This window comes from Triticum dicoccoides, chromosome 3A (genome assembly GCF_002162155.2).
Source record: "Triticum dicoccoides isolate Atlit2015 ecotype Zavitan chromosome 3A, WEW_v2.0, whole genome shotgun sequence".
Taxonomy (NCBI): Eukaryota; Viridiplantae; Streptophyta; class Magnoliopsida; order Poales; family Poaceae; genus Triticum; species Triticum dicoccoides.
In genome coordinates, this window is record NC_041384.1 from 503,834,541 (window position 1) to 503,895,916 (window position 61,376).

The 61,376-nt window shown below is 49.5% G+C and overlaps 1 protein-coding gene across 1 annotated transcript; it reads left to right on the forward strand.

Annotated features, from left to right (window-relative positions):
* The first annotated feature begins 40,825 nt into the window (after positions 1 to 40,825).
* Positions 40,826 to 50,929, forward strand: LOC119272480 (receptor expression-enhancing protein 4-like). The gene is made up of 4 exons (XM_037553961.1): positions 40,826 to 41,052; positions 49,894 to 50,001; positions 50,255 to 50,375; positions 50,488 to 50,929. Exons 1-4 carry the CDS (start codon positions 40,826 to 40,828, stop codon positions 50,710 to 50,712), a joined length of 681 nt encoding a protein of 226 aa, XP_037409858.1. The 3' UTR covers positions 50,713 to 50,929.
* The last annotated feature ends 10,447 nt before the right edge of the window (positions 50,930 to 61,376 follow it).

Consider the following 61,376-nt stretch of genomic DNA (forward strand, 5'->3'; position numbering starts at 1 on the left):
CACACCGGCTGTGGGGAGGAGGGAGCAGGCAGTCCCGTTGGCGCTTCTTTGAGCAGCTGGAGCAGGAAGAGCAGAGATTGAAGAAGCACGACGGTCGTTGGATGGACATCCAATAGTATACATGCCATCTTTGGAAAGCCACAAATCTGTGGAAAACAGCATACAGCCCATCTGCCATTATATCAAATAATTTATAGCCCATTTGCTAATTCTTACGGGTTTTTTGGAGCCCATATTCTTTATGTTAGCATTACAGCCCATATTTTGGCCACGGTTAAAAAATTATACGAAATTTTGCATATGTCGGTGCGGTCTGAACTATTTTTAATCCCGAAATTTCGAGTCACATTCAGACTGATTTTACAAATAAATGTATATCAATATAAAATCCAATAAATTGTCCACGCATAAAAATCAATGCAATTTAAAATCTCGAAATGAAAAAAAAGATATTTGAAAATAATTGCCAGTTTGATGTGTTTTAAAAATGTACAGCCCATTTCTCATTACTGATAGGCCATTTTCTCGGCCAGCCGAATGAAGCTCTCCTCGTCTTGAAAGATTTGTAGCCCAGCAGGCCTGATAAAGCGACTTATTTGACAAATCACAAAAGAACTGGGCTAGCCATTTTCAGAAAGAAAAAAAACCTACCGGGCTGGTCTGTGGTAAACATAAAAGAAAAGGCTGTCTAGACAGACCAGAGTGTCCCGCACAGCCCAGTTGACACCCCGCTTCCGTCTCAAAAACAAATTAGATAAATGCCACTCCAATTATGGCAATTCATAAAAATGCCACTGCAATTCCCAAACTTTGAAAAATGCCACTGCAATTTTTACAAACTTTGAAAAATGCCACTGCAGTTTGCAAACTTTGAAAAACGCCACTCCAGACTTCGAAAAATGCCACTAGAAATGGCATGAAATGGCATTTTTCAAAGTTTGGAAATTGCAGTGGCATTTCTCGGATACACCAGATTTGGAGTGGCATTTATCAAATTAACCCAAAACAAAAGTAACTGGGCGAGCTGCTGGGTCCCTGGTGTCAGCTGCTCGTTGTATAATTCTCTCGTTTATTGACTACGTTGACAATGGCATGGGACCCAGATGTCAGAAATCCACTAGGAGGAGCCATTTTTTTATTGGCTTGAAATAAGGAGGCACTTGCTTGCATACTGCCATGACCTTGGCGGGTCCCTACTGTCATCCTCTCCACGTACAATCATCTCCTGATTGTGTACGCGTCAACTTGCTAGGCCCACAAGTCAGCCTCTAAATCGTGGAGGACAAATACAACCCATTTAGAAAAATAACAGCCCATTCCATACGTTCAAATGGAAAGTTCAACATTCAGACCAAAGTAACAGGTCTGATCCACATATAGAGTACTGAACTTCCATGTTGACAACCATCATAGCCAAGTTAACTATCTACTCCCACTAACACTCTAGTAGTGTACAAGTACTAACTTACTCTTAGCTAACTAGACGATGCCGGCCGCCATCTGCTGTCCATGCTAAACACCAACACCGGCGTCCTCCGCCTCGCCTCGGACTTTCCAGAGGTGCGATAGGGCACATTGCTCACGCGCGTTGGCCCTTTCCATGCCGGCGTGGTCCACCGAAGCTTCGGCTTCCAAGCAGGAAACCCACTTGACGAGCTGGTAGTAAAAATCGGCGTCGCGAACGCGTGCGTGCCCGACAGCCTCCAGGGCTATTTGCCAGGCTCCGGCCTCCATGTAGTCGGCCCAGTTGCGGGCGCTCTGCTCGCGACTCAGAGCGTCGGTGCGCTACTACTCCATGTCCCGCTGGTGGCGCAAATCGGTGATACGCTGCTCCTCCGCCAGGCGGTCGCGCTCCAACAACTCCTGCTCCTCCGCCATGCGGTCGCACTCCAACAACTCCTCGATCTCCGTATTTCCATCTAAAGACAGATAGAATGCCTCCTCCCTCCGTTTGCCTTCCGGTGAAAACCCGAACACTAGTTCCAGTGGTAACCGCCTCCGGCGTCGCCTACCGCGGACGGGCGGGGGCACGGCGGACGTGGCGAGCGACGTTGGGCCGGTGGGGGCTTATGAGGATATGGCGAGTTGGGTCACAGTGGCACCTGAGAAGGCCGGGAAACAATACTTATAGGCGGAAGGTAGCGCGATGGTCATCGGAATTCAATGCATAATGGCTTAGCGCACCAGCTTGCCATGGAAAAGTAGAGAAACTGAAATTATGACTGTGTCGTCCCGTCCCATCTGGGTCGCACGCCGGCATGGCGGTCATATGAGTGCACTCGAATCAGCTCCCTCCTTGTCAATAATGATTCCACGGATTTAAAGCATATCTTTTTTCGCATCAGTTAACTGCCTTAATTACGGCCAGCTGCATGCAGGCACTTAGAATCGTTCGCAGGCAGTACGCGAAGCAGCATGCAACGAGTTGCAGCCAAGGGCACGCATGCAGCCACTTAAATCGCTGGAATTAATTAGGCTTAAACTTCTGCATGCCGTTAATTATTGCCATGCCTTGGTCTTGCAGCTTTGCTCACCGGACTAATAAATCCCGGACGGAGGGAGTACCTTGGTTGGTGAGAGGTTTGAATTAAGCCCTACAAACCAGAAAGGAGGTACTCCCTCCGTTTTTATTTAGTTCGCATATTAGCTTTGGTCAAAGTCAAGCTTTACAAACTTTGACCATGTTTATATACAAAAATATTAAGATATACAATAACGAATCAACAACGAAAATATTAAGATATACAATAAAAGATCATATACAAATATGTAGCTCCAAAAGCAGAGATCTAGAAAAAACATCTGTTCTTCCTACTAACATGGATGCTTCTCTTGGCCAACATTCAGTACAGACTGAAAGACAAATTTGTTTGTGAAGTCTACAATTCCTCTTGCAAACGTAAGTGGTTTCACCAACAGCTGGAACCATGAGCATGAACCACACATGATGGAGGAACATCCACTGCAATATGATTTGGTCTTCTCTCGATCACACCGCGAGACTATTTTCGGAATACAAACTTTAACTTAGGCAAAATGATGCCCATTGTATAATAACAACAAAGCAATGAAGCACTTAGTGTTGGCCAATAAATAGTACAGTACTACTTTTCTGCAGTCCATGAAGTGACTATCCAATCTTTCTGTGTCTATTTTCAAATGGCACTGCATTCAGTGACTATACTATTCTCTTGTGCAGTTGAACCAAAATTGTGGACACTTTGCCAAATAGCAACGGGCAGACATCTCTGTCTGCACAAATATCAAGCTGCTAGTAAACATATACCACACCTTGTATTTTTAGTTTAAACATGTCTCTTCCACTTAGCATATGTCATGTTCTGCACTGGACAATCTGATACAGTGATGTTTTGCCCTGGACAATTTCATACTGAATTGATTTGCTAGTTCAGAGCGGAAATATAGCGCCTATTCTTCATTAGACCAAGGATATCCATGTTCGCAGTGATGGAAGAGGTGAAATCAATACAACCGAAATTGAGCATCCAATCATTGAATCATGTCCTGCACCTCCAATGTAGGTCCACCCTGCCAATAAATTCACATGCAAACCACTAGTATCACTATCTAATGACAGTACAAAAAGAGTAGCAAGATAGTAGCAAACCATGTACCTTCATAATGAACAGCTCATAGTGCCACCAATTGGATACAAAGGTTTGGAAAAAACATGCTCCTAATGTTGAACCAGTTGGACATTTTGTGCAGTTCCACTAAAATCGAGCATCCCTGTTTGCATAGATATTGAAAGTGTGATTACTCTAAAAGTGGCACTAGTTGAAGCATAGACTCACAAATATAAGCATTCCAATTTCATAATGGGAAAAGGTAGCAAGACTGTTTCTAACCACCTGTTTGAAGGAATAAATAAAGCAACAGCGACTGATGTCAGGAAGGCATACATAGTTTTTTTCTGAAAAACTGAGCCATTCCTGACCTTTCCTCTTCTTTTAAGCAAATTTTGTGCAGTTCTACTAAAATAAAATGCCATCACCGCCTTGACAATTCAGTGACACTGTACAAAAGGAAATGACTTAACATTACATCATGATGTCAGGTATGTAGTCGACAGGCATTAGAGACAAACATACAGACCTCCTCCGATAACATAATGAACATTAATTTTAACAAAGGTGTGACTAGCTTTACCGGGATAATTTGAGTGAACTCTACACCCTTTGTTCCTTAATATAAGACGTTTTCGCGGTTCAATTTAAAGTACCCAAACGTCTAGTATTTAGAAAAACAGGTAGTAGTTTTCTTGAGCACATATCTAGGAAAGCTTGCCACACTCTATTTATGTCCATACGCTAATGCAACACCATTCGAATACTACAAAAATACACTAATCCAGTGGCTAGTGCAATAGTAGAGTAGTTAGTTTATTACAGGGTACAGTACAATGGTTTTACTGAACAGATTTCAATAAACTCTAGCACTGGAAGGTTTCTATAAGAATTAACAATACAAAATGTAAAGGTAACAAGTTTCAGCATTGGTATACTAGCTCTGCATGAGCATTAAAGCGAATACAAAAGTCTAAAGGTAACTAGCATTATTAACTAATGACAGTATAAAAAATTGCAAAGCATGTACCTCCAAGGTAAATATCATTTCGAACTCGGGGGGACGTTAAAAATTGCTATCCCAATCTTGATAATCGATCAAACATAAAAACTTGATCGAACGAATCAAGAAAACAGCCGGAGAAGGAGGTGCCCACTCTTGACCTTCCCTCTTGTCTTCATAATTGTCTGTGCAGTTTAACCAAAATAAAATGACATCAGCGCCTTGGCATTTTGGTGACACTGTACAAAAAAATTAACTTATCTCATGAAAGTGAGGTATGTAATCTATAAGCATTAGCACTGCAAAAATCTGAAGGTAGTAACAAGTTTCATCGTTGGTATACTAGCTGTGCAACAGCATTAGAATGCCTTAGACTGCTGGCGTTGCTTAAATTTATCGGTGGCATTAGACTGAGAGCAGCATTAATTAAATGTGGCATCACTTTAGCAGTAGCATTGCTTGACTTGACTGCTGGCGTTATACTAACAGCAAAAAATGTGGCACTAAGAGCATGGGAGGCCCATTCGGACAGTGGGCGCACCAGTACGATGTATCTCCACGGACGCAGAGTGGTGAGGGAGGTATGGTTGCCCAGAGCAACAAATATCCAGGCAGCATATGTTGATTACGTCCCATTTTTGCTCTCTTTAGCCACCTTTTTCCTATGCGAGGACAACAAACCGATCGACCTGGTCATTCTCTATTGTGTTGTCATGCCTTTCTACCCTTCTTCAACCAAGAGACACGAGACTCGTTCCTTAGCTACTGATTTTCCCCTTTTCAACCTAGATGCGGGTTCGATGCCTACTCTCTTGGACAGTACAGTCTCCCTTCCTTTCCTTATTCAACCCAGACTTGGATTAGTCTGCATGAAGTAGGGTTTCCTTTAATAGTGCAAATTATGGTTTTCGTCTGCGTGGCCAGCAGAGCAGAGGATAGAAAATTGGGAAGATGGTGGAGTGGAAAAAGATCCACATGCAACGACGTGGCAGATGGGGCAATAGAACAAGGTTATGGTTCGAAAAGAGGTAGCATACCTGAGGGTCGGTGGGAAGTGGCTTCGCTCGTGGTCGTCGTCCTCCACACACACTACGGCAGCAAGCTTGGGGACGGAGGCCATCCTGCGCGGGTGCTAGGTCTGAGAGGACGGCCTTGTCGTCAGTGCGTGACCTCGCTCGCTGACGACGAGTGCGTCAACGCTGCACGTCCTTTTCTTCCCCGGCGGATCTGTGACCACCGGTGAGGAGGGAGAGAGGGGCCGTCTTTTTTAGATTTGGAGAGAGGGTGGTACTGTCAGAAGCAAGTGGGCAGCCCTTAGCAAGAAAGCGCTCAAGCTCCAGCCTATATATCTTTTTTATACTACTAGTACTGGAGGTGGAGTAGTGGTAGAGTAGTTTATATTTTCTCTGCGTACAGTACCAGTTAGTCGTGCTTCAAAACTGATCGGCACGCCATTAGAAAAGTAAAGGTCGATAACTAATGCGGCACCTCAGGCCAACGCGGCCAGATCACATTTTGCATGAGAAATTACACACCATGTTTCGTTGACATGTGTTCCCGTTCCAACATATCAGTGAGACGACGGCGAGTAGTAGGAGTATTTCCGAACGGACGTGTAGGCCTGGGCGCCTCTTCGTGAACCGTGGCAAACTCGCAACCGTCCACCGACTCTTCGCCTTTCCCTCTCGATTTGGAACTACTGTCGCATGCTCTTCCTCTCCCTCCTCCATTTTCCTTCAGCCCTTCACCCTTTCTTCTGCCATTGTTCGATCGTCTTCTCCATGGAGGGAACAGGCCAGAAACGACCCCGTTATTCTTGCCCCGATCTGATAGATGACGTGGTGGAGGAACTCATTGATCGGTGCGACGTCATCACCTCGGCTAGCATGGCAGGTTCGTTCAAGCCCATTCTTGACTCAACTAATAACATCATTACAAAGAACCCAGGAGTCAAGGAGCGGTTTGATCTCTCCTATCTTCTTGGCCGTGACCCTGATGATGACTGGCGCTGGCACGATGGAGGCCTCGCCCTATGCAAGTTAATGCCGCTTGATAATGATACGTATGATGTTAAGATGCCATCACTTGAGGGTAAGGCTTGGGCGGGTGCAAATGGAGATTGGGTTGTTTACATTGGGTCCAACTACGAGTGGGAACTTGTGAATTTGTACACTCGTCACCGGGTTCCACTTCCAAAAATCTTAGCACACTGACCAGAGGTTGAGCACACTAGTAATGTATGCACGTTCAAATACGATCATGGTGACTGTATTCTATGGAAGATAGCAATTTGTCGAGTTCCCAACCGCTCTTGGAATTACAGCGACTATGATGTTGTTGCTATCTTCGACAAGCTTGTTACCTTCCTTGATGGTTTCACTCGATGGATATTGCTCAAAAATCAGTTTCTGTACACGGATGAGTACTGTGATGCAATTCAATACGAGCGCCTTGTGTTTGCTGCCACCACTCGTGGCACTATTTTTGCATGGCATCCTCATAGTTTCGGTACGTTTGTCTTCCACCGTAATTATAATTGTTTCATCCACAAGCATGTGGGTTAGCAAGTTTCCCTTTACTAATTAACCTTCTTCTTGTGTTTCCAAGGTCCTGTGAACATCCCACCACCTATACTTGAAAAAAATTATAACCAAGGGGGAGATGACGATGGTGATGATCACGAGCATGAGGACGAGCAGCGCCCATATACTCTGTGGAGCCTGGCAACTAATTCCGATGGATCACCTCTTCTTGTGTGTATACAGCCCAGTGATGATGTTACTGCTAAGGAAGCAGGTGTCTCCCATGGTCGCACTCTCCGGACCTATTCCAACACCCGTTGCTTGGTATTCGGGATGGATACTAGTGTGCTAGTGCCAACTCCTTCTCCCTGGTACAGAAATGATAGTCTTGGACAAAACTCGCTCTTCCTTGGACAAAACTATCTGATGATGGTGAAAGGCGATCCAACTGATGTTGACAAATTTATGAGAAGCAACTGTGTCTATACCTCAGACATTTGTGTGGTTCCCTACCCTGGTAGGGATATAGTAGGCTGCTTCAGCCTGGATGATCAGTACTGCGTTGGTTTCCAGATCGACAATCGATGGCCCGTCCAAGAGAATCACTTGTGGTTCAAAGCAAGTGTTTCCAATGCGGAGGAATGGTTGAGTTGAAGTTCATTTCATTGCTTGTTATTTGTTGTGTGGTGAAAACTTTAGTATTTATAATGTATCCTCGTTGTCGATGTGGGATGATGACCTGTTGTATGTAATAAAATGATATGCATGTGATAAACTTACTAAATTTATGAATGGCTTTCGAGTCGCTTCTCTGAGTGAGTGGTGCGACGAGGCAAAAAAATATTTTCTGAATACATAATTGTACGTGCATTGCAACAGGTTATCGCATGAGGCCAATCAACAATAGTAGTACACTATTTGTACTAGCTCCAGATGCTTCGCGCGTCGGGCGGGTGTTTTTATTGTAGCCATATGTTAATGTGTTCACTGTATGTAACCAGCACCTCGAATCCTCGACACTAGTACTATATAGTAGGAGTAAGTAGTAGGGAGTAGTAGGGTGGCATGGGCCAGAACAAGCATTCACGTCCAGGAGTACGGCACACGCCACCACCACGACATCCATCTGACACCATATTATTTCTTGGAGTCTGTGCTAGAGCAATCTCCTCAACCTCGTCGTTTCTCTAACTTCAGCCATCGCGCGGCGGGCGAGGTGGGGGTTTTCCGATAGTCGGTTTCCTTAACTGCGGTCCCACTTGTAAGGCCAACTCCAACGCACGACCCCAAACGCACCTCCGTTTTGCACGGACTCCAATGATAATTTTGACTAGAAAAGCAAGACCAAAGAAAACAAGAACCACAAGAATACATTTTACTACTCCTGTAAGTTGGATTAGTGCCTTCTCGATGCATTCATTGTTGATCTACGGAGGCTTGATCTTGCGTCTGTGCTAGCTAAAAGTGATAGAACATCTACTAAATTGTGCTCTATCAATATATGGATGTACTCTTCTTCCCAATACAAAAACTTGCATCCATTCTACTCCCTCCGTTGCACAATACATGCTTTCTATCTGTCAAAATATATATGTATCTAGACATGTCTTAGTATATAGGTACATCCATTTTTGGACAAATGGAAGTCAAGTATTTTGGAACGGAGGGAGTACACAATAAAATTTTTAAGTTAGCACAACTAGTATAATCCGAGAGCAGAACCAAAGATTTGGTCGGGTTCTTCCTCCTTTTGCTGACACGTGGGACATCTAGCATACAGATCGTGTCATGAAAGAAAATAGAGTGGTAGTTGAAGCCACGAGATGTGCATCTTGGGTTAAACTATAAATAGAATCTTACTACTCTTGAGTAACTCCAAAAGCGGCCACCGAAGATCTTTATTGGATTTGTTTTTCATCACCAGCACGCCGAGGTGAAAGATGTGCAGGTTCAGTGGGTCCCCTTGCATTTTCACTGACATGTGGGGCCGCATGTGAGCAAACAGACGATGGGCTCTGCACGTCCGCTGGCTGGCTGAGAAGAGAGATAGAGGAGGGCCGAGCATGGATACAGGAAATTTGTTCTGCGTACCTCGATATAGGCTCGATATAGTGGGGTGGCATGGGCCATAACTCAGTAGCATTCACGTCTAGCAGTACGGCACACGCCACCCACACGAGTCCCATGCGACACCAATTTTCTTGGAGTCCGTGCTACAGCCATCTCTTCTCCCTCCTATTTTCTCAGCCATCGCGCGGTGGGCGGGGTGGGGGTTTGCCGATAGTCGGTTTGGTCAATTGCGGTCCCACTTGTAAGTGAAAATGCAACACCGCACATATTCCCGCTTGAGCGGCGTGCTGGACCAACCGTGTGGGGGTGCGACGCGAACACGGCAGGCTTTTCCTTTTGAACTCGTAACTTGTAAAATTTGGTTCTGCTCCATGGCGCGATCGATAGATAGAAAATAATGATTTTTCCTAGAGTAATGAGAAGTTTGGTTCTGGCGCCGTTCATGCATGGAGTACGTATGAAAATTATGAAGTTGATGCGAAAGGTAAGATAATTACTGTAGTATCATATACTACTACATGGATTTGACGGAAACATAAAAATACATAGGGATCCATCAACGTTCAACGACATCCTCACGCCCTAGTGCGCCGGGTCACCAACCGACGTGTGAGGAGCAGCGGCGTTGGCTGCGAGCTCAACGTGCTTCTGAATAGTGTCGTCCAAGGTTGCCTTGCACTCCAAGAAGGCTAGCATCCTATTGTCCTCCTCTTGCATGTAGTAGTCCTTGTGGACGATTTGCGCGTAGACATGGGTGATTATGTCGATGGTGTCTTGCTGCGCCAGGCGGTGCACGACAAGCGCGACCTCGAGGTGGACATTCTCCGGCGCGACGGCGAGCAGTCACAGGGCCACCAGTGCGTCGAAGAGGTTGTTACCATAGTGTCCGTTGAGGGTGGCGGGCATCGCAGAGCCTGGGCGCGTCGGCTGGAGGCTTACGTCAAAGTCGTCTGCAAGCTTCTTGACAATGGTGAACTTGTCGAGGAAACCGACGAGGACCTCATCGAACAAGGAGACGAAGTTGTCATCCAAGCGGCCCCTCGCCCTGGCGGCCTCAAGCAATACTACCTGGAGACGTTCCTCGGTGCCGGTGGACTTGGTAGTACCCCTAAATCCAGACGGTGGTGCTACTAGTACTAGTAGTAGTACTACCAATGTAGTAGTAGGAGTGCTAGCACTGTACTATCCGTTGGTCAAATTATTATGTGCTGCTCCTCACAGTGAAGTGACAAGACCCTGCACCGGAGATGACACCTGAGTATAGGCGCCGTGTTCGGCATACCATAGTCAGCCTCACCGTCTGCAATCACTATCATCATGGCTGTAGAGCTAGCCTGCTTACAACTAGCCCTGTTCGACATAATTTCATGTGCGTAGATGCCCGTGCATTGCACGGAACACCAAGATTGGGCGTGGATGGCTCCGGTAGCAGCCATCGCGCCAGATTTTTCCACGGCCTTCTACTCCTAGATGTGTACACGTGTGCTCGTGTGTGTTGTGTGCTTGGTGTGCGCGAGTGCGTCCTTCTGTGCATGCCACCGCGCAGTGGTGAATTGTGCGCAAGTGCATCCTTCGCGCACAAGAAGTTTGTCCTCAATGCACCCTCAATTTACTAGCATGTGGGGTGCTACCCCGAGTGGTTTCAACTTTGTTTACTTCACCGCGTGTCAGATGGGCCTCTAGTTTACTTATTTTCACCCACTGCCACATGGGCCAGCACACGAAGATACAGAACACGAGCTGACAAGGCAGCATGTGGATTGGTTGACCGGTCAACTAAACAATATATGGAGCTATACGCTGACACAGTGAGCGTATAATCCGTCGGTATAGAGAGTTCGAGTGAGAGGGGAGGCCCGTGAGAGATAGCAGAGAGAGAGAGAGAGAGAAAGAGCTACTCCCTCCGTTCGGTAATGTGGTTCCAACATTTTTTAAGTCAAACTTTTGAAAACTTTGACCAAGTTTATAAAGAAATTACTTATATCTACAATATCAAAGATAAATGATAGTACGAAGTAAGTACATGTTGTGATGAATCTAATGATCGTTCCAGATGTAAATGTTTTTCTCCACATATACCTGGTCAAACGTTTCTGAGGTTTGACTTTTCAAAACATCCATATGCTTATGGACGTGACAAAGTCCCTAACAAGAGAGAGAGAGGGAGAGTGAAAAAAGTGTGTGTGTGTGTGTGTGTGTGTGTGTGTGTGTGAAAGAGACATGGACAACACACGATAAAAGTAGAGAAAAAGCGTGTGTGTCTTATGCAAACATATCACACATGCATCTTCGACAACGGAGGCAAGGTGAGGAGATAGTGTGTGGTTGTTTGGAACCGAGAGAGCAAGACCCCTAAGCTAGCACGTGGCCAAGAGGGGTCTGACAAACAAGGGAGAGAGGTCGAGAGAGACGTACGGAGAAAATGCAGACATGGGGAGGAGAGAGTGTATCTTTGTCATAGAGAGACCCCCTGGAGATCATGATGGGACTACATTGGTGGGAGATCGAGTGACAAGGTGTGTGCGTGATAGAAGATGCCCCGAGAGATATCGAGATAGACGTATGGATGGAAGGAGACAATATGTGTGTTCCTGTTGGCTAGTAAGAGATAATCATACTTAGGAGGGGGGAGTGCTTGCGCCTATGATGGATTGAGGGATTATGGTACTTAGGGGGGTGCGTGTCACATGGAGAGAGAACAAGGGCGGAGAGTGTTGGATGGGTCTATATGTATAGCGCGAGCGAGACATGTGTATGTGTGAACCAGGGAGATATAAGGCCAGTTTGGCTTGCGTCCTGAGCATCTTTTGCCTGGCCTAGGGTTGTGGCTGGATTTCATGCATGCTTGTTTGGTTGCTACCATGTGAAAAAGAAAGCCTGCCTGGCCTGGGTTCCCTTGCACTTTAATTAGCCTAGCTGAACTCCAGACACTGCACGTAGCCTGGCCCAGCGACTGATTTCGAACGCCTGGTCGTGCCTGATCATGTGGCCACGAGGCTAACAGCAACATGGTTGGATATTAGCATTAAATAATTGATGCATGGATTGATTGATGGGACGTTGATGCTTTGCCGGCCCAAGCATGAACCAAACGCTTCAGCACCACACAAGCCTGGCCAGGCAGAAATATTTTACATCTCACGTCCACACCAGGCAGTACCGGCCATCAAGGCATGAGGGTCAGTTCACGAACCAAACTGACCAATAAAGTTTGAGAGAAATTGAGGAGCCCCGATAAGGCTGAGTGGCGTGTCAGATAGCTGAGAGGGGGAAAGAGATATTCCATCCGCTCGATAATGCAGTGCATGTAAATTTTTTAGAAGTCAAACTTTGGAAACTTTGATCAGGTTTACACAAATGTTATTTATATCTACAATACCAAAGATACATCATACAAAACTACATCTCATGGTGAATCTAATGGCATATGTTTGCCGTACTAGATGTAATTCTTTTTCTCCACGTACATGGTCAAACTTTGTAATGTTTGACTTTTCAATAAATCTATATGCTATGGACCGAGGAGAGTTCCTCAGTCGAGACAGATCAAGTGTGTGTGAAGGAGAATGAGTAAGTGTGCAAAAAGAGTATGTGTGTGAAAGAGAAAGTGACAACAAACAATAAATTAGAGAGAGAGGGTGTGTTTTTTCGTTTCTTATGTGAACATATCACGCATGCATCTCCAAGATGGAAAAGCGAGGCGAGGAGATACACGAAGATAGCTAGTGTGTGATTGTTTGCGACGGAGAGAGACACCCCTGTAGCACATGTCCAATAGAGGTGTGGCCAACAAGGAACAAAGGTCGAGAGGGACACATGGATGGCATGGACGCATGAGGAGGGAGAGAGGGTGTGTTTGTGATAGAGAGATCCCGTTGAGATCGTGAGGGGACTATATGGATGGGAGATCGAGGAAGTGCATGCGCGATAGAAAGATGCCCCGAGAGAAACCGAGATAGACCATGCACATGTTTGTGATGGAGACTAAGATTAGCTAGTCATATACATATAGGGGGGACTGTGTGTGCCTACAATTGAGTGAGAGACCATCATACTTGGCTAGTTGGGCATGAGATTGTGTGTGTGCGCGTGTGAGATGGAGAGAGAGAACGAGGGGGAGAGATAGAGTTTTAGATGGGCCTATCGAGTGCGAGTGAGATATGCATGTGTATGTGTGACCCAGGTGGGTGGAGAGTTTGAGAGAGGGGGGAAGAGCTCGGAGACGACATAGTGGTGCGTGAGAGAGTTACAGGCAAAGAGCCAAGGAATCTGTGTGCGTACGATGGGTGCACCCAAGATATCTAGCTTGGACTAGCTAGAGTATCATACATAGTGTGCGAGAGAGACCTATAGATGATGTATATATGCATGCGAACTAGAAAGACCCCCCCCCCCACACACACACAAAGAGAGAGAGATGGAGAGAAAGGGAGAGGGACGAACAAGGTTTTTGTGTCGGATGCGTGCGACAGAATTGAAGAATGTCGATGAGAGAGAGAGAGAGAGAGAGAGAGAGAGAGAGAGAACGGGAGTCCGGGAGAGGGGGAGGTCGCGTTTTATGCATCAAAGACTAATATAAACCATGTTTCGATATAAACTTGCATTCAAATATTTAAATTGGAGAACATGTTGTCTGCAATCCACACATGAACGGATATATGCGTATATCAAACAAGTTCATTAATTTGACTTTCAACATGTTCATGGAGTACTATAATACTGTACAACATGCTACTCGATTGAGGTGCTCAATTTTGGATTTAGTTCACTATTTTGACCTACTGAACGAGCTATTTCATTGAATCGAGATATTTCATTTTGGGTTTGATTCGTGTTTTTGAGTGAGTCAACTATTTGTCATATAGTAAATCGCTAGCAACGAGCATGTAAAAACGCATTACTCCCGAGCATCATCTCTCCATCTAAAAAAGAAGTGGCAAGCTAATATTTCAAAATTTGATCCGAATCGACTTGGTAAGGTAGACGTGGATGCTCGTTCTCCCAAAATTTGAACGAACCATTAAACATCCTCTCTGCTCGGTGGAAGTCGCCCGAGCAAATAAATGGGAGACGCAAAATTACCATCCTATGTGGGACACGCATCAATTGGCCCGTTGTACATCGAGGGTAGGTTCATAACTTCATCCAAGCGCGCCTTCTCCTCGTCCAAAATGACATGTGCCGAATAATTCATAAACCATGGTCGGCAAAACACGCTCTCCTCGCCCGAAATAGCTCGTGCCCACTATTTCAAAACAAGCTCTCCTCGCCTGAAATCGCTCGCGCCCACTATAGTTCAAAACACACCCTCCTCACCCAAAATCGCTCCCGCCCAGAGAAGCAAAGTTACTCTACTATCCCCGACCCTCAGTACACAGACCCAAGCCGAGAAGCCAATAGGCAAGGGTAGAACTGTAACTCCGCCTCACATTTCAGACAAATGCGTTCGAAAGACATGGTTCCACTCCCCTCCCAATTTCCCTCGCCCGCCCCCATTCATACCTCGTGGGCGCCAAATCACCTTCTCCCCCGGAAGCTCCCTTCTCCCGAGCCATGAAACCTCAGCCCCACCTCCATGGCAGCCCCCACCGCACCAATTTCACAGCCGCCCTCCTCCCTAATGCCGGAGCGCTGTCCATTTGCCGTCGTGCACTGGGCCATGCGCCTCTTACTCCGTGCTACTAGTGCTGCCTCAACGATGACCGCGTGAACCGTACCGGAGTCGATTCACCCCCGCCGTTGTTCACGGCACCGGAGCGGCTCCAACTTTGGATCCGTCCAGAGTCCTGGCGCTGCTTCGGCATAGCCGTCGACCGTCGCGACATCGCTCTTTCCCTGTTGTCGGTCGCCACCGCAACCGCGCCGGCCTCACTGACTCGGCAGCTGGACCTGCCTACTTCACCATGCCGCCAGATAGGTCGCACCCTCATCTCAAATCACTTTATTTAGGCGTCAGTTGTCTGAATTTTTATTTTGGGCCAATCGATTTGCAATGGGAAGCAGCACCCCTCAAGGCGACGGAGCTCCTAGGCTGCCGGTTGGCTGGTGTCTAACGTAAGGGTGCGGGGCCGCAAAGTTCGCCGCGGAAGCAGCGCTTAGATGGCTATCTTTTAGAGTTGTGTGGGTTGAAGGTACTGCCGCCGCCGGATCTAGATGACAGGGAGTCTTTGTGGATTGGCCCGAGGGCGACGCAACCACGGCAGTGCGGTGGGTCAGGGAGCGGGGTATTGGCCGGGGCCACAGACAGCGGAGGCAGGCTACTCTGCCGTTGGTCGCTGGCTCTTTGGGGAAGATTCCGAACAGTGTCGGCCGGGAGCCACAAGACGGCCAGCCATCCGGCGTAGATCGTACAGTACCAAAATAAAATAAAATCGTGTGACCCCAATTTAGCCTTCAGTCAACAGACGTGTGACCACTCTCGTACCTTGCTGTTGATCTCTTAGTGTATTTCTTCAGATCAAAGAGATATGTCGTTCTTAACATTATGAGTTATCTGCATCTTCAGACACACCATCTTCTGACTCACCGCAGCTGATCCAACAAGGGAAGCATACACCAAAAGGGAGCTATAGTTCCCACTCAATAGTTCCCTGCATCGAATGCGCGTGCCCGACATGCACAGCCACAACAATTGCAGGGCCATCCACAAGTCAGCACATGATGCTCACTCCTATGGATGGCAGCCAGATAGGTTGTACCCTCATCTTACTTGTGTGCAACATTTATGGCTTTGTTATTCACCTAAGCATGGAAAATAGATCATCACATTTCACTGTATATCCATGCTGATCTCTTACGGGTCTTGTTCAGGAGTTAACGTTGTTCTGTAGTTCAGCTAAGATACTTGTTCTTTAGGTAACACTGTTCCATAGTTATCATCCATCAGCCAATGCAATCCCACAGGCTGGTGATTATAGTATTATACCACTTTTAGTATTTCCTATGTTGTTCTTTAATACTTTTGTGTGCCATCTGGTTAATCTCGAGTACAAACGATACATATTATGTAGCTTTCATATGTGTTCTCCCTTTAGTTTATGAGACCTGTCGCTGCTAGTTAACCCCAGTCCTACTATTTATGTCGTCTCCTACAGGCACTCATTACATAAATCTAACTACTAGTTGTCTTCCATGCATGTCAGATATAATTGCACACACTGATATATCCACAAGAACCTCACGGAGCAATCTAAAGGCCAATAAACTTGATGTCAATGATACCCAATATGATGGAACATGTAAAGGCAGTTCTTCAGAAGACTTGCAGAAAGATGATGAATCCTCTTCACCCCACAAGGTCCTTCCTCTAACTTGGCATGTGATATGGGTACAACATGCATATAATGTCCTGGAGTGTATCTACTCTGTTACAATGCCATGTGCTTAGCATGCTGATCATGCATGTAAATATGTCATGCCTTCCTGTTTTTCAGTACCTATTCCATTCATGATAACATGTTTTCAAATTTAAGTACTTTCATTCTACTCTATCGCAATGCCATCTGCTTAATTTGGACATCATGCTTCTGAATATCTTATGCATTGTTATTCATCAATATGTACTTCATCTGTCTACCATACCATGTTTTTTACATTGAAGTGTTGTTCTAGTGCTCTGTTGCAATGTCATCTTATTTTCCCAATCATACACGTGTATGTTGCCTTAGTTATTTCTGTATGTATTCCGCTAGCATACAGTTTTACATTCAACTAGTGTTTTTTGCTGTGTTGTCCTGTCGTATTGCTAGCTCTTACACCATACTCCCTCCGTCTGGATTGCATGTTGCCGAAATGGATAAAAAGGATGTATCTAGAACTGAAATACGCCTAGACCCATCCATTTTTTTCCGGATGGAGGGAATACATGTCAATATGTCATGCCTTTCTATTCTTCAGTACCTATTCCATCTCTCTGCTGCCGCATGTTTTATAATTAAAGCACCATTCTTCTATGCAAGGCATGCAAGGGGAAGACGACTATGTTAGAATCTGAAGGGTTACAAACAAGGCCTTTGCAAAAGATCCAAACGCCAGGAGATAATAAACCAACTCCAGTTTTTAAAAATACTGCTCCAGCAGAGAGAAACCCAACTCCTACTGATAATAAGCAGATTCCAGTGGCCAAAGAACTAGTCCTCTCCAGTCCAGCAAAAATATGTCAACTCAACTCTAAGAAGTGTGTGTGTATCCTTGCATCATGAAATTTTATAGCATTCTGATCATATTTTCTACATGTTTCTTACCCATCTCTTTTTTAGAAATAAGCTTAACAGATAGAAGAATTTCTGCACTGGTATCGTCTGTGAGGAAAGATTCTTGCAGGAATTCTTTGTACTCCAATGCAGATGTAAGTACCTGTTGTATATCACTATATTTTTACATCAGCATGTATTTTGTTAATCGGCGTGAATCAAACCTTCATCTGATCTAAATTTAGTTGTAGCAAAATGTATGATTAAAGGCCACAATGTTGATTTTTGTAAGGAAAACTGCCTGGTAGTTTTGCATCCTGAGCGGCATGAGTGTACTATCTCATATCAGTGGGTTTGATTACTTTGGTTCTGCAGTGGGTTTTCAGTGTTTTTTTACTGTGTGTCATGTCGTATCCCTAGCTCTTACATCATACTCCCTCCGCCCGGATTACATGTCGCAGAAATGGATAAAACTGGATGTATCTACAACTGAAATACGCCTAGACCCATCCATTTATTTCCGGATGGAGGGAATACATGTCAATATGTCATGCCTTTCTATTCTTCAGTACCTATTCCATCTCTGCTATAGCATGTTTTATAATTGAAGCACCATTCTTCTATATAAGGTATGCAAGGGGAAGACGGCTATGTTAGAATCTGAAGGGTTACAAACCAGGTCTTTGCAAAAGATCCAAACGCCAGGAGATAATAAACCAACTCCATTTTTCATAGATACTGCTCCAGCATAGAGAAACCCAACTCCCACTGATAATAAGCAGATTCCAGTGGCCAAAGAACTAGTCCGCTCCAGTCCAGCAAAAGAATGTCAACTCCATTCTAAGAAGCGTGTGCATATCCTCGCATCATGAAATTTTATAGCATTCTGATCATATTTTCTACATGTTTCTTACTCATCTCTCTTTTAGAAAATAAGGTTAAATGATACAAGACTTCGTCCATTGGGATCGTATTCAAGGAAAATATCTTGTGGGAATTCTCTGTGCTCCAGTGCTGATGTAAGTACTTGTTGTATATCACTATATTTTTACATCAGCATGTATTTTGTTAATCGGCCTGAATCTAACCTTTATCTGATCTAAAATTAGTTATAGCAAAATGTTAAAGGCGCCAATGTTGATTTCTGTAAGGAAAACTGCCTGGTAGTTTTGCGTACTGAGCTGCATGAATGTGCTATCTCATATCACGCACATTACTGAATTGTAGTGCTTCTCTGGTTGCCCATTCATTCATTGTGTCAATGTTGCTTTCGTATTACCTTACCTGGGTGATGATAGCTGTGCCATATTGTGTTAATTTGGTGTAGGCTAGTTGCCCAAACGTTTGTTGTGTCAATGTTGCTTTCCTATTATCTGACTTGGCCAATGATAGCAATGCTAGTGTGTTAATTTTGTGTAGGCTTCTGAAGATAAGAAGACAAACTCGAAAAACAGCAAGGCAACCCCATTGTTTCTTTCCAGTAAATGGTGGATGAATCAGAGGTGCAGAGTCGTGTGACACAACAACTGATCAATGTTTTCAGAGACAGTGTGGCAAAGCAGCAAGAACTTGCCCACATGCTTATGGGCGTCATCTGTACTGAGGTTGCAGATTGTGATGTTGTAGATGGTTAGGTTCTGCTCATTTATTTGCACTGGCATCAATCTTTGGTTGCCCAGTGGATGTAATTTCCTGTAATATATTCTGGATGTGCAACGTTATTCCCTGTATGCCGTACCTTTGCTCGTTGTAATGGGCTCAAATTATCTAATTTGGCCTAAAGACATGAACAAACTTTAGTGGGCCCATTAAGTAAATGGGTCGTTAATAGGCCGAAAGATAATGGTTGGCCCTCTTACCTCCCGGGTCGTTAACAGGCCGACATCGAAGCGGGCAACAGGTGGCCCCATTTTATTTCACGGGTCGTTAACAGGCTGTTACTAAGTTTGGGCTACATATGGCCCAACTATACTGTAGGCCTTTAGCAGGCCGAAAGAGACAGCGGGCTTGTATTGGACCATGAAGAGCATGGGCCGCTAAGAGGCCGAAAGTCAGGTCGTATTGTAAACGGCCCAACTGTGTTGTGGGCCTTTAGCAGGCCAAAAGAGAAACCGGGCTGGTATTGGACCATGAAGGGCATGGGTCGTTAAGAGGCCAAAACTAAGGTCTGACTACAAATGGCCCAACTCATTTATGGTCCGTTAACAGGTCGAAAGGCACATAGGGCCGGGAATTGGCCCAACACTTAAATGGGTCACTAAAAGGCCAAAACTCAGGTCCGACTACAATTGGCCCAACTGATTTATAGGCCATCAACAGGCTGAAAGTGACACCGGGCCAAAAATTGGCCCAACACTTAAATGGGCCTCTAAAAGGCCGAAACTCAGGTCCGACTACAAATGGCCCATCAGATTTATGGGCCGTCAACAGGCTGAAAGACACACCGGGCCGGAAATTAGCCCAACATTTAAATGGGTCGCTAAAAGGCCGAAAGATGTACATCCTGAAAATTGGCCCATCCATTAAATGGGTCGTTAACAGGCCGAAATGTCATCGGGCCGATATTGAGCCCAAATATATAGCGGGCTGTTAACGGGCTCGAACTAACGATGGGCTGCAATGGTGTCAAATCTTTAACGGACCGAATTGGCACATCTCATATGGACCATGCGCTTAAATGGACCTGACACAAAAAAGTAGGCCTTATATGGGTCGGCCTGCTAATTCTTATTGGGCTGGCCTTTTTCACCGGAATGGGCCACTGTTGGGCCGTGCCACGTGTTGACCTATCATAGGCGCCTCATGTCCAATGAGTGGATGACATCTGTCCCAACGATGAGCCGACACGTGTTTCCTCTAGCCAATGATGATTTTACATGTGGAAAATCCCAATTGGTCGGGGCTGTTAACGGGTTATCGGATCCAAAACCCGACCCGATAGCTTAACGGCGTTCCGTTACGGTGGATGCCACATGTTGGTCACCCTTGACGAAAGCACTTCTGTGACGCACGATTTATCGTCATGGAAGTGGACACTTCCGTGATGATAATTTTGGTAATGTCATGGAACACTTCTACGACAGCACAGGTATGACTATCTTGATTCTGTCATAAATTTGTCATGGATGTACATGCATGACAAAAAATGCGACCTACTGTGACAAACACGTATCATCACGGAAGTGTATTTTTTTGTAGTGCTTCTATGCACGCCGACCTCTTCATCGCATTGATGCGTGGCACCGCACCAAGGAACTGTTGCACCAAGCTAAAATAGTTGTTCGGCTTCGGCCTTTCCGGCCACAGATGATCCACGATAGACCTCATGGCGAGTACGGACAATCTATTGAGTTTGGCCCATTCGGCGAGCTGGTCAATCAATGGAAGCGGACGCTCTGTAACGTTGAATTGCGACCAGAACAGCTTGTCCACTTCACGATCTGTTTGATCTCGGAAGTATTCGGCCGCATCGATAGCGCTCGCCGCTAAGTCCAGATATGCGTCGGCCAAACCCCACAGCCGATCCAGAGGGGCATACCGCGGATCGCCGAACTTGCTCCGCAGCATAAAAGGCTTCCCAGCCACAATATCCCTAGCTTCATGCAGTTCCTCCTTCTTTGCTCTCATTGCAGAGCGGGTGTCTTTGGCCGCCATTGTGGCCTTTTCAAGGTCCGTAGCCTTCGCCCGGTTTTCTTCTTCAAGGAACTAGCAGCGGTCGGCAGTGTCTTTTAACTCCACAGCCATTTTGGCCATTTTCTCTTTGCTCTCGCTATGAGCGGCCTTCTCGGCTCTCAACTCTTCGGCCGCCTTCAAAGCAGCCGCATTACTACTCCTTGCTTGTTCTTTGGCTCGGGCAAGTTCCGCCCGGAGGGTCTCCATGGTGGCAGCTCCATCTGCAGTCACAACATATCAAAGATATTGGCATCACGCTGCTCTTACTATGTGACATCCACTAGAAAACATCACTTATCCAGTTGCCGCTTTAGTTCGGCAAACTCATTAGTCCGGCTAGCCACTGGAGCTTCCATCACCTGCACATAGAAGCGGTATGGTTATTACCTGGGACTACGATCCTCTGTTTGCCGCCGTTCTCGGTGATAACCAGAGTCTCAGGGGCTACTATCTACATAGGGCACACCTAAAAATGTGCGGATGCATATCATTTCACGTACCTCAAAGCCCATCAGTAGACTCATAAAGGCTTCATGCAACCTGCTTTCGGCGGACGAAATCATTTCCATCACCGTACCCATCAATGTACGGTGCTCTTTTGAGATAGTGGCTCGCCCTAGCAGATCCCTCAGTGCGTCCGACCGCATACCAGATGGTGCCAGATTCTTTTGGTTGCTCTCTTCAAGAGTCGGATACTGAGGGCTTCGGATGACGATGGGATTACCTTCTAGCCTTGCCGGATCCGGAGAAACTCTCCGTGATGACACTTCAAGGTCGCCCGCTTCTTGAGCCGGGGAGTCCGGGGGAGGCGTTTCGCTCTCCATCATCTCCGGAAGAAGATCCCTCGAAGACGAGCTCTGCTGAGAAGGGCTCAGATCCGAACTGCAACATAGATGCTTCGGTTACCTTCCTGAGAAGTAACGTAGAATATCTTCACTATTAAGTACTTTTTGATTACTTACAGCTCGTTAGAGGGTTGATCCCCGCATGGACTTTGTGCGGCAAGAGCACCCTTTGAGGTGGGACCCTCTGGTGGAGTTTTTTCTCCCGTTTGGAAACCTTGGTTTCTGGATCATCAGAGGTAGTCCTCTTCCTCCCCCGGGGCGAGGGAATGTCAGATTCCTTCCCTTGGCTATCCACCCTCACGGAGGCGCTCGTTCCCTTGGTTGGAACAGGTAGCGGTGGAGGCCCACTTTGGCCCTCTCTATTCCCCCCTTCATCTTCCTTTGAGGGAATCGGGCAAGGTGCTGGCTCGAGCATCTTTTCCAGCACCGGATTGTCCAAGCCTTCGGGAAGGGGAGCCGAACACCGGATCATCTTCGCCTTTGTTATCCAGTCCTGGTCAAAGAGCGATCCTTTAGAATGACGTCATGATAAAAGAAAGACAGCATGTTCGGCTAGAGGATTACCTACTTGGTCGGCGGTGCGGTTGCTACTCAGGCCCACGTCCTCGGTAGTGTCCGGACACTCTATTTGAGGTCTGAAGAATGATTTATACATCTCCTCATGCGTCAGGCCGAGGAAATTCTGAATAGCGTGCGGTCCTTCTGGGTTGAACTCCCACAAGTGGAGGGGCCGGCGTCTGCAAGGCTAAACTTGACAAACCAGCATGACTTGCACTACCATAACCAAACTAAAATCTCCCTCGAAGAGATCCCGGATGCGGCTCTGCAGTATGGGCACATCCTTGGCTGGACCCCAGCTCATCCCCCTGCTGATCCATGACATCGTTTGTGGTGGAGGGCCCGAGCGAAAGGCGGGGGGAGCTTCCCACTTGGCACTTCTAGGAGCGGTGATGTAGAACCACTCCCGTTGCCATAATCCAGACACCTCTGGAAAGAACCTTTTGGCCATGGAGCTCTGACAATCTTGCTAATTAATGCACCCCCGCACGCTGCATACTGCCCCTCGACCGTCTTCGGCTTCACATCAAAGGTCTTGAGCCACAGGCCGAAGTGAGGGGTAATGCGGAGGAAGGCCTCACATACGACAATAAATGCCGAGATGTGAAGAAAGGAATCTAGGGCTAGGTTGTGGAAATCAAGCCCGTAATAGAACATCAAACCCCTAACGAAGGGATCCAGAGTGAGGCCTAGTCCTCGGAGGAAGTGGGAGATGAACACGACATCTTCGTTGAGTTCTGGAGTAGGGACAACCTGCCCTCGGGCGGGCAGCCGATGCGAGACTTCGGCGGTCAAGTATCTTGCCTCCCTCAATTTCTTCATATCCTCTTCCGTGATGGAGGAGGGCATCCACCGGCCCTGGAGGCTGGATCCGGACATGATTGAAGGTCCGAAGCACCTGACCTAGGCTTTGGGTGTTAGAACTCGAGGCGGGGGAAGGATTCGATTGAGCACGGGAGGGAAAAAGTAAAAACCTTGACCCTTTATAAAGAGGGTGAATATCAAGCGTCCTCCTCGTGGCCGTTTGGGACTTGCCTAAAATCTAGGAGCCCTAAGCACGGTTGGGTTACCCACACCCATATTGATGAAAATCCAGTAATAAGGGGGACCCGATCTCTGCTTTGACAAGACGTGTCAAGAAACTGCCTCACGTTATGTGCGGGGCTAGTTAAAGGAAACGGTTCGAATAATCGCCGGGCCATGGCATAATGTCATGTTGCCAAAACATGTCGGCAGATTAGATTTGTGGAAATATTATTCTCTCTACGGTGGTATGTGGAACTTATTTTGCAGGGTCGGACACTATCCTTGTATTCAAATTCTTCCGTGGTGTATTCGGAGGAGGAACCCGCCTTGCAATGCCGAAGACAATACTGCGCGCCGGACTCATCGTCATTGAAGCCTGGTTCAGGGGCTACTGAGGGAGTCCTGGATTAGGGGGTCTCCGGACAGCCGGACTGTTGGACTATGAAGATACAAGATTGAAGACTTCGTCTCGTGTCCGGATAGGACTCTACTTGGCGTGGAAGGCAAGCTAGGCAATATGGATATGTATATCTCCTCCTTTGTAACCGACCTTGTGTAACTCTAACCCCCTCCGGTGTCTATATAAACCGGAGGGTTTTAGTCCGTAGGACAACATACAATCATACCATAGGCTAGCTTCTAGGGTTTAGCCTCTCCGATCTTGTGGTAGATCAACTCTTGTAATACTCATATCATCAAGAATAAATCAAGCAGGACGTAGGGTTTTACCTCCATCAAGAGGGCCCGAACCTGGGTAAAACATTGTGTTCCCTACCTCCTGTTGCCATCTGCCTTAGACGCACAGTTCGGGACCCCCTACCCGAGATCCGCCGGTTTTGACACCGACAGTAACCTATCTTGTTGTTGGTCAAGGTGATCATGGATGTCCATGCGGGCCCATGAATATATAGGCTTGTCACCGATAACCACGTGAGGGATTGTATCATTCGAAGGCAACCACTACATGCATATGTATGGAGGTGATGCGTGCATGCATGTTTGAATCCACAACATTGATTTGGCGTGTGTGTCAAAAATCGTACACTTGCTCCCCACACAGAGGGAGATCGGTTCATGATGGTGTCGTTGTACTAGCCACTTCGACTCAATGGGAGGGATTCATGCGTACACATGCATATGTGTGTGCTCAAAGTGTATCATGCATGTCATCCCAAAGCAAAAATAATAATCCCCTCCTAAGTCAAATTAACCTCTCTTGTTGTCAGGCAAAAAGAAGTGATGGACCAAGCGGGCCCATAGATGGAAAGCATCGATATCGCTGATAACCGCTTAAGTGGGTGCGAGAGGACAACCACCACCGCTTTGCATGTGGGCCAAACATATATATGTTGAATACCCAAAATGCACAACTTTGATGTGCCACATGCCTCAAAAACCATAAACCATGCACCCACACGGACCGAGGTTCATATCAAGCATACTACATATGATGGTCCCTTCCTCCCTCTTCACCGCATACTATATGCTCCTGCCGTAATATATGTACAACCCAAAAGAATCCTCATCGATGGTGAAATTAATTAACCTCTCCTGATGTAGGTCAAAGTGATGCGTGCATGGATGCATCGACGATGGCCTCGTGGTCCCACAGATGGAAGCGTCACACGTGAGTGTCCTAGATAGGATATATATCCATGTGGCCCAAAAAGGTGTTGTGTGATGTTTGAATAACCAATTTCACAATTTTGATGTGGCACGTGCCTCGGTAACCAAAAAGTCCTGACACTGAGTGAGGTGTACTTGTTCACGGACGCATACATATAGTATATATGCTAGTCCCCTCCCACCTCTTCAACGTGTACTATATACCACCATAACACAAACAAAAAAGATTATACCTTGCTGGTCAAATTAACCTCACTGCCAGCTATTCGTCAAAGTGATGGACGACGACCTCGCGGGCCCACAGAAAGCGTCACACACGAGTATCGAGTGTCATGTAGGACAACCATCGACTGCATGTGGCCAAAACATTTATGTATGAAAGGGTTGTGTAATGTTTTAAATAGCGATTTGAAGACTCTGATGTGGCACCAGCCAGCCTAACAAAACGGCCAACCCACACGGTGGCTCACAACTCGTAGTGTACTGCGAGCCACCCGCCACCCCCAGACGCACACACCCACACACACACCGTGAATCCACTTCAACTATGATGCATGTTAAATTAATTATCCCGCTGGTAGGACTAGGGTTCCTACCGGCTCTACTCCTTAGGTTATAAGGGCAAAACAGTGGAGGTTGGGGGCGGGGGCGCGTGCACCGGCGAGTTGGCTCCATCGCGAGGAAGGAGAAGGGCGGCGGCTAGGGCTGGCGCAGCTAGGGTTCCGGCTCCTCTGGGAGCCGGGCAATAGGGATAAGAAATATCTTTATTGCTTAATTCCGAGTAGAGTCTTACAGACTATATTTATAACTTAGATAACTTGCATAATAATTAACCTAAGATAACTTGTGGGCCAAGCCCCTAACTACGGCCCAGTAGGCCTCCTCCGGTTATAAGCTAAACCGGTCATAACATATCTCCCCGCCTGCGCAAACAGCTCGTCCTCGAGCTAAAAGTCTAGATAGTGTTGGCGGAAGTCGTCACGCTACTCCCAAGTGCCCTCCTCCTCCGGAAGACACGCCCATTGGATCAAAATGAACCACACCCTGCGATGGAGCTGCGCCCGCAACACCTTCTCCGGCTCCGGAAGAAGACGTCCGTCGGCCGTCGGAGGCAGCGCGGGTGGAGCGGCCGGTGGCTCTCCACAAAAAGGCTTGAGCAGCCCCACATGGAAAACGTCATGGATGCGAGCACCGGTCGGAAGCTGAAGGCGATAGGCCACCTGCCCAATGCGCTCCAAGACAGCGAAGGGCCCGGCGTAGCGAGGGCCGAGCTTGCTCTTCGCGCGCGGGTCTAGTGACTGCGTAGAGCAGTGGAGAAGACGCAGCCACACCCACCCACCCACGACGAACTCTGCCTCGCGATGATTGCCATCGTAGTAATGCTTGGCCAGCTGTTGGGCCTGGAGGAGACGCTGACGGACCTCAGCAAGCATCTCGTCACGGGTGCGAATAAGCTCGCCCGCGGCCTCCGTCCGTGCCGTTGCCGGGTCCACCGGCAAGATAGGCGGCGGTGGCCGACCATAGACCACCTCAAATGGTGTAGCACGAGGGCGAAGTGATAGGAGGTGTTGTAGCAGTACTCCGCCGACGTGAGCCAATCCACCCAAGCCCGAGGGCGATCACCTATAACACAACGTAAATACATGGCAATCACCTTGTTAACCACCTCTGATTGGCCATCCGTCTGTGGGTGGAAGGCCGTGCTCAGGCGGAGCTTGACGCCCACCATCCTGAAGAGGTCGCGCCAACATGGCCAGTGAACAATGGGTCCCGATCACTGACGATCCAAGAGGGGAACCCGTGAAGACGAACGATCCCCTCGAAGAAGGCACGGGCCACGAACGCGGCAGTATACGGATGCCCCAGCGTGATGAAGTGAGCATACTTGGAGAAGCGGTCGACCACAGTGAGAATGACTGATTTGCCGCCCACCTTGGGGAGGCTCTCGATGAAGTCCATGGAAATATCTGCCCAGACTTGAGATGACACGTCCAAAGGTTGAAGCAGACCAGCCGGCCGTAATCTCTCTGTCTTGTTGCGCTGGCATGTCATGCAAGATCGCACCCAGTCACGGACCAAGGCGCGATCACCAGGAATGTAGAAGTCGGCGCGTAGATGATGGAGGGTCTTCTGCACACCCTCATGACCAGCCAAGTGAGCCAGCAACAGGACCTGGTGACAGAGATCATCATGTGCCAGAACAAAGACGCGGCGCCCATGGAGGAGGAGGCTGTCCGTGAAACGCCAAGGCACCTCCAGGTCACCGGCAGCTAGCTGCTGCCGAAGGAGGACCGCATCGTCAGCGGTCACCGTTGCCCGGCGAATCTCAGCGAAGAGGCCGAAGGTGGTCCCGAAGCGGATGCACAGCGCCGTCCCCTCGGAGGCGCCGTCGGTGGAGTTGAGGTCTGCATCGCGGTGCGACAAGGCATCGGCCATGGTATTAAGACGACCCGGGCGATATTCGACGGAGAAGTCGAAACCAAAGAGTTTGCTAATCCATTGGTGCTGCGGCACGGTCGAGAGCCTCTGGTCCAGCAAGAACTTGAGACTGTAGTGATCCATGCGAATCTGGAAAGAACGGCCCCATAGATAGGGCCGCCAATGGCGCACAGCCTGCACCAAGCCAATGAGCTCCCGCTCGTACGCCGCGAGCTTAAGATGGCACGGAGCAAAGGGCTTGCTAAAGAAGGCGAGAGGACCATCGCCCTGATGAAGCACGGTGCCGAACCCCACACCCGAGGCGTCACAGTCCACCATGAAGGGGCGGTCAAAATCCAGCATCTGAAGAACGGGCCCCGTCGTGAGGGCCCCTTGAGGGCCTCGAATGCCGCTGTCGCCTCCTTATCCCAGGAGAAGGCGTCGCGGCGCAGCAACCGCGTGAGGGGCGACGCAATGAGGCTGAGCTCCCGGATGAACTTCCGGTAGTAACCAGCAAGGCCGAGAAAACCGCGAAGAGCCCGCGGCGAGTGCGGCGTCGCCCAGGCTGCGACGGCCGCCACCTTGTCGGTGTCCATAGCCACCCCATCGGCCAAGATGACATGGCCGAGGTAGGTGACGGAAGGCGCCCCGAACGAGCACTTCGAGCGCTTAAGATGAAGATGGTGCGCCTGAAGCTCGTTGAAGATGATGGCGACGTGCTGGAGGTGCTCTGCCCAAGAGGCGCTGTATATCAGAATATCATCAAAGAAAGCAAGCACAAACCGACGTAAGTAGGGCCGGAGGACGTCATTCATCAAATCCTGGAAGGTTGTCGGGGCGTTGGTGAGGCCGAAGGGCATCACCAAGAACTCGAAGTGGCCATGGTGAGTCTGAAACGCCGTCTTGGCGATGTCATCTAGGTGCATGCGCACCTGGTGGTACCCCGACCGGAGATCGAGCTTGGTGAAGAAGTGTGCCCCGTGTAGCTCATCCAGGAGCTCATCAACCACCGGAATAGGGAACTTGTCCTTAAGTGTAACAGCATTAAGGGCATGGTAGTCGATGCAGAAATGCCATGTGCCATCCGACTTGCGGACAAGAAGCACTGGCATGGTAAACGGCAAGGTGGAGATCCGGATGATGCCGGCCGCGAGCATAAGCGCACACTGCCGCTCCAACTCGTCCTTCTAAAGTTTCTGGTAGCGGTAAGGATGCACCGCCAATGGCGCGGAGCCCGGTAATAGATGTATACGGTGATCATAGGCTCGTGCGGGTGAAAGACCCTACGGCTTGGTGAAGAGGTCGACGTGCTGCTGCAGAAGGTTCTCCAAGAGCGGATGCTCGGCCTCGGAGGAGACTGCGGCCAGCTGAAGCTGAGGTGGTGCGGGCGTGGTGCCCCCAACGCCGTCCCACTGAATGCGGCAGCCCAGGCGCCAGAAGGTCATCGTCAGCGCGTCGAAGTCCCAAAGAATGGGACCGAGAGTCCATAAGAAGTCGACACCAAGGATGAAGTCGAAGCAGCCCAAGTCGATGCCCGCATAGGTGATGGAGAAGTGTTCCCCGCCAATGGTGATGGGACATACCGTGCGAGGCCATGACACCGGAGGCGATCGACATTGGCCACCGTGACCCAGAATTGCTCCCCGCCCGTCGGCTGAAGCGTTAAATGATGCATGGTAGCCTCGGGCAGGAAGTTATGGGTGGAGCCTATATCCACCAAGGCCACCAAGAGCTCGCCGTGGATCATCACCGGCAAGAGCATAGTTCGCTCGTCACGGATCCCGGCGAGCTCATGGAGGGAGACAACAAGGGCCGTCGCTGGGGCAGCCGCGGGTGCACCCTCAGCCGCCGCTGGGGGTGGTAGTGTCGCGGCCTCATCGGCCAAAGCATCGGCCTCGGTGAATTAGACCGTCTCCAAGTAGAAGAGGCGCGGGCACACATGTGTCGGTGTGTAGGGCTCGTCACAGTTAAAGCAGAGGCCCTGGCGCCGCCGCTCCATCTGCTCTATCGGAGAGAGGCGCCGGAAGGGGCGCGTTGTGGCCGAGGTAGTGGACGCCAGTGTGGCCGGGGGCGGCCAGCCTGGTGCAGGTGGCGGGCGGCTGGTCTGCCGGCCTCCTCGGGCCGGGGCAGCTGGCAGCATGGCCTGGGCGCGAGCCTCGAAGGCCCGGGCATAATACATGGCCGTCTGGAGATACTGAGGGCCGCGAAGCTCCACGTCGACGCGAATGTGATCCGAGAGGCCACCAACAAAGAGGTCGGCGCGCTGCTGCGCCGTCACGCCCGACGCATGGCACACCAAGGCCTAGAAGCGGTCGGCGTAGTCCTGCACCGTAGAGGTGAAGGAAAGGAGGCCGAGCTCCGACGGTCGGCTCCCGTGAACCGGGGGCCCAAAACGGAGGAGGCAGAGCTCGCGGAAGCGCTCCCAAGTAGGCATGGCACCCTCGTCCTGCTCGAGAGCATAGTACCACATCTGTGCCACGCCGCGGAGGTGATACGAGGCAATCCGGGTCCGCTCCGAAGCGAGTGTGCGCTGCCCGCGAAAGAACTGGTCACACTGGTTGAGCCAGTTGAGGGGGTCCTCCATGCCATCATAAGTGGTGAAGTCGATTGAGGGAGTCCTGGATTAGGGGGTCTCCAGACAGCCGGACTATATCCATTGGCCGGACTGTTAGACTATGAAGATACAGGATTGAAGACTTCATCTCGTGTCCGGATGGGACTCTACTTGGCGTGGAAGGCAAGCTAGGCAATACGGATATGTATATCTCCTCCTTTGTAACCGACCTTGTGTAACCCTAGCCCCTCCGGTGTCTATATAAACCGGAGGGTTTTAGTCCGTAGAACGACATACAATCATACCATAGGCTAGCTTCTAGGGTTTAGCCTCTCCGATCTCGTGCTAGATCTACTCTTGTACTACCCATATCATCAATATTAATCAAGCAAGACGTAGGGTTTTACCTCCATCAAGAGGGCCCGAACCTGGGTAAAACATTGTGTTCCCTGCCTCCTGTTACCATCCGCCTTAGACGCACAGTTCGGGACCCCCTACCCGAGATTCGCCGGTTTTGACACCGACATTGGTGCTTTCATTGAGAGTTCCTCTGTGCCGTCGCCAGAAGGAAGGATGTCGCGTCTCATCTTTAAAGACGGTACTACTGTTGGGGGAGCTTTGGCTGTCGGCCAAACTCTCCGGCTAGGCGGGTTTATCATGACCACTTGTACGGCCGCGTGCCGATGATGAATTCTCGGGTCATCGAAAACAGCCTCCACGTGAAATCGGCACTCACCGAACAGATGGATCCAATGGAGCTCTCCTCCTTAAACGAGCTCTTGGATCGCATCGCCGCCTTGGGAGTCGCGACGGACTATGATCAGATTGGGCTTAAACCCGATCAAAGGGAGATTAACTCTCCACCGGTCACCCATCATATTGCAGTGGTGGAGGAACAATGCGGCGACCTTTCCTCTATCCTGAGGACCAACTATGTCCGGATTTCCGAGCTCCCCGAGCCGGACGCCCGTTCACGGGAGGACAACATCCAATCCCTGAACTTAGAGTCAGACAACGGACCAGGATTAGCGGGTAACATCCCGGAACCGGAACTTCCAAAATTGGAAACTCCTCGGCCCCTGGATCCCAGATCGGGTAGGGGTTTGGATTCAATTCCACCCACCCACACAAACACAAGCGATCTTTCCCATATCAGGCAAGAGCCCCAGGAAATAGTACATCATTACTAGGCCAGATTCCTCCTTGCGATGAACAAGGTTAAGGACTGTCGCGAGGAAGACGCAATCTTATTTTTCTGCAATAATTGCACGGACAAGGGAATCCTTAACGCCATAAATGGCCGTGAGACAACACGCCTTGCTGACTTGGCGTCCATAGTACGCAAGTATTGTGCGATGGAAAGTGCCTGGAAAACCGAAAGAAACTTTTGGGATAATCCGGCCCTCAACACAAACCCAGTCTGAAATAAAAGGGTTCATTATCACAATACACCCGGGTTAACTACCAAAAAGCGAAAACCCTCTACAGGGCAAGGAACCGTACTGGAGGGATGGCTCAATGGACCCTGCAAAATTCATAGCACGGCGGATATAATACCAACGCACAGCCTTAGAGCATGTTGGATACTCCGGCAGGTGGCCAAAAGTATTGAGGATCTTCTTATCCCACATACCACAGAGCACCATCCAGTGGATAACAATACGGTGTTAATAGTGTTCGAGACCTTTGCGTCAAATAATAGGCGCAAGCGAACACTCCGCAGCATGGCTGAAATCTGCCACGTAGCAGCAACAAATCCATGGAGTGACATGGCTATTACCTTCAATGCCAGTGATGAACCCAAATTCCGAACAGCCCGAGCACCAGCCGCACTAGTCCTCAGTCCAATCGTGGACGGCTTTCGACTCACCAAAGTACTCATGGACGGCGGCAGCGGACTAAACCTCATCTATGAGGAAGCCCTTCAAAAGATGGAAATAGACTGGAACCGCATCGAGCAAAGTAGCACAACCTTTAGAGGAATTATCCCCAGTCGGGAAGCATGCTGTGCTGGGAAAATCACACTAGATGTGGTATTCGGCATGCCAGACAATTACAGGTCCAAAGAAATTACATTCCAAGTGGCCCCATTCAGCAATGGCTATCACGCTCTTTTAGGACGGGAGGTATTCACAATCTTCCAAGCCGTACCCCATTATGGGTACATGAAGCTTAAAATGCCCGGGCACAACGGAATCATCACTCTTGCCAGTGATCCGGACACAGCACTCCGCGCCGAAAACAAAACAACGGCATTGGCCCTCGAGGCATTATCCGAAGCCCTCTCGGCCGAGGAGTTAACCACGCTACACTCCACAGTGGACAGGGACAATGTGATACTCGACAAGAGATCCAAGTCCACCTCTTTTAAACCAGCGGATGAAATAGTTAAATTCCAAGTCCACCCAACGGACCCTACCATAACAGCCTCCATCGAGGCACAGTTAAACCCCGCTGTGGACGCCGCACTACGGGAGTTCCTGCGCAAGAATTGGGACATATTCGCCTGGCATCCCTCAAACATGCCAGGAATCCCACGCAGGCTGGCCGAGCATAGCCTCAATATCCTAAAGGGATTCAAGCCGGTCAAGCAAGCTCTTCGGCGTTTCTCCGAACCCAAGAGACGGGCCATGGGAGAAGAACTAGCCAAGTTATTGGAGGCCGGATTCATCAGAGAAATAAAACATCCGGACTGGCTAGCAAACCTGGTGATGGTACCAAAGAAGGACAAATCCTGGCGCCTTTGCGTTGATTTCAAAGACCTCAATAAAGCTTGCCCAAAGGATCCCTTCCCCCTCCCACGCATCGATCAAATCATTGACGCTACCGCAGGACACGAGTCATTGTGTTTCCATGACACTTACTCCGGTTACCACCAAATCAAGATGGCGGAGTCCGACCAAGCCGCAACGGCATTCATCACACCATACGGCCCCTTCTGTTTTAACACAATGCCTTTTGGACTCAAAAACGCTGGCGCAACATATCAGCGCATGATTCAGAAATATCTGGAGAAACAAATCGGCAAAACAGTAGAGGCATACGTAGACGACGTGGTTGTCAAAACCAAACACGTTGACTCTTTGATAGACGACTTGAGGCTCACGTTCGACAACCTCCGAACATATGACATCAAGCTCAACCCGGAAAAATGCGTCTTCGGCGTACCAGCTGGAAAGCTCCTGGGATTCATCGTCTCCAGTAGAGGTATTGAAGCTAATCCGGCCAAAATCCGAGCTTTGTCACAGTTGGCTACCCCAACAGACCTCAAACAAATCCAGAAGTTAACTGGATGTGTGGCGGCTCTAAGCTGCTTTATCTCCCGCTTAGGAGAAAAGCCTTTACCCCTTTATCGCCTCCTTCGGTGCACCGAACACTTCGAGTGGACGGACGCGGCCACAGCCGGATTGGAAGAAATAAAGGCCATTCTGGCAACCAACCCGATCCTGGCCACGCCAAACATCAGCGAACCAATGATGTTGTACATTGCGGCAACTCATCAAGTTGTAAGCGCGGTGCTCGTTGTCGAATGGGAAGCGGACGGACACAAATTCCCTCTTCAAAAGTCAGTATACTATGTATCAATTGTCCTCACTCCATGGAAATCACGGTACCCACATTACCAAAAGATAGCATATGCGGTATTCATGGCATCGCGGAAACTGCAACACTACTTTCAAGAGTGTTCGATTACAATAGCCTCGGAAGTGCCACTTAATGATATTATCAACAACTGCGACGCTACGGGCCAGATTGCCAAATGGGCCATTGAGCTCCTCCCATTGGACATAACATACAAACCTCACCGAGCCATTAAATCGCAAGTACTGGCCGACTTCGTCATCGAATGGACGGAGGCCGAACTCCCTAAAGAGTACGGCGCATACTCCAATTGGATCATGCACTTCGACGGTTCTAAAATGCTGGCCAGTCTAGGGGTTGGCGTCATCCTAACATCCCCAACCGGAGATACCGTTTGGTACATACTGCAAATATTGTATACAGACTCCAATAATGCAGCCGAATACGAAGCTTTGTCGCATGGTCTTCGGATGGCAGTCTCCATGGGCATTCAACGCTTGGAGGTGTGTGTGGATTTGAACCTCGCAATATCCCAAATAAACGGAGATTTTGATGCCAAGGATCCGAAAATGGCGGCCTATCGAAACGCCTTCCTAAAAATGTCAGCTCGGTTCGAGGGACTGGAATTTCACCATGTGGCTCGGGAAAACAATCAGGCGGCGGATATCCTTGCCCGCATCGGCGCAAAACGCGATGCGGTTCCCCCAACATATTTTTGGAAAGGCTTTTCAAGCCATCCATAGTATGGGAAGGGGACACCGGTAACAGCAGTCCGGACCCGGCCAAAATACCCGATACCGAACTCTCTGACACAATCGGAGGCTCTGCCACCGAAATAACACCGTCAGCCCATGAAATAATGGCCATTATTGCCCCGTGGACAGAACCATTCCTGGCCTACCTAACTAGACAGGAACTTCCGGAGGACCAAAATGAGGCACGCTGCATAGTGCGGCGATCCAAGGCCTACAGGGTCCATGAGGGAGAATTGTAGAAGAAAAGCACTACCGGAGTCCTTCAAAGGTGCATCTCCGAATAGGATGGGCGGAATCTTTTGGCAGAAATTCACGCCGAACTCGGCGGTCATCACGCCGCAGCCCGGGATCTTGTAAGCAAGGCCTTCCGTACACGATTTTATTGGCCAATGGCCTGAGCAGATGCACAGGACTTGGTCCAACGTTGCGCCGGTTGCTAGCTCTTTGCAAATCAAAGCCACATGCCACCCACCACCCTCCAAACAATCCCCATTACATGGCCCTTTTCGGTCTGGGGGCTTGACATGGTTGGACCCCTTAAAGGGGGAACCCACAAGAAAAAATACTTGTTGATCATGGTGGATAAATTCACCAAATGGATAGAGGCCAAACCAGTTAAAACAGCTGAATCCGGGCCGGTGATAGATTTCATATCCGGGGTTGTACACCATTATGGTGTCCCCCACAGCATCATCACTGATAATGGCACGAACTTCACGGCCGACGAGGTAAAACTCTGGTGCAGCAAAATGGGCATCAAGCTCGATTATGCCTCAGTCTATCACCCACAAACCAACGGTCAAGTCGAGCGAGCAAACTGTCTTATAATGAGCGGCATTAAACCTAGATTAGTGCATTCCTTAACGGAGTCTAACACGCACTGGGTAGAGGAGCTCGACTCCGTACTCTGGGGGCTGCGGACCACGCCGAATCATAGTACTGGATATACACCCTTCTTTATGGTGTACGGCACAGAGGCAGTCTTGCCCTGTGACATAATTCATGACTCACCTAGAGTGCGCATGTACGAAGAAAGAGAAGCCGAGCTCGATCGGCAGGACAGTCTGGATACCTTGGAGGAGGAGCGCGACGTAGCCAAAGCTCATTCTGCATTTTACCAGCAACAGGCTCGCAGATACCAAAGCAGAGAAGTATGGGCCAAAACTTATAACATTGGCTAACTAGTTCTATGCCTGCCGGATAAGAAAAAGAACAAGCTCGGGCCCAAATGGGAAGGTCCCTTCATTATCGACCAAGTTCTGGCCGGTGGAGCATACCGACTGCGGGATGCATCGACTAGTCGACTCGAGCCGAACCCATGGAACGTGGCCAGGCTCCGAAGATTCTACGCCTAGCACCGGACTCTATGTTAGTCCCCTCCCTTTGTCCATTTTTTCACGAATACATTATCTATCTTGTTTTCCTTTCTTTGTTTCTTTTCTTATTTCCCTAGGCCTTCAAGGGTCACCGTGTGCCTTGTTTGCACATTATAGATGTGCTAGACGCACTCTTCATACCTGGGGGCTTCTTTCACAGAAGCTTAAATTATTTATCCGGGCTTCATGCCCAACACATGTGTTACACTTCCGCATGTACCTTTTTTCACCATTATATGCATCGATATGACTTAAGTTTTGGCCAAGCTGGGTTGCCTGGCTGTTGTATTTATGCCCTACGTTCCCGTTAATTCGGCTAGGGCATAAGGGGAGCACCTCTGCGATTGTTACTGCCGGGTCAGCCGGATGTGTACCTCAGACTGGGTGAAGCCGAAAGCTAGCGTTCTTAAGGGAATATTCGGTCGGTGAACAAAAGATGATTTTTATTTTCATATCTGCCCCTAGATGTTTTTCCTGTGTTTCCTATCGCAGTGCGGACATGCACTTTAGGGCATGCTTGCCCAGGGAAAGGAACCCTTAACGGAACTATTCTCCCTGGAAGATGTTTCTTACTACCCATGTAATATAACATAACTAGTTGGGCACTTGTCTGATAAAGCACTAATGACCCCTACGCCTAGTCTCCACGCATACCCCGGTTCCTATATAACTGAGCGGGTATTCGGATACACTCCGGACTATTGGGCCCGGAGGCTGAAGCAAAAAGGTCCGCGATGACAAATGATCTACAATCTGGCTAGAAGGCATTATACATGTCACTTCAATTACATAGTCATGCAGACTGACTAAATTCTTCTTCTATACCATCAAACAAGCGGTCTAGCTTACAATCCTGTTGGGAATACTTTGCGGCTAATTCTACTTGCCCATAAACTAAGCTAACGGGAATTTCTTTTCCGTCGGGCCCCACAGATCCAACCTCGGCCATGTGATTTGGGTCTGCTTTGGTATACCGCGTCTTCACCATGGCCCAAGCTTCTCTGGCACCTTGTCGGCAGGCGGATATCTTCCATAACTGGAAGCGCCGCCACGCTCCCTTGAGCTTCTCCGCAAGCTTCGCAACACCCTCTGGGAGGGAGACGGACGGCCACAAAGCCTGGGCAACACCCTGCATCACCTGCCGAACTTGTTCGTGCAGATGTGACAACTCAGACAGAAGATCACTCGCAGACCCGGGCATGTCCCCCACGGGACGACCCGCAAGCATACCTACAGACATAACGCTGCTAGTTGGCTTCTTCGCCGAATACCTTTAAAGGATTCGTTCAAGCACTTACTAAAAATGCCACGTCGAAGCCTCTTATTCTCCTTCTCGGAGTCTGCAAGCTGGCCCCGAACGTCTTTTAGTTCCACGTTCAGCCTTATATTGGCATCTTGGAGATTGTTTTTCTCTCGCCTAACCTCAGTCAGCACACGTTTGCCAGCTTCTAGCTGCCGCATAACATGCTGATCCCCTGGATTTTCTCCAGATTCATCTACAAAATCTATTGTTAGATCTGCAGCCACGCTGCACGCTATAGGGTAACCATCATTCTTTAAAATGTTACCAGTGGGGGGCTTTTTCTGTTCCGGCAATGCGGCAATAGCGGCCCGCAGTTGGGTCTTGCATTCCTCCAGCTCCTGGGACGGCCTAGTATTCTTCTCTGTAAGAACCTGCACAAGAAGGATGATCCTTAAATCAGTTCCGCTAACTGTTTCAAGTCTCAGGGGCTACTGATACATATAAATCGTCAGATTCACTCACCCATACATCCTTTACATACTGATCCGTGGCTCTAGCTAGACCATCTTGAGCGGCACGGAGGTACGCTTCTCCAGAATTAAAGGCATCAAACGTCTCTGGTGAGAAACAAGCATCACGGAGTATGGCCCGACGGCGCCTATGATTCATGGCGCTTTCCACTTCTGAGTTTGTAGCAGATAACCTATCTGCATCCTCTGTAGGGGGATTATTCGGCGCCTGCCCCATATCCTCTGTAGGGAGAAAGCGTGATCGGCAACATCGCCGGACATATTCCGGCGAGCGTTTTTTCTGTTAAAGAAATGCGGGCGTCATTATACTTTGAGAAAGACGACAACCACAGAGCAGGGTTTGTTGTACCTTTGCGCCGGCGTCTCCATCCTAACCGCCTTCCTTTTTGGCCTACCTGGCCTCGACGCCTCCTATTGGCGCGTTGCTGCAGGGCGTCCCGAATGCCTTCCCTATAAAAAGGCCATGTGAATATGGTGGGTGAAGTGTCTAAAAGGGGATCCTACTTTTTTTGTTGGGACTTTTCGTTTTTTCTTATGTGCGATGCAGGGAGTAGTCCGGGATAGTCGGTCGTAATGGCCACCATGGCATCATCGCAGCTCAACTGATAGAACTGCCGGTTTATCAGCTCCACGGAGATAACCGAATCTTCTTCGAGTCCAGAGTCAAGGGCCCGGTCAGGGTCCTCCGGTTGTGGAGAAGGGCTGCAGACCTCCTTTATGGCCTTTCGCAGTTCCTGCCATAAATTGGCAAGGTGAATACTTACAACAAAAAACGCGGGAAGATGGAAGTAAGGGGGTGTAACTTACCCAACTTGGAGGATTGTACATGGAGAATCTGTCCCGTGGCTTGATGCGGGTGAGCTCCTCCTCCTCTCCCTTGAATAGTTTGGACAACATTTTGGCCAATGCGGCAGCATCGCCCGGACCCTTACGACCGTAGCGGGTGGCATCATCCTCCCTGTTGAAACACCATAAGGGATGCCCACGATATTGAAGTGGTTGCACTCCCCGCATTATGCAAATTGACATAACTTTGGTTATTGTCAAACCTGACTGAGCGAGTGCCTTAATCCGGTTCATTAGATAGAGGACTTCTCTGTCATCTTCCGCCTGGGGGCTCCGCGGGCGCCAACTTCGGCGCTTCTTCAGAGGAGCATTGTTGAACTCAGGAAGACCCCGCCGAACAGGGTCTGGAAGGGGAACGTCCTCCATATAAAACCATTCCAAAGGCCAGTCTTCGGACGGCTTCTTCGGGGTACCGGACAGATATCCGGTATCAGCGATGCGCCATACTTCGGCTCCGCCCACTTGATAAAGTGATTCCCTCTGTGTGCGAGGGACAAGGCAAAATAGCCTTTTCCATAGCTCGAAGTGAGCCTCGCAGCCCAGGAACAACTCGCAGAGAGCAACATGGCCAGCGATGTGTAGGATGGAGGCAGGGGTGAGATTGTGTAGTTGGAGGCCGTAGAACTCCAGGAGCCCGCGGAGGAACGGATGAATTGGAAATCTGAGTCCCCTTAGTAAGTAAGGAACAAGGCAAACCCGTTCCCCCATGGAGGGACAGGGAAAGTTCTCCGCTTGCTCCCCGCAATTGTAGGTGGCGAGCCCGGCTCGAACGGGCACCATGTATGCCGGAGGAGGAAATCCTTTGGTCTGCAGTTCGACCAATCGACTATGTGGAACTGAACACCTCTCCCAATCACCGAACTTAGGGCTACGGGGGCGGGAGGAGGAGCTGCGGAGGTTGGCCATGCTAGAATGGATCTTTCCGAAACGTGCTCTGATGAATTCTCGCTGAGGGGAGGATGGTGTGGATCGGATCTAAGAATCCCAATCTCTTTAATAGACAATTTATTTATCTAGCTAGGGGGTGAATGTAAAAATGCCCTGGTGCCTCATATTCGATCGAGAAATTGCCCTTATTGGGCGCAGAAGCCAAGAGGATCAACATTTATGGGGCCGGATACTGTTTACAAACACTTGGAAATTGGAGAAGAACCCGCCTTGCAATGCCGAAGACAACACTGCGTGCTGGACTCATCGTCATTGAAGCCTGGTTCAGGGGCTACTGAGGGAGTCCTGGATTAGGGGGTCTCCGGACAGCCGTACTATATCCATTGGCCGGACTGTTAGACTATGAATATACAGGATTGAAGACTTCATCTCGTGTCCGGATGGGACTCTACTTGGCGTGGAAGGCAAGCTAGGCAATACGGATATGTATATTTCCTCCTTTGTAACCGACCTTGTGCAACCCTAGCCCCTCCGATGTCTATATAAACCGGAGGGTTTTAGTCCGTAGAACGACATACAATCATACCATAGGCTAGCTTCTAGGGTTTAGCCTCTCCGATATCGTGGTAGATCTACTCTTGTACTACCCATATCATCAATATTAATCAAGCAGGACATAGGGTTTTACCTCCATCAAGAGGGCTCGGACCTGGGTAAAACATTGTGTTCCCTGCCTCCTGTTACCATCCGCCTTAGACGCACAGTTCGGGACCCCCTACCCGAGATCCGCCGGTTTTGACACCGACATCGATCTTGGCGAACCGTAGCGGTGCATGGGCGGCAACGCTGTGTCGAGCTGGCTCGAAGGTGCGGAGCAGCGAGGCGGGTGGCGCCTGGTCGGAGTACTCTGGATAGGGACCGGTGGAACCCGATGGCCCCCCGAACTGCGGAAACGGAGTCAGCTGCTCAGGGGCCATGGTGTAGACTGGCGACGGCGAAGCCCCAGCCGCCCACGCTGGAAGTGGTGAGGGAGAGGGCAGGAACCAGACCTGATGCATCGGGAGGCCGGTCAGCGAGGGTGCCCCTGAGCTAGGCAGGGGCGGTGCCGGTGGTTGTATCATTGGTGGGGGGAGGTGGCCAGGGGCGTCGGTGGCCGCGGAAAGGGGTGGTTGCAAGTACCACAGAGGGCCCGCGACCGGCGTAGTCCCGCCGGGGTGTCCCGCTGGAAACGGCAGCAGGGGCTGCCCGGTGCAGGTCGGCGCGGAGAACAGCTATAGCGGTCCGGTGGTCGCCGCCTGTGGCATCTGCTGTAGTGGCCAGGGGCCCGAGGACGGCGGCGCCGCCAAGGGCCAGAGGGGCGCGCTGTATGGAGAGACGCCCTGGGGCGGCCACGGCGGGTGGCCGTAGGCGACAACGGGCGCCGTCGGCAGGGGCATGTAGGCCCGGCCGCGTACTTCTGCTGCTGCAGGTGGAGGCTCTGGACGGCGGTGACAAGGTCCCGCGGGGTGGCCGTGACCTGCTCCGGTGTCAAGATGGCTGACGGAGGTGGCGCAGGAGGGATTGTGGAGGACGGCGCAGCCGGGGTCGCGGTGGAGACGGGGCCCGCCATCGCGGTTGATCTGGCGGCGGACGTCGTTAGCGCGGTGAGGGACGGCGCCAGTAGCATCGGCCCAGTGAGGGATGGAGCCGGCAGCATCGGCGCGGTGGAGCCACTGGAAAGCGTCGGCGGTGGTGGTGGCAGCGACTTGATCGGAACTTGGTCTCTGATTACCAAATTGGTAGGACTTGGGTTCCTACCGGCTCTACTCCTTAGGTTATAAGGGTAGAACAGCGGAGGTTGGGGGCGGGGGCGCGTGCGCCGGTGAGCTGGCGCCGTCGCGAGGAAGGAGAAGGGCGGTGGTGGCTAGGGCTGGCGTAGCTAGGGTTCCGGCTCCTCTGGGAGCCGGGCAATAGGGATAAGAAATATCTTTATTGCTTAATTCCGAATAGAGTCTTACATACTATATTTATAACCTAGATAACTTGCATAATAATTAACCTAAGATAACTTGTGGGCCAAGCCCCTAACTACGGCCTAGTGGGCCTCCTACGGTTATGAGCTAAACCGGTCATAACACCTGCGTTGAACATACATGTTACCAAAGGAGGGATGTTTTGATTTCAAAAAATTCGAAGAGATCATTAAGACGTTTTAGTACATTGATTGATTGATTTTCTATGGGTATAATGTGACAGTGCACCTAAATGGATTGCAAAAACACATGTGTCTCACTGGGTGCATGTTCACTCCCCGTGCAACAAATTTCAAACATTGAGAATCTTGATTTTTAAATTCTAGTACATCCAAAACTTATTTGAAGTTCATGAAACTTATCGTGTTGTCATATGGACACCAATACAAAGTGGCATTGTACTTTTTATTGTCAAATTTGAGACCAGTTTTGATGTAATCTTTATCTAATTACAGACAAGAGATTATTAATAATTGGGAACCAATATCCCAAACGGATTATTTATTCGAACCATGAGCGTTAGACCAACAATGGATACATGCCATGCTTCGGTTAAGCAATAAAGCGGCAGCATTAATCATCCAAATAGAAAAACAATATATGTGTCGCCACGCGACCCGTGTGGCGTGCGAGCAGGCGTGAGTTGACGGGACGCATGCGAGCAGTCCGCCGCGCAGGCAGGCGGGGAGGCGTGCGTGCAGGTGTGTGAATTGATGGAGGCGTGCTCGCTGCGCAGTGTCATCAGGAGTCGTGCGAGTAGCTTTGTGAAACTTTGGTAGGCATGCCAGCAGTCCGGTGTGCAGGCTCACCGGGAGGCGAGCCATCGGTTTGACCGTCGCCCGCATCTCTCCCACAACTCCCTATTAATGGTGCGCCTGAGCGGCCGCACCCCCCATCCTCGCTACGCACACACAATCCTCTCTCTCTCTCTGCTTGCAACCTCGACGCCGCTCTCGGTCCTCAAAGTCATCAGTGTATGAGGATGTCGCCGAAGCGCCCCATCGGAGGGAGTGGCGACGCCAGGGCTGCTAAAGCACCGGAGCACAACATGGAGATGGAGATAGAGGTTGCATCACCGCCGGCGAGTTAACGCTGCACCCTGACGTCGTCGACGGCGTCGAGCTTCCATAGCCGGAGGGGAGTTCCACACTGACTCCGACGACCACTCCGGCGACGACTCCGACAACCACTCCGGCGATGACTCCGACAATGACGGACAGCTGGTTAGTCATCTATACCCATTATGTGTCAAATAGATCATATGGTTTCTCTGGTTACTCCTGCCTCCCCTTTTTGGAATAGAAATCTTGTGGTTATGTTCTCCTAATCCATGAAATCTAAGTAAGTTTCATTAGATCCGTGTAGTGTATTGATTATTTGAATGGTACAGGTGATAAGTGATTAGTTGTTTCATTTGTGCAAATGATTTCTGCTAGTAATCTGACTAGGGTTAGTGTTTGTGCCAATAATTCCTAGACAGAACTTGACAATTGATTTTGAATGGCCTACCTATGTTTGTGCCATTATTTTCTTCAAGATTGGTCTGTACATGGACGACTGTGCTTAAAAATCGAACCATAATCTCTGGATATGTATAAATAAATAGCCATAAATTCATAATCCTACTTCACGGCATGTAATCAGTGATTTGATGCCAAATTTGTTTTACTATTTGTATACGTGTTGTCTGACGATGTGGACAGCGAGGATGAAGATGTCTAGAGGAGGTACAACAGGCAAATCCTGAGGGAGCTTTATGCAGTAATGCATAACAGGCGTATTAGGACCTGGAACAGCGGCTGGATGCCCATTTTGCAACCAGAAGCTTCATGATGCGTATCTAAGTGTTCTGGCGCATGCAAGAGGATGGGACGTTGGCTCCTTCAAGCAGAAGTATTCTCGCAAGGTGGCGCACGGCGCATACGCCGAGTACCTAGAGAAGCTTCAGGATCGTGTCGGCCTGTGAGATGAGATGTGGGATGGATGGAACTATATATGTATGCTTGAGTATGCTTAATATTCTTGAACTATATACTACTTATGGTTGAACTATGCTTATCTACGTGTACGCTTATTATCTATGTCTGAGTATGTTAATTATTTCGCCAAATTTTGGTAAAAATTACAATGGGGGACCAATAAACCAGGACGGAAGTAGTACGTCAATCACACACGGTTCCCAAAATTGGAACCGTGTGCAATGACTTTCATTTTTCCTGCTACGTCAATCACACACGGTTCGCTCTAGCAAACCGTCGCCCCCAAAATTCTTTGTGGGACAGAAAACCCTCACCGCCCAATTCAAAAAAGAAAAAAGAAAACTCTCACCAACCCCACGTCACAAAAACCCTCACCCCGCCCGCCACCCACCTCGGCCCCTCTGGTACGTTCCCCATTCACACCTACACAAGCTCCTCTGCGTCTATGCCATGGCACCGCCTATCCCGGTGGTAAACACTTAGCTCGACGCCTGCCACCACCGCCAGGCTGCCGACAAAGCCCACCGCATTTCACCACTTCCGCTTGTCGCCGCCTATCACCATCTACTTTCTCGACGCTGCTCACGGTCGACCTAGCTCCGCACGGTTGGGGAATCTGGCGTACCGAGGGTTCTTTCTTATGGACGACAAGGTAACTAATTTAATGATATATTATCTCATCTCTTATCCCAGTTCATCTGCCTCCTTTAATCACCTGGTGGAAATTGCCGTGAATTCATTTTTATTCGAGCTGATTTGAGGGTTTTCTTTCATTCATAGAATGTACAGTGTGCCGATACTTCAAGACTTGGCGACCGCCGCCAGAGATTTCATCTCATCATACCAGATAACTTGAGGACGCACGCGGTATGTTCAATCTCACCCTAAATCGGTTGGCATGGCCTACTTTCCTGAACATATTCTAAATATTGCTACATTTGGATAAAAGGTGCCACATGCACCATATATGTCAAAGGGAATTTTTTTCCCCTCTTCTTTCTATATTAGGCAAATTAATGATGTATTGTTCTTTCGATTACTCTCATATTTCCATGACATCATGTTTACCCTATCTGTTTAATTATAGACTTTTGTCCTTTGATTTCAACTGTTGTATAGTTCTTTCAATTTGGGCCCATATTTGCATGTTACCATATTTTCTTTAACAACCCTACCATTTTCTGCAGGACATCCCTCACTATGCAACAGATTATGTAGTGCACAATTTTCCCTTTACATACATCAAGGCTCCACGAATGTCATACTGCGCACAAACCATGGATTTACAATCGTTGCTACTGTAAGACTTGATGAACATGGTGACTCCTATTTTGGCACTAGCTTTTGGAATGAAATTGCAAAATTTTATGTACTGGTCGCTGGCACTAAAATTGCATAGCACATAGAAGGGCCTAGTCATGAGATATATACTAACTTCCCCGACAAAATCATCCGTCCAGACTTTGTTTGAAGTAAGTTTTCTTTTCAACTATCTACATATGTTGACTTACCCAGCAATGTCAAATGAATTGTGTAGTATTTAAGCAACCAATTGCTATTCCCTTATCTTACTATATTCCTACCTAATAACTTCTAGTTACCAATACACTTTTCTATTGCCCTGTTTTAACTAAATATTCCCTATACTCCCATTTCTATCAGAAAGCGTCGCTGACAAGGAGACTCCGGCGGTGGAGAACGGGGCTGCCAACAAGCGAAGGTGGGCGAGCTAGAACCGCAAGCGACTCCAGCAGGCCTAGACTTAATTAGCAGCCTCCCCGATGATATGTTGAGAGTCATCATCTCCCTCCTCCCAATCAAATATGGGGCGCGGACAACCCTCCTTTCCCGGCGGTGGTGCCCCCTATGGAACTCCAGCCCTCTCGACCTCATCGACACCCACGAGCTCTGCCATGGCTATCGCAAAATCTTGGATGCGTTCTCCAAGATCCTCGGTAGTCACCTTGGCCCAACCAAAGGCCTTAGAATGGGAAAGTTCCGTTCCAACGGCAAGGACCGAGCCAAGATTGACGACTGGTTCGGATCCCTTGCCCTAGATTAGCTCGAGGAGCTCACATTTGATGATGGGCATATGCGGTCACTGCCAACATCCGCACTCAGCCTTGCGCCCACGCTGCATGTCGCCAAGTTCAGGAACTGCCATTTCCCGCCCCTTAATGACGCGCCCGCTCTTATTCTACCATGACTGAAGCACCTCGAGCTCGTCGTTGTCTACCTCTCAAAGGGTGACATGGAGCGCCTGCTTCGTGGCTGTACTGCACTCGAGTACCTTCATCTTCAGGTGATCAATGGGTTGAGTACCTTCCACATCACCTCCATGACTCTCCGGACTATTTATGTGTGTTGCTGGTGCGGCAGGAAGACATCACAAAAGGTGGACCACGGTATGGTCATCCAGGACACACCTGCACTTGAGAGATTACTTGTAGTTGATCAAGAAGGTCCAACAAGAATCAATGTCATTTATGTGCCGAAATTGACAATGGTGGGCTACTTGTCTGACAAATACTCCGAACTTGTTATTGGATCCACACCCGTTCAGGTAGAACAGCCGCCTTCTACCTCTCCTTCTACAAATTAACATTATTTCTAATTTGAAGATGTTTGTTCGTCTGCCATTCAGAAAATGATTCCGACAAGCTTGACCCCGAAACTATGCACAGTGAAGGTCTTGGCACTAGAATCTATCGGGCCCGACCTGGAGTAAGTTGTCAGTTTCCTGAGATGCTTTCCGTGCCTGGAGAAGCTATATATCGAGGTGATGTTCCTTTCCTGTTAAATGTTAACCATAAGGGAGTTCAATTTGTGACACCTTTTTCCAAGTTTACAATGACAATGTACTACGAGTTCTGAAGGTTCTTTTGGAGGATTTCAGTACATACATGCCCCCCCATATTTGTTGCTTGATCCATATGGTTACAATCAATAAGAATTTCTCCTTTGGATTCATCTGTACTAGTTTTCTTAGGGAACTTTTCATCCACTCCAACCTCTTGTGAAGAAGGCTACATTTTTCTAGAATGTAATCAAATGCCCATGTTAATCATGTCAGATCGAAGATGGCATGTTAGTGCATTTTACAAATCCTGCAAACCAAATAACTAGGCCTGTAGTAATGTTCAAAACGGCATGTAGGCACTAACACATTTTCTTCTTTTGTAGATAAGATTAGGCCCAGTGGTTGATAATGTGATACAATATAACAATCACGTTGAATGCCTAGATCTGCATCTCTCAGAAATTACTTTGAACTCCCACCGAGGGACCATACCGGAGATTATATTCGCCAAGTTCTTTGTTCTCAGAGAAAGGGTGCTGAAGGAAATGAGGTTTGCCCTACATTTATTTCGCAAAAATGAATGGTTTGTTGATCAGCACCGGCGCCTGCGCCAGAATGGAGTAGGCTCCAAAAATGCTGAATTTCATTTTGGAACTTCAGATGACAGAGTAATCGGAAGTCATCGGGTCAACCCCATACATGACTTCTCAGTGGCTGGCCCCTTTGCAAAAATTGTGAGGTTTCGAAGCCAGACTTAGAAGCGGTGATATTAGTCTGAACCTCTCTAGTATCCATATTCAGCGCATCAGCGCGAGCATTTGCAACTGATGAGCTGAATTTCATTTCTAATATCAGTTTGAACCTTGTAATCTTCGAATTTGAGCCATATAACTCTGGAATTTGAACCTTGTAACATTTCGAGCTTTTGTGGTACAATCGTTGAAATGGCATTGTATGAGACTCGTATATTGCTAGCACTATTTTGACCTTAATATGCAATGGTCTTAGATTTTATTAACCATTCTCGAATCAGTTTACCTTGTCGATCTCACAGCACATGATTTGTATAGCTAACTCGACTGCGATCTTCGACAATATTGCACACAGTTGGTTTCTTCCACCGTGTGCAGTGTAGAGCGCAGAATTAATTATCGCACTCGAGTGTCCATCATCACCCTTCTGTGTAACTTTGACCTCATCACCCAAGGGTAAACTTATGACTGAAGTCATTCCACACACTTTGTTTTTACAAAGCCTTTTGATAATAAACACCCACGATTTGTCCCTCTTCTAGCTGACGCATCACCAAACTAGCTGGGCGGGAAGCTTGCACGGTAAACAGCACGGTAGCGCGGGAATAGGCTCTTTGAGCCCACGCCTGGGGTGCGGTGTTGTCAAGCGTGCACTGGATTCTGGAATCCTCCGCTATGAACACCGTGACAAGACGTGACGATTACAGGCCGTCCAGCCCCCATTTATTACAGCGGCCATTTAACCTACCCTTGTGTCTCTTCAACCTTTCGATCGCTTTCCATCATTGCAAGAAGCACAGCCACCATGAGAAATTCTTAGAGGGTATCCTGCGCGGCTCCAATGGCTCTCCGAGCGGCTGCCGACGACAAGCAGCAGTTCACCATGCGTGACATGGTAGACACCCACAGAAGGTTCATGGACCTCTCAGTGGTGTACACCAACGACCCGGTCTGGGCGGAGCACTCCATCCACATCATGGAGCTGTTGCTTGCCGAGGAGAAGTACAAGGTGGTCGGGTTCGACCTCGAGTACACCCGCGCTCATGTCAGGTCTCATCCCAAGGTCGTCATTGCCTAGATGTGCGTGCGCCACCACGTCCTCATCTACCACTACTGCCTGGCCACAAGGCCTTGCGAGCGTTTCGCCAGGTTTGTCAACAACCCACACTACATGTTCGCTACGATGGACATCACCAACGACATAAAGGTGCTCAAGAATTCGGGCATCGCCTGCCAGAATCTTTTCGACATCCAGGGCCAATACAAGATCAGGGGCAGCAAGGAGCATGAGAATGACTCACTGGTTCACCTCGCCGAGGCCATCATCGACCCCTACTACAGAGACATGAAGGATTCGTGCAACAAGGACAAGCGTGCCTGGCACTCGGCCTAGATGGAGAAACTCGACAAAACTCATGTCGTGTACGCGGCCAAGGAGGCGTACACGAGCTACGACATGTACTGGCGGATCATTGACATGAGGAAGTCCCTCCTTCCCCAAAACAGGCAAGGATCCAGCCGGAAGCAGAGCAATGGCAAGCGTCGTCGCAACAATAAGTAGATAATTAGATCCTTGTTTCTCCTACTTTAGTATGCATGTAATTGCTTACTTTGGTGTGTGCAAATGTTATGTGTGTAGTCACTTGTGTAATTGTATGCTTAATTTGGTTATGCAATGCTGACTTTTTAAGTATATATGTTGAAGCTCTGTAGGCAGAGCATAGATGGTGTGCGGACAAAGAAAATCACATCGCACACGGACTAAACAATGGAATCCGTCGGTGATGTTTTCATCAATCACTCACAATTGTATACCAGCAATCGTTTGCTCACAACACACACGTCTTATTAGCAACAACCATATGTGTTCTTATCAGTCTTGAGACACATTTCTGATTACAGACCTGTTTGCCGCGTATCACACACATCTTGTTAAGTTGAACCATTTATGTTCTCATGTCTCAACTCAAACAGTTCATCCGAGTGAACCGCATGCCGTATATCGCACACACCTTTGATCTGGCTGACCGTTTCTTTTGTGTTGCCTAATCACAAACAGTTCATCCGAGTGAACCGTATGATGTGTATCGCACACGTCTCCATCTGGCTGCCCATTTCTTTTGTTCCTCCTCATCGCAAATAGTTCACTAAACTGAACCATATGTCCTTCATCGCACATGCAACTAAAACCTGAACTGTGTTTGATGCATCCATCATCGCAAACATTTTACATATTTTTTATGGTTTTCATACAGCACCATTTGCGATTATGGCATCGCACACAGTTTCTCGAAGGGTCTCTGATCGTAGTGTCGCATTAACAGCATCCTGCAGTAGTGTGAATTCTAAAACTGCTCAAATATGGTTTGTGATCCGAGTGGGTGGATTGAATTGATGTTAATTTGTTTGCTTCACTATGTTTATTTATGGCTACTACTTGTTCTGGGTCATGCATCTACACTTGGTGTGACTGTTGTGTACATGATCCCAAGCGTGTTGTAGTTTAGCATGGATTGATGATCTTGTATTGGAGAGTTCAAGGGCACATAGGCAGTGTGCTTGTATATCTAATCTGAGCAGTTGATTTCACCTGTAGCACTTCTACTTGAAATGTGATGATCCACGTGCAAACTATTTGCTCTTTATGGTATTCTTGGATTTGCCCTATTTCCGGTTAAGATAATATGTTAAATGCGGCCTTTTCAGATCACCAAAGACTTCTCGACAAGTTGGTGTTGTATGGCCTGGTTGAGCTCAAGGTTAACGGAGACGACAATTGTCAGGTCTACCTACCGGATTCAGTTTTGTGTTTACTTTTTGAGAATAGCATATTTAGCATCATTAGTACAAACCTGCTCTACTAGTACTTATCTCTTTCTAGATCTTTTTTAAGCAGTTTTGGGCATTGTCTAGTCAATTTTACCGAACTCCTGAACACCATAGATTTGTGCGGCAACAGGTGGTCAATCAGGTTAGCATTCTGAATTCAGGCATTCCATCCCCTCTCATAGTAAATTCACTGTTATTTTAACACTGACCCCCTTGCATAAACACCAGTGCAGCACAGCCATATGTACAAGAAGCAGAGCACATCAGTTCATGCTCGAGCCCCGAAGAAGGTAGTAATGTTTGGGTTTCCCCCAAGGATGTGGGGCACTATTTAAAGTATGTTAAATGCAGACAATGCTGTTGATTTATGAGAATTATTTATTTACCTAGTGGATCCCCAATTGTATATATGTCCCTATCAATGCAAATGCTGAGCCATGTTCCCTTTTTCTTTCTCTACATTATATTTTCACTACCTGAAGGGGTTAGTATGCTCCTTGTCTTTTTCATTGATATGCACCGGATTTTTTTTCTGTGTCATTCTTCTGAAGAATCTGAAGTTTCTGAACCTCTATTGGTAATGCTGCAGGGTTCTAGTGGTGATGCCAACAGTCGTCGAGAGGTTTGTGGACTGGACGGTGTCGTGGCTGCCGATGTATGGAGATGCGAAGATGTTGGTCGTCATCTATCTCTGGCACCCCAGCACACGAGTAAGCAGTCGATCAGACACCCCGAGCCTGAGAGATGATCAACATTTTAGATAGACTTGATTCGGTATGTGGCCAATTCTGAATCTGAATCTTAATGGTATTCAGATTTTAGGGTGCGGGGCACGTGTACGATGGCTTCCTCCATCCACTGGTGGCGTGGCATGAGGCCGACATCGACCGGGGCCTTCTTGAGCTGAAGGCTAGGGCGAGGGACATGACGGCGTCACAACTCAAGGCGGCGGCTGCCATCGGTCCAGTGTGGCTCGTTGAGGCTGCCCGCTATGTTTCATCGCAGATGCAGGCCGTGAGATCAGGTCGGGAAGGCGCCACACATTGACGAGTGAGCCAATTTTTGGATCGGACCATAACAACGTGTCTTAGTCTCTGACGTCTAGAAGTAGTGGTAAAGTTTTGAATTTGCATGGCAAGAACCACTTACATAGGTAGCTGACACACACAACACTGTGTTTACACTCTTACTTATGTAAAAGATATGAATTATACACGAGTTGCCTCTACAATGAGGAACTGTGATAGTAGATACGGCAATTGTGTGATAGAATTGAATTGATTGATTTTATTTTTTAAATTTCTAATAAGTTAGTAGTAGCATGGGGAAAAACTGCTCGCTACTAGTACTTAGGATACTAGTAGCGTTGGTATTGTAGACACACTACTACTATTTCATTAGTAGTAGCGCAGGCATGAAATAGCAGTAGCGTGGGTGGCACACGCTACTACTAACAAAGTTAGTAGTTGCACGAGTTTAACCCACGCTACTGCTAACTATTAGCTGTAGGGCGATACTAGTAGCGCGGGTACCCGTGCTGCTAGTAGCCATTTTACCCACGCTGCTAGTAGCCTTTCCTAGTAGTGACTTCTTGGCGGTAAAATACACGCCGTAACACATCTTCTGGTAGTGCGAGTAGTTCTACTTGGAGGCGGAGAGCACCTCGCTCAAGTAGTAGACCGGGTGCTGGACGGCTTGGATCTTTCCCTTCTCTGGACACTCGACCACCACCATCGTGCTGATCGACCGCGAGGTGGAGGCAATGTAGACAAACAGCGGCTCCTTCTCGCTTGGTGCGGCCAGGACGGGGGCGGTGGAGAGCATATGCTTGAGATCCTGAAAAGCCTCGTCCACCTGGTCGTTCCATTCGAACGGCGTCGTCTTCTTCATCAGGTGATACAGGGGCAAGGCCCTCTTACCCAGCCGGCTGAGAAACCGGCTGACCGAGGCCAAATAGCTGGTGAACTTATGGACATCGTGCAGCCGAGCCGGCTTGCGCATGCGCTTGTTGGCCTTGATCTTCTCCTGGTTCGCCTCAATGTCACGCTCCGAGACGAGGAACTCAAGTATCTTTCCAGCCGGGACGTCGCAAATGCATTTCTCCGAGTTAAGCTTGACCCGGTACTCTCCCAGGTTAGCAAAGGTTTCCTTCAGGTCGTCCAGGACGTGAGCTGCTGCTTGGTCTTCACCATGATGTCATCCACATAGACGTGGATGTTGCGGCCGAGTTGCGGCAGCAGGCATTTCTGCATGCAGCATTGGAATGTGGCACCGACGTTCTTCAGGCCGAATGACATGGTGATGTAGCAATACACCCCGAAGGGCGTGATGAAGGACGTCTTCGGGGCGTTGGCCGGGTCCAGCTTTATCTGGTGATAGCCGGAGTAAGCATCCAGGATAGCCGGTGGTGGAGTCGATGACTTGATTGATCCGCGGGAGGGCGAATGGATCCTTGGGGCAGGCCTTGTTTAGGCTGGTGTAATCGCTACACATGCGCCAGGTGTTGTTTTTCTTCAGGATGAGGACTGGGTTGGCCAGCCACTCGGGGTGGAACACTTCCATGATGAAGCCGGCCGCCAAAAGCTTGGCGACCTCTTCATCGATGGATCTTCTCTTCTCCTCGAAGAAACGACGTAGGGGTTGGCGGACAGGCTTGGCGTCCTTGCGAATGTGGAGTTTGTGCTCGGCGTACTTCCTCGGAATACCCAGCATGTCCTTTGGGGTCCATGCGAAGATATCCCGATTCTCATGGAGGAAGTCGACGAGCTCGCCTTCCTATTTGCTGTCGAGGCGGGTGCCAACAACAATGTACTTGCTGCAGCTGGGGTCTTCCGGGTTCAGCTTAACCTTCTTGGTCTCCTTGGAGGGCTGGAACGAGGCCTCGTCGGTCGGCTCCTTGGTCGGGGCCGGCACGACAGGCATCTCATTGGCCAGAGCGACGATCTGGTCGAGCTGGCGCCGCTCCTCGGCTATGACCAGTGACTCGGCCAGTTTGGCGCCATCTCGGGCACACTCCAGGGACTTGCGGTAGTCGCCGGTGATGGTGATGAGGCCCTTCGGACCCGGCGGCTTAATCTTCAGATAGGCATAGTGGGGGACCGCCATGAACTTGGAGAGTGCAGGTCGGCCCAGCAGTGCATGATACGCGCTAGACAGGTCCACCACCTCGAACCAAAGCGGCTCGTGTCGGAAGTGGTTGTTGTCGCCGAACGGGACGTCGAGCCGGATCCAGCCGATCGGGGAGCAGGAGAGGTCGGTATGATGCCATGGAAAATCGTCCGGGTCGGCTCCAAGTCTTTGGCCTCAAGGCCGAGCTTGGTCATGGTGTCGCGGTAGAGGATGTTGATGCTACTGCCGCCATCGATGAGGACCCGGGAGAACTTGCACGTGCGCTAGGGCGTGACTATGGCAGGGTTGAGGACGAGGGCGTAGCCACCCGGGTTCGGCATGACGGCCGGGTGGTCTGACCGGGCGCTCCGACCAGTGCATGTACTTCGGCTTGGCCGGGATGACGGTGTTCACCTCCTGCCGGAGCAGACGCTCACTACGCTTGGCGTCGTCGAGGCTGGTGAAGACGACGTAGGTCACGTTCTAGTCGGGGTAGACGTCATCTCGCATTGCGCCGCTAGTCGAAGGAGGAGGCGGCTGCCCTGCTCCCAGAGCCGGAGCCGGAGGAGGCGGGATGTCGCCTCACATGATGCGCTTGGTGATGGCGCACTGCCGAAGCATGTGGGTGGATGGCCCCATGCCTCTGTGGTGCTTACAGAGAGCGTCGAGCATCTCCTCGAAAGTCATGGCGGGTTGCCACGCTGTCTTGCCGGTTTGCCGGTGTTTGGCAGCCGGCTCGGCCGCGGGTGCCTGCTCGACGGCCGGGATGAGCCGGTTGTCATAGCGTTGAGCCGGCTGGTCGGCCTTTCACTTGTTGTTCTGCTGGTTGTTCTGTTGTCGGCTGCCTTCGCCGGTTAGCTTGGGGAGGGGGTTCGGTGTCAAAACCGGCGGATCTTGGGTAGGGGGTCCCGAACTGTGCGTCTAAGGCGGATGGTAATAGGAGGCAGGGGACACGATGTTCTACCCCGGTTAGGGCCCTCTTGATGGAGGTAAAACCCTACGTCCTGCTTGATTATTCTTGATAATATGAGTAGTACAAGAGTTGATCTACCATGAGATCGAAGAGGCTAAACCCTAAAAGCTAGCCTATGATATAATTGCATGTTGTCCTATGGACTAAAATCCTCCGGTTTATATAGACACCAGAGGAGGCTAGGGTTACACAAGGTCGGTTACAAAGGAGGAGATATCCATATCCGTATTGCCTAGCTTGCCTTCCACGCCAAGTAGAGTCCCATCTGGACATGGGACGAAGTCTTCAATCTCGTATCTTCATCGTCCAACAGTCCGGCCAAAGGATATAGTCCGGCTGTCCGGAGACCCCCTAATCCAAGACTCTCTCAGTAGCCCCTGAACCAGGCTTCAATGACGATGAGTCCGGCGCGCAGTGTTGTCTTCAGCATTGCAAGGCGGGCTCCTCCTCCGAATACGCCACAGAAGAGTTTGAATACAAGGATAGTGCTCGACCCTGCAAAATAAGTTCCACATACCACCGTAGAGAGAATAATATTTCCACAAATCTAATCTGATGACACGTTTTGGCAGCATGACATCACGCCACGACCCGGTAATTATTTGAACCGTTTTTCTTTAACCAGCCCCGCACATAACGCGAGGCGTTTTCTTGACACGTCTTGTCCAAGCAGAGATCATGTTCCCCTTATCACGGGATTCTCATCAATACGGACATGGGTAACCCAACCGTGCCACCAATTACGGTGCTTGGGGGATAAGCGAGTTTTACCAGGTTAGTAGGGGCGAACAGTTTCGTCCGCCCTTATAAAGGGATAAGGTCTCACTTTTTTCTACCCACGCCTTCTTCCTCCTTGCTCGTCCATTCTCGCGCACTCGAGCTCCAGCGCCCAAGTCCGCATCCTTCTCCTCAACTCTCCTCAACTCTCCTCAAACATGTCCGGAGCGGGAGGCAAGTGGATGGTCTCCTCCGTCACAGAGGGACACATCAAAAAATTACGTGAGGCCAGATACTTAGCCGCGGATATCGCACACCAGCTGCCAGCCGTGGGGCAGATCGTCCCTACCCCGGAACCTCAGAAAGGGTGGTTTTCCTTTCCCACTTTGTCCGTGGACTGGGATTTCCCCTCCATCCATTCGTCTGCGGCCTTATGTTCTATTATGGACTGGACTTTCATGATCTGGCCCCGAATTTCATCCTCAACATCTCGGTGTTCATCGTCGTGTGTGAGGCTTTCCTCCGCATCCGGCCCCACTTCGGCCTATGGCTGAAGACCTTCAATATCAAGCCGAAGGTGGTTGGCGGCCAACAAGCGGAATGCAGTGGAGCCATGGTGGGCAAAATGCCCAATGTTATATGGCTCGAGGGATCCTTCGTGGAGACCATAAAGGGGTGGCAATCGGGGTGGTTCTACATCACCGAGCCGTGCGACACCAACTGGGTGGCGGCCCCCGAGTTTAGATCCGGAATCCCCATGTGGCTCACTTCCTAGAAGGAGAAGGGCCTGTCCTGGGGTTCATCGGTGGAGCTAGACAGACTCTAGAAGTGTATCTGGAACATGACAAGCAAGAAACTTAAGCTTGTCAACATAGTCCAGGTCATACTCTTCCGCCGGTTCCTCCCGTGTCAACAACGGGATTTCAACTTATGGGAGTTCGACCCGGCCCAGCACCAGACTCTAAGGGAGCTCTTCGACATGATGCATAAAGATGTCTGGAGGGTGTTGTTCAAGGGCGCCGAGGTCCCTCCTTACCTTACTGAGGACCGCGGGCTAAGCGCGAAGCGCCCTGCGAATCCGGTAAGTTCTGTACATCTGGTAGGGTGTTTATTTTCCATAGCTTAACCATGTGCGGGGTCTGAGCTCCCATGCCCTTGACAGGACTAGGTGGAGACATTGGAGCAGATTAACTGTCTGGCCCCTCTACCCAAAGACCCCGCGGACGCTCTCCTAATGAAGATGTGGACTCCGGCTCCTTATGAGGTGCCGGAGAAGACCAAGAAGAAGGCCAAGGGAACCCTGAAAGAGTTCCCGGTGCTAGGTGGTATCGGACTCATCGTCTGATACCTCCGAGGCACACTCCTCCCGTGAAAACGAGGGGGGAAGATGAAGATTCTCCCCCTCCAGCCGGGGAGACAAGAAAAGGAAGGCCGCCCCAACCGGGGAGGCCAAAGGGTCGAAGAAGGGAAGGACTCTCCTTCCGGACTGCTCCACTACCGCCGCCGACGGCGAAGACGAGTGGCTGCTCAGGGCCAAGCCCCTGGCGAAGTCGTAAGTATTCGGATGCCAGAGTAACTCATAGCATACCTTTTGTCGCACTGCTTCTCCTAACGTCGAATATGATTATGCAGTCCGCCCCAAGCCCGTATCGACGTATCATCATCAGACGGTTCCTTGGACTCGTCGGACATGAATAGTGATACACTTCCAACCGCCTCCTCCCCTTGCCCTACGGACAATGCCGAGGTATTGTCTCAAGGGGCATTGAGCCGGGGGGAGACAGTCCTAGAGGCGCCTCAAGGCGACCTTCCGGACTCCAGGAGCAAAGGGAGCAAGGCTCCCAGCGGCTCCAAGTTTGGCCCTCAGCCGAACACCGCGCCGGAACCTCCAGTGGTTCCGGAATCGAGCAGGCAGCCCTCTTCCAAGAGGGGCAAGCCGCCCGTGCCGGTGAACTCTGTCCATCCAGAGGCACCGGACAATTTGCTGGGAGCGCTTCGCGGCACTTCGATCGACAAAGAGCACTGCACTATTATGAGTGCGGTGATCAAGAAGGTTCTGTCCGCCAAGAGTGGACTGACTGAAGCCTGTGCCAGCCTTCTAACAGGCTTTGAGGTAAGTAAAAATATAGGAAAATATTACCGCATAGACAGTAGCCCCTGATGCTCTGTTTGGTGTTCACAAAGAAAAGCCGAATAGAGGATCAAATAATATCTGCAGGAGTCTAATATAAGTATGTCTGTATGCGTATGTAGGCTTCACTGCTGACCTCTGCCGCAGTGACTGCGGAGGTCGCCGCATGGAAGCAGGACCTCGAGGGGTCCGGGAAAGAGCTCGACCTTGCCAAGAGGCAGCTCGAGGAGAACAAAGGTAAGTAATACCTTGTCTATATATAAAAGAAAATGTGGTTGCAAAATGACAGGATCATCATGAATGTGCCAAGGGCCACGACCAAAGTGGCTACCCTGAAGCAAGCGTTGTCCGAGGCCGAAAACAAAGCGGCCAAGGAGCGCAGCGAGTGGGAAAAGCAAGAGGCACGGGTGGGCGAGGTGCAGCAAGAGCTTCAGGCTCTCGTGAAGAAGCACGAGGCTTTGGAGCTTGACTCGAAGAAGCGAGAGTCTGAGCTTGTCGCGGCCCTCGAGAGCACAAAGAATGCCAAGGATGAAGCCCAAAAGGCCCTCCAGGAGATTGAGGCGATGAGGAAGATAGCGCGGGTAAGGCATTCAATGTGCAAAGCAAGCATGTGAAAGTAAATTACTTGTTACTTACCCGAGTCCGGTGCTCTCCAGGAGCATTCGCAGATTTGCCCCACAGCGTGTCAGATGCCGTGAAGTATTACCAGGCCGAGGAGGGAAGCTCGACGGAGAAGTTGTTCTGGTCTCAGTATACTGGGACCGAACACCCGATGCCTATGAGCGACCAGCTGAAGCAACTGGTCGAGCTGCACAAGGCGGCCGAATAGGCCATGAAGGGCTTTATAGTCTGGATGTGGCCTGGTGACTCCCTTCCCAACAGCTACTTCGGCCTGGTGAGGCGGCTTGTGGATGCCTGCCCACGGCTGGAAGTCATCAAGCGGTCCGTCTGTATCGAAGGTGCCCGCCGGGCTTTTGCCCGTGCAAAGGTGCACTGGGCCAAGATGGACGTTGAGAAGCCGGTGAAGGAGGGGCCGCCGCAGGGCAAGGAGCATCGCCACCCCAAAATGTATTATGAGGGTGTCCCGGAGGGTGCCCGTCTTGTGGCGGACGAGTGTGCGAAGGATGTATTTTTTGAATGAACTTACTCGTGTGGTCCTGTATTATGAAAACTTGTTCATATGCGCTATGCAACACTTGTTTGAATTTAAAATATTACCTTCTGTGCGGCTGTTTATCAAATCTAAGAGATGGCCAGTCGTCGGCTTCTGCCCCCATGCCACGAGTGCTGGGGTGTTCGGGATAAACTTGAGCACTCTTTTTCCCATTGTTGGGTCCTTCGAGGGAGGTGCTCAGCACAACGAACAAGGCAACCGGACTATAATGCTTTATCACTCTCACTTAGCCATAGAATTCTACAATTTTAAATTTTGGCAAAGCCCCTAGTATTCGGAAGGCTGAATTCGGGGCGCTATACACGCCTTAAGTCGGACAAAGCCGACTCCTCGCTCTAAGCGGCATAAGTCTTTAGGGACTCGAGACCTCTCGAACAGCGACCAGCTCTCGCCTTATCATGACAGTCAGTTTTGGCTTTCTCTACTGAGGTGCTTAGCCCAGCTGAACCGGGGCACAATCGCAATAGTTCTCCCAGTGCTACCTTAGCCGATATAGCGGAACGTAAGGTACCAAAACATGGGAGCTGGGCAAAGCCAACTATTGACCCAAGACATGATTCGGAGCTGATGCATATAATTCTATAAGTTCGGGGTGCCGCACTGTCGAAAGTGTTCGGACTTCTCACGCCGTATTATGGGGTATGCTTAAGCCCCTGGCGTATTGGTCGTACCAGAGTGTACGGGTGCTGAATGTCATGAATGAACATATATATAAAAAGAAGAATGCGATAATAGTCTAGTGCTATGCATTGTTTATTCAAAAAGGCGCGTCGAAGAAGAATGATACAAGTAGTGCGATAAGCAAAAAGTAGGACTATTTAACATGTCCCCTCCAAGGGCAAGCTGAGGAATGGTATTTAAAGCAGGTATTTCACTCGTTATCAGAGACCACCTGGGAATTCCTTGATACGACGTAGCTTTCTGCCTCCTTGGTTGTTGTATCGTGTGTTCGGCAATCATACTGCCGGACGGGACTTCCAAAGATTAAAGTCCTGAAAGAAAGAAAAATAACAAAGCGGGAAGCCCCTAGTGCGGTTGAGCCGCGTCTTGGGGCGTGTCGTAGTCGTGCCCCCCTCCCCACCTATGCCCATGGTATTTTCAATGCGTAATTATGTACGTGTGGCACAGATTTCGCCGTTTGACTGGGACTGGGGAGGGGGACGCATTGCTATGCAAGCTCGGAACGTGCCAGGCGGTCTTGTTGCCGATTACTCCGGGCATGCTTGAAGGTGTCCGGGTCTTTAATCGCCGAACTGGTGGATTTCCTTAAGAGGTTGCTTTGCGCTTCTGCTGCGAGGGCCGCAGTGTGCTCCTCCGTGCGGAGAGAGCGCTCTATGTTTCCATTAACTGTGATGACCCCCCGAGGTCCTGGCATCTTGAGCTTGAGGTATGCATAATGCGGTACCGCATTGAATCTCGCAAATGTGGTTCGCCCGAGCAGTGCATGATAGCCACTACGGAACGGGACTATATCAAAGATTAACTCCTCGCTTCGGAAGTTATCCGAGGATCCGAAGACCACTTCCAGTGTGACTGAGCCTGTGCAATGGGCCTCTACACCTGGTATGACGCCTTTGAAGGTCTTTTTTGTGGGTTTGATCCTTGAGGGGGCTATACCCATTTTGCACATTGTGTCCTGATAAAGCAGGTTCAGGCTGCTGCCACCATCCATAAGGACTCGAGTGCGGTGAAATCCGTCAATAATTGGGTCTAGGACCAGTGCGGTGAACCCGCCGTGACGGATACTAGTGGGGTGGTCCCTGCGATCGAAGGTGGTTGGACAGGAGGACCATGGATTGAACTTTGGGGCGACTGGCTCCAACGCATATACGTCCCTTAGCGCACGCTTCCGCTCCCTTTTGGGGATGTGGGTTGCGTATATCATGTTCACCGTCCGCACTTGTGGGGGGAACCTCTTCTGTCCTCCGGTGTTCGGTGGCTGGGGCTCCTCCTCGTCATCGCTATGCAACCCCTTATCTTTGTTTTCGGCGTTTAACTTGCTGGCCTGCTTGAACACCCAACAATCCCTGTTGGTGTGGTTGGCTGGCTTGTCGGGGGTGCCGTGTATTTGACACGAGCGATCGAGTATACGGTCCAAACTGGACGGGCCCGAAGTGCTTCTTTTGAATGGATTTTTCCGCTGACCAGGTTTAGAGCCTTTGAATCCGGCATTGACTGCCGTATCCTCAGTATTGTCGCTGTTCATGCGGCGCTTGTGTTTGTTGCGACGTGACCTACCATTGCCATCCTTGGTATCCGAAGTACCATGGTTCTTTGATATATTATTGCTGCGAGCCAGCCAGCTATCTTCTCCCGCGCAAAAGCGGGTCATGAGTGTCGTGAGGGCTACCATAGATTTCAGCTTTTCCTGGCCAAGGTGTCGGGCGAGCCACTCGTCGCGGATGTTGTGCTTAAAAGCTGCTAGGGCCTCTGCATCCGGACAGTTGACGATTTGATTTTTCTTTGTCAGGAACCGTGTCCAGAATTGCCTGGCCGATTCCTCTGGCTGCTGAATTATGTGGCTCATGTCATCGGCATCTGGTGGTCGCACATAAGTGCCTTGGAAGTTGTCGAGAAATGCGGCTTCCGGATCTTCCCAACAGCCAATGAATTCTGCTGGCAGGCTGTTGAGCCAATGCCGAGCTGGTCCTTTGAGTTTGAGTGGGAGGTATTTGATGGCGTGTAGATCGTCGCCGCGGGCCATGTGGATGTGCAGGAGGAAGTCCTCGATCCATACAGTAGGATCTGTCGTGTCGTCGTATGATTCTATATTTACGGGTTTGAAACCCTCTGGGATTTGGTGATCCATTACTTCGTCTGTGAAGCATAGGGGGTGTGCGGCGCCTCTGTACTGGGCTATATCGCGACACAACTCAAATGAGTCTTGTCCGCTGTGTTCGGCCCGGTCGGACTTACTTTTATTGTATCCGGCGTGACGGTTATCATCTCGCGTAGTGGCGTGCCCTCGTGATCCGTAGATCGATCTTGCGTGTTTTGCTTTGTCCTCCAATACGTCTCGCAGGTCTGGCGTATTTCCCCATGCCTTGACATTTTTATTTAAGTGACGTCGGGGTGCGGGGTGGGCTTTTGGCTGAAATGCCTCTCTGTCGCGGCCACGAGGTGGCCGATCAGCCGCGTCATATGCTGGAGATGTATGTTTTGGTGCTTCCTCCTCCAGTCGGGGTAGCAACATGCGCTTTGGGTAACTCTTGGAGGGGCGTTCGAGTTTATATTCCTCGGCCGCAAGAACTTCAGTCCATCTGTCAGCTTGCAAATCTTGATCAGCTTGAAGCTGTTGTTGCTTTTTCTTAAGGCTATTTCCGTGGCTATAAGTCGACGCTTGAAGCGCTCTTGTTCAACGGGATCCTCAGGCACGATGAATTCGTCATCGTCAAGGCTTGCCTCGTCTTCGGAGGGAGGCATGTAATTATCATCCTCCGCCTCTCCATCTGCCGCTCTCTCGGGAGGGCTGGCTTCTCCATCCTCCTGCCCTAAATCTTGCTGGAGGGGATTGTTGTCATCTTCGTCACTATCCGGAGTGCTATTATCTCCTATGCCGGTATCACCGCTTTTGCCTTGGCGAGACTTAGAGCGGCGCCGCTGACGTC

Bases quoted from the DNA above. Each gene is read 5' to 3' on its own strand.
- LOC119272480 (XM_037553961.1), top strand. From the start codon at position 40,826: ATGGCTGACGGAGGTGGCGCAGGAGGGATTGTGGAGGACGGCGCAGCC. The intron at 41,053-49,893 runs GTCTCTGATTAC...CATAAACACCAG, and splicing joins AGCGACTTGATCGGAACTTG to TGCAGCACAGCCATATGTAC. The intron at 50,002-50,254 runs GTATGTTAAATG...GTAATGCTGCAG, and splicing joins GATGTGGGGCACTATTTAAA to GGTTCTAGTGGTGATGCCAA.